The 69,997-nt window shown below is 43.1% G+C and overlaps 5 protein-coding genes and 2 long non-coding RNA genes across 13 annotated transcripts in view; 3 read left to right on the top strand and 4 right to left on the bottom strand.

The window, feature by feature from the left end:
• rfxank (regulatory factor X-associated ankyrin-containing protein) overlaps nt 1–666 on the bottom strand; it is a 2,155-nt gene extending 1,489 nt beyond the window's left edge. The window contains exons 1-3 of one of the 2 annotated variants that reach the window (XM_077024208.1): nt 398–666; nt 143–260; nt 1 (exon numbers count right to left, since the gene is read on the bottom strand). The exon at nt 1 is cut by the window's left edge and continues 65 nt beyond it. In XM_077024208.1, the coding sequence (XP_076880323.1) occupies nt 1; nt 143–242 (101 nt within the window). In that variant the 5' untranslated portion in view covers nt 243–260; nt 398–666. The remainder of the gene's footprint in view (nt 2–142; nt 261–397) is intronic. The other variant, XM_077024209.1, reaches the window with a different exon arrangement.
• Nucleotides 1–4,393, top strand: part of borcs8 (BLOC-1 related complex subunit 8) — a 4,453-nt gene extending 60 nt beyond the window's left edge. Inside the window, exons 1-8 of one of the 3 annotated variants that reach the window (XM_077024214.1) lie at nt 1–13; nt 493–528; nt 661–858; nt 1,029–1,141; nt 1,386–1,450; nt 1,531–1,638; nt 1,953–2,035; nt 3,464–4,393. The exon at nt 1–13 is cut by the window's left edge and continues 60 nt beyond it. In XM_077024214.1, coding sequence (XP_076880329.1) covers nt 822–858; nt 1,029–1,141; nt 1,386–1,450; nt 1,531–1,638; nt 1,953–2,013 — 384 coding nt within the window. In that variant the 5' untranslated portion in view covers nt 1–13; nt 493–528; nt 661–821 and the 3' untranslated portion in view covers nt 2,014–2,035; nt 3,464–4,393. Of the gene's footprint in view, nt 14–492; nt 529–660; nt 859–1,028; nt 1,142–1,385; nt 1,451–1,530; nt 1,639–1,949; nt 2,036–3,463 lie in introns of those variants that run through there. The other 2 variants (XM_077024212.1, XM_077024213.1) reach the window with 2 other exon arrangements.
• tmem221 (transmembrane protein 221) lies at nt 1,806–4,708 on the bottom strand. Its single transcript, XM_077024207.1, has 3 exons — nt 4,213–4,708; nt 4,000–4,085; nt 1,806–3,328 (listed from the first exon to the last, which is right to left on the bottom strand). Exons 1-3 carry the CDS (start codon nt 4,491–4,493, stop codon nt 2,847–2,849), a joined length of 849 nt encoding a protein of 282 aa, XP_076880322.1. The 5' UTR covers nt 4,494–4,708; the 3' UTR covers nt 1,806–2,846.
• Nucleotides 4,709–7,235: 2,527 nt separating this feature from the next.
• Nucleotides 7,236–16,610, top strand: mef2b (myocyte enhancer factor 2b). Of its 3 annotated transcripts, XM_077024205.1 has the most exons (11): nt 7,243–7,351; nt 8,716–8,771; nt 9,110–9,265; nt 11,357–11,425; nt 12,017–12,220; nt 12,540–12,668; nt 13,090–13,273; nt 14,060–14,205; nt 14,496–14,592; nt 14,701–14,791; nt 15,027–16,610. In XM_077024205.1, exons 4-11 carry the CDS (start codon nt 11,372–11,374, stop codon nt 15,295–15,297), a joined length of 1,176 nt encoding a protein of 391 aa, XP_076880320.1. In that variant the 5' UTR covers nt 7,243–7,351; nt 8,716–8,771; nt 9,110–9,265; nt 11,357–11,371; the 3' UTR covers nt 15,298–16,610. The 3 variants fall into 3 exon arrangements, with proteins under 3 accessions (XP_076880319.1, XP_076880320.1, XP_076880321.1); XM_077024206.1 differs by lacking the exon at nt 9,110–9,265; XM_077024204.1 differs by lacking the exons at nt 8,716–8,771; nt 9,110–9,265 and having other exon boundaries at nt 7,236–7,351.
• A 2,059-nt stretch (nt 16,611–18,669) lies between these two features.
• tmem161a (transmembrane protein 161A) lies at nt 18,670–23,931 on the bottom strand. The gene is made up of 12 exons (XM_077024203.1): nt 23,798–23,931; nt 22,996–23,099; nt 22,825–22,911; nt 22,657–22,754; nt 22,414–22,570; nt 22,068–22,219; nt 21,925–21,985; nt 21,691–21,834; nt 21,458–21,571; nt 20,803–20,977; nt 20,223–20,319; nt 18,670–19,688 (listed from the first exon to the last, which is right to left on the bottom strand). Exons 1-12 carry the CDS (start codon nt 23,798–23,800, stop codon nt 19,393–19,395), a joined length of 1,488 nt encoding a protein of 495 aa, XP_076880318.1. The 5' UTR covers nt 23,801–23,931; the 3' UTR covers nt 18,670–19,392.
• An 8,636-nt stretch (nt 23,932–32,567) lies between these two features.
• On the top strand, nt 32,568–67,405 carry LOC143528526 (uncharacterized). 2 transcript variants are annotated; one of them, XR_013134485.1, is made up of 5 exons: nt 32,568–33,618; nt 33,710–33,815; nt 44,937–45,007; nt 55,387–56,616; nt 66,650–67,405. It is a non-coding gene; the product is annotated as an uncharacterized LOC143528526 (long non-coding RNA). The 2 variants fall into 2 exon arrangements; XR_013134484.1 differs by having other exon boundaries at nt 32,568–33,815.
• LOC143528489 (uncharacterized) lies at nt 51,204–53,610 on the bottom strand. Its single transcript, XR_013134473.1, has 3 exons — nt 53,201–53,610; nt 52,576–52,964; nt 51,204–51,341 (listed from the first exon to the last, which is right to left on the bottom strand). It is a non-coding gene; the product is annotated as an uncharacterized LOC143528489 (long non-coding RNA).
• Nucleotides 67,406–69,997: the final 2,592 nt, after the last annotated feature.

Raw genomic sequence — 69,997 nt, 5'->3', positions numbered from 1 at the left:
TCTAACGGGAAAAGTAGGCTGTGTGTTATAACTTATTTAAATCAGACGAGCTAAATCGTTTGTGCTTGAGCTCCACTTAATGTAAAATATACAAGGGCGTAGTGCAAAGGCTGAATCCCAGACTTGAGCACTAGGCACTTACTGTCTAGGGTGGCCGGGCGCACAGTGGTCTCGTTCCCCCGTTGTTTATTTGTAAGAGTGGTGGAGTGATTCAGCGCACCCTCATCTGTTTTGTTGTCCATTCTGGTTTACCATAACACCTGTTTTAACAAGAGAATGCAACAATGTAGCACACAATCAGCTTGGAATCTATATTGTAATAAGTATATACATGTATATATGTATGTTGGCCAATGTAACAAACTAAAACTAAAATGCATGAGTCATGTTATCTTACCGGAACTCAACGACCCTGTCTAATCCGAGTCTGGGGGAATATTAGGACAGTAGTCACTCGTTAAAGTAAATTTGTCTGCTTTTATTTCCTGCTAGCAAAAGTGAAACTAAAAGAGACGACATTATTTTAAGGTGCGTTGATTTTGCTGTTTAAAGTTTTTTCTTATACTTTTAATGAAATGTTGTTAAAAAGACAAAATGTGAAGTTATTCTTTAGCTATTGTGGTTGTCTGGTCTTCACACCGTGTGCTTTTTATTTTACAGTCAAACCTTTAAAACAGCTCGGAACTACATGCTGGGTGATAAATATATACCGGAAGACTATTACAGATGCACACGGGTAATAGCGCAACCCCTATATGGGCGTAAATAAAACATTTAGCGAATATATCCCAACATTATCATAGCGTCGGAGTTTGTATAAAATGGATGATCAGGAGATGCAATTGAAAGTGAAACGAGGTAATGTATCAAACTGTATTTATTTATATATTTGTCATGAGCTTGTAAATTGCTTTATTTTTCTAATCTAACCCAGCTAGCTAACGTTAATGCGAATTTGTCTCCAAGCTGTGTACGAAGTCATGCGACTCAACGACAGTCAGCCACAATGAAACGTGTTTTATTTGCAGTAACGGATAAATTCACCGAGAGCATGTACGTTTTGGCCAATGAACCGTCCATAGCTCTCTATCGGTTACAAGAGCACGTCCGGCGATCACTGCCAGAGTTGGTACAACACAAGGTGGGGCTGCTCGAAAATCTTTCACGTTAAGTCGTTTACATGCAGTTTTAAAGTTACATTACAGTCTGTTTTTGGCGTGTAATATGTTGTTGTCTCTGTGTTTCGTTAAAATGACGTTACTTTCCTAACTGCAAGAACTCCACCTGCTGCATTAGTTTCATTGTGGACCTGTGAATACCCCTAGAATGTCAGACTGCACAGTTGTCTGGGTTTTTAACAGCTAACTGACGATCTCTCTATATAGACAGACATGCAGAGCTGGGAGGAACAGAGTCAGGGAGCCATTTATACAGTGGAGTATGCGTGCAGGTATTTTTTTAATGATCTGACAGTGCAGACATATATACACACAGACATGTACACATGTAACGTACTAATTGCATTTGCAGCGCTGTGAAAAGCATGGTCAACAGTAGCCTCTACTTTAAAAGCATTGACGGACTACTCAAACAAGCCATCACAATGAGAGAGAAGATCTGCAGTTCTCAAGGACGCAGGTAGTGCACACGGTCACCGCTGCTTGCAAACAGTGAAATAAAACAAAAACAAAAACCCTCTTTCACCACATCCCTGTTCAAACAGGCTCACGGTTCATCATTACATGAACACTTTCTCACCGCCATCAGTAGGCAGTATGGCATTGCAGCTGTTTTGGTTTGCAAAATGTTTTCATTGTCATTTTTCGTTATTTCTGTTATTTTCCCACTAAGCGCTAACGACTGTAGAGCATGCACCATTTTATTACATGCTTAATTGGTTAACTGATTTGCGTAATTATTATTTATTTGATCAATTCATGCTGCTTTAGTAGTATGAAGCCTGCATCCAATTACAGTGATTCTCCAACACATGCATCTTCCACATCATCTTGACATATGGAAATTCATAGCCAAGGTTAGTCCTGCTTGCTTGAATAATACTTTGATTATATATATATATATATATATATATATATAAATAATACACTCGCACAATCTATTTTGTTCAGTACTTCTGCTGTGTGAACTATGCTGAACCAACCCAGTGTCTTTTCTTACTATTGTTACCCAAGACAAAATAATTGTATGTGATTGACTCGCCAATGAAATGTCAGGCATTGTTTAGATATTCTATTTAGGCTTTAAGCACATTTTAGAAGGATATTTTAATTACAATTCTCCTTATCAATGCTGCACATCTCTGAATTTATAAATTGTCATTTATAAATTTTGATTAAATCAGCAACCAGTAATGTAGAAAATACCCAGATAAAAATTAATACAAAAATGTGAATAACTACAAATTTTAAAATGTTTCAATTGTAGGATAAAAACCATTTCAGTGCATCTAGCTTCAAGAGTGGCATACAATTTATTTTTATATTTATATTTATTTTTCTTTGAATAAACAATCTGGCAACATTTCAGGATGGTTGGATGGATAGTTCACAGTAGTAGCTCCAATCTACACTGCTGACGGTTATAGTGTTTACATTGGCTAACACACTTGTATCAATTGGACTCAATTAAGTAACCTTTTAAGGGTTTAACTATGCTTGTCAAGTTAGGCAAAATCTGAAGCACTACAGAAAAGAAGGACCTGTCTGGGACTTGGGATTACACTGGTGTACTGAATTCTCCAGTAATAATAATAGTGTACAGTTAACAGTACAGCATTTTTGTAATGCATTCATCTGAAATCCAGCCGGTGCTTACAATAACGCCACTCACACTAACGTTGAGTCCTTGCCTGTGGCTTTGCGAGCCAGCACAGTTCTCATCTCGTTGGTCACACCGTTCCAGGGCTTTGCCTGCGCCTGTAGCAGGCCAGATTCGGCAGACAGGGGCTTGTTTGTCTGTACGCTCCTGATCTCGTTGCGGGCCTCTCTTTCACTGTATTGCCCGAATGGGGAGTTAGGCTGTGCGTTCTGTTGCGTGGGCTCGGGCGAGGATTGGTAGAACTGACGTGGCACGCTGGTTTGTCGGGATGACCTTGCACGCTCTGGTGTGTGGACGCCAGGCCCGCACTCGGGGTCATTCTTGAAGACGGTGTTGATGTGCTGGTTGCGGTATTGCTCATGTATTCGTGCGGCCTTGATGAGCGAGTGTGTGACTATAACCAGCAGCACCACTACACCGGAGGACAGCACACACACGCTGGCTATTCCCGTCTCGATCTCAAAGACCAACAGCATGTAAATCGACATAGCTGTGGATTTAGAGAGAAAATGATCAAGAAAGGAAAAAAAACATGACATACTGTGTACAGCTGCATTCTAATGTTTGAATGTGTTTAATTAATTGTTCATTATTATTCATTGTGTATCTATTTGCTTTTCTGCAGAAAAGGGGCTGTGGATCCTGGTGTAATCAAGGATGCTTGTGAGAAGCAGAATTCTGGGATATAAAGATCTATTTCCATATGGACTGTTACAGAATGGACTTTGGGTGACTAGATGAAGCTGATTCCGTCTGACCTTTTCTGATCGGATGAAACGTATACCTCGCTGATTGGATGAAACGTATACCGATTGGATACCATTGTCACCCAGTAGTACACACATGTTTTTTTGCTAAGTCATCTATTAAGGCATTTCATCAGAATTTAAAGCAAGGAATTATGCCCGCATTGTGTATAAATACTACAAAGTAGTTTTGAAATACTGTTTTGTTGTTGACTACAAACGCTCGCTTATAATGGTTATTAATTAAAAATGCATTTTTACTTTAAACCTAGCTTTATGCACGGAATTCCCAAATGAAACGACGTAAGAATAGTTCTGAATTTATTTCGATGAATGCGATGCTGAATCTGTTAATATACTACTTTACAGTTTTTCCCGCATGCTTTTATCTTGTTTTTAGTCAGCCGTCACTTACCACCCAAGTAAACAGAAATTCCAAAGCAAAACGACCCAATCGCAGCGTGTCGAAGTGCCCGGTTATCCAACAGAAACCAGTCGGCCCTGAGGGGAAGAAACAAACATGTAGTCCAGATCTCACCGACTCCATAAATCTCACTCTTTTCTCATTCCTCACGTATGGATAGTAATTACGCATGAGTGTTAATTGAGTTTAAAGTGCGTGGTGTACCTGTGCGGCTCGTCTTCTCGCCATATTTCAGTTGTGAAGTAACTGTGCAGCAAACAGAGAACAACTGAGCTCAGATTCAGCGTGAGCGACAACGCCGAGAGGACGGTGGAAACCGGCCTCACAACCGACGACGTTTCACTCGCTCCGAACGAATATGGTTCTTGTAAACTTGCCTGGAGTGCTTGGAGCTGGAAAATCAAAATAACTGACATGACGGACATAATTGCCGACAATATCCCCAGAAGGGCCAGGACCACCAGAGAACGCTGGCCGTATGGCATCTTCGTAAACGGAACTGTCCTCAACAAAAGATATAGGAAACTATTTTTATTTGCGTTACCTCAAAAAGCAAAAGTGAATATACGTCGTGTAAATATATATATATAACAAGCCGTGTCTGTTATTGGTCCGGATTGTTCGCCAACTTGCTCGCCCGTTCGTTCCCCATTTGGCCAGTATAAATGCACCAGTATCCCACTTCGGAATGTGCGTTCTTTCGCAGTGCTCATGGTTGCCACCAAAACCGAGCATGTGATGTCGACTTTTTTTTTTTTTTTATCCCCAGATTAGAAAATTTCCCGGCAACAATGGCCTTTTCAGTTAGACTCGAATAAAAAAACGCAGGCCTACACCACATGAAGTATTAAAATAATAATAATAATAATAAAAACTTCCCACACCGCCAACATATTGACCAACATGGCATCCGCTCCCGAAGCGTTTTGGGAAGTCGGTTTTCGCTAAAAGAAGGACAAGAGTTGAAATGAAGATGAAGGCACCGGATTATAATGTGTCCTTGAAACTAAATTCGATTATTGCGCTCACTAAACAATGCAGCGTGCTGAGTGTTAAGTCTAAAGATTTTAAAACATCTCACCTTGCCATACAGGTATTTACTGCGTAACCTATACGTTTGTATTGCTCATTTCTATACTATTCTGATGTGTTAACTAATTCATAGGCTCCGCGATGGGCTTTCTATAGGATATAGACCACTTTATTGAACGTTCTTGGTTGTCTTAACTGCAAACTCTTCTCATTAACACTACATTCTTCATAAAAAACCTAACATTGTTAATAAAATCATTTTAATAAAACAAATGTCATATTGTTTTATGAATTCTAAGTCTTTTCCATATTTGGTACATTTCCATCATTCCTTCACCATGCATCTTATTGGCCAAACCTTCACTAAGTCCTCAGTGAAACTGAGAGAATACAAAGTCTCCATTGTTATCGACCTTAGCTTGCAGAATCAGATAGCAGGTGGGTTTTAGTGCTTTGACTCGATGATGGGAACTCAGGGTTTTGCTTTTGAGCTGCTTTGGCTTAGATAAGTCTGATACTAAAAAAAAGTATACAAGATGAAGAATCGTTCGAGCACATGTACACTGACCAGGGAAGCTATTTCTGAATTCAGGAGGCTCACCACAAGCTCAAAAAAATGAAGCCACTGATGTTGTCAAAAGCAGAAGTGAGAAGTTTCAGGAAAACAAAAAAGAGGTCTAATGAATGCTTTCCAAAGGTTCCTTTGCTTGACAAGAGGCCTTGAGAAAGTGTTTCCTTCGTTCAGAGATAAATGAACACTTACAAAATAACAAGCCACAGTGAGCTGCTCCTTTTAGACCATCCCCATGATATTGCGATATTGCTGCTCATACAAGCAACTTCTGTTGGATGCAACATATTGTCCTAATGCATTTGTATAACTTGAGCGATCTCGCAGTACTTGCAGAGAGGTTTGTTATCCCCATAAGGAAGGGCCTGGGTTCAGCACTTTCATCCCTTTGTGCACTGGTTTCTTAATTTCCCCAGCAGGCAAAAAGATATCGGCCCCTCAGTAACATCATTCATTTTGTCCCAGTCACCTGTCTGTAGTCAGGAATTATATGTTAGTGTTCCTCAGTTGGCTGGGTGTGGATCCATACATGTAGTACAGGCCTGAACATGGCCTGTTGCTTGGGGACATTAGGAAGCACGGTGGGAGGTTGCTTGGTCTTGCATCAGATGATACGACTCTCCCTGGAGAGAAGCACTATGTGCATGTCAGAGAGAGAGAGAGAGAGAGAGAGGGGAAGCAAAATGTACATTATATTTCTTTCCTTTTTCTATATTTAGTACATACCATAAATAAAAGTAGTGTTCTCTTTTAAAAAATAGACTTCGTGAAACATTACAGAATATAAACTTGCAGAATTACTCCTTTTTCCTCTGAGCACGTGTTTAATTTGGTTTCCTGCAATAGCAGCAGCAACAGATCAACTTGTAGAGTGTTTCAGAATTTTTGACTTCAGTATTTTTAACATGTATACTGAGGAATATGTTTAATTTGAATATACACAGATAAGTTGAGTATTGGTGAGTCAGAATGTACTGTTTGACTTTTTCAAAGTTAGTGATGTTTGTGTTAGTTAGTTAGGTTAGTGATGTTCAACTGAATTTGTAGCCTAATCAGAAAATAACAAAGCCAAGAAAATATTTAATCTTTTTGACTTGAATTCCAGAAGGCATTTAAAGGGACATTTTCATAGATAATGCCATTTAAGCACATTATGTTAGAGAATCAGAAAGGTGATTTTTTCTCTTTCTTAACCTTTGTTGTAACCTTTTCGTCATTGTTTTTCATAGGTAACCTTATTGTAGTTTACTGTTGTCGTAGCCCGAGCTATGGAAATGTAATCTAAAACATACCAGAATTAATACTCTGGGTCTAATGCATAAAAAAATAATAACTATGAAACTTCGACATGCCAGTCTAACGGTTTAGCTTAGCGTCATTCATTCCGTGGAAAAGGCAAAGTCAAACCGAAACGCGCGAGTGGAAAGGAGAGGCGGGAGAGTGGCGTAGCGGCCAGCCAATAGCGCGACGTGGGCCGGGTTATGTTAATTCATTCATTCCGTGGAACAGGCAAAGTCAAACCTAAATGCGCGAGTGGGGAGGAGAGGCGGGAGAGTGGCATGGCGGCCAGCCAATGGCGCGACGTGGGCCGGGTTATGTTAATTCCTACAAAGCTGATGCTACTGTATCAACAGCTGGAGATGAACTGTAAAACGCGCTTAGATCACACGGCAACTTCATACCGACGACGGCGATTAAACGTACACCTGAGAGTCTCAGTCGTTTGGCATTTAAAATCTGGTAAGATTCAAACTTTATTACTAGAGATTTCACCGATTAGATCACTGAACATGGCATAGCCTGCTTTTCCTTTCGAAGTATTTTACACATCCATTGTCACATCGTTGTCGTGTAAACTTACAGCAGAAATGCTAATTTAATATCACTAGCCTTATTTATATGTAAGTATTTACTGGAGACGCTCTAGAAATGTATGTCTGCTAAATGCTGTAACTAGATGTAAGTAGACAGTATACAGAGTAAGAGTTATTATTTCTTTAATATTCATAAAATCCATACTTCTGTCCAAACTATCCCAGTTTCTGCCCATTTAGTGCTTGTTATCATTTTGTCAATATTCGAGGAAAAGGGAATTAAAGAACATTAGGAGAAAGGACAATAAAATCATTAATTCAAATGTCATTTCCAGCTAGAGCACAAGGCACCTTGGTGAAGATATGTCACCTGTCAACAGACTGTAGTCTTTATTTTCACATGTGCACCAGAGAACATGTCAATTGCATCAGACTTATTTTCTGACTGATGTTGGTAATCCTGATTCAAAGCAAACCTTATTATTACGAAGATCAACCAAGGACATTAACTACTGATATGGTGAAATTTTGTTCAGGTAATATTCAGACTGAAAGGCCAGTGGTGTTTGGTGACCTGCAAGTTTCAATTGTAGACCCCATGTTAGGTTGTATATAAACAAAATAAAATAATGCAATATCTTTCTTGTGCAAAAATCTTTGCTTGTACTAATTTCTACAACATTTCGGAAGTAATATAACACAAAAATGTGAGCCCATATAAAAAAAAATTTTAATGTTATGTATCTTCTGTCATGTAACACTGAAATTATGTAGATGTGCAAACTGGAATGATCCAAACGACAGCACTGGAGGTCACGTCAAACATCTGCAATCATTCTGTACTGATGTATTTACTAAAAACATTCAAACCTGCCAGTGCACGCCAGATGCTCCTTCTTCCTTGACCACCGACTTCTGACACTTGCATTGAACATTGATCACGTTCAAATGAGAGTTGGGTCCATCTTTATGGAGCTTTGTCAAGATGAATGCCTATTTTATCAAATCAGGCCAGAATCTGTCATGCATTATGAAATTAACTGGCATTGTTCCTTGTGGCACTGTTCATTTGATGCGGATTTTCTAGAATGTGTACTGATTTAGCTCTCTGGTTCTGTGTGAATAGTGTCAGCAGCTAGACTTATCTTGCCTCTTTGGCACTGTGGTACTTTCATCAGCTGTCTCGCTTGGCTCGAACTTTGAATCAGCACTGTGGAAGTATGTCTCTTCGTATGCAAATAGGAGGCTTTCTTTCTATTTTTGGCCAAACTTAGTTTCTTATCTCACCAGGGCCTCCAAGGAAACGCAGTGCAGTTCAGCAGTCAATACCTGACATTGGTTTTTTGGTGGGTTTATTTAAAATTATTATTTAACATCATATTCGTGCTACCTGGTAAAATTGAGCATCGGTTAAATTTAAGACATTATCCAAATTATACATACCTGTGCCCTTGTACAATATTAAACCATAAACCAAAACATACCTCCACAGAACTACATGTAACTAAAGCCTCCTGGTATTATAGTCAACATTTACCTGCATTCTAGGGTTAGGCTTAGTTATATTAGGCTGTTACTCCAGCTCTACTGTAAGCCCGAGGTGACTTTTGCGGAAGGTCAGTTATTTGGCTGCGACAGCCTAGGCTGGTCATGATGAAACTGTTTGTTATTGCTGCCGAGACAGTGTTGTTCCTATGAGGGTCCCAGCAATTAGTCTCCTGTGGTCCCGATGGGACGCGGTGCAGAAGATCTGAGGTTCCATTGTGGCGTGAGCGTTCTTTTCCGTTGCCTGGCCTCTGGGAAGGCCTCCGCAGGAAGACGTAGCCGTTAAAACCTGGAGGTATGGGGTTTAGCTGAAGTGGTAATGCTGAGAGGTTTTTGGTTGAGGATTGCCAAAGGGTTGCCAAATTATACCTGTTTCGACACATTTTCATAAAACCTTGGATTAATTTTGTTCTTTACTTGTTCTTTAATTTTGTTCTGATCATAAAACATCCCAATTAAGATTTGCATGAATGGCCATACAAGTGGCCTCAGATATGTCATGGAGATTATAAGTTTACTGTTACCAAAAACCTATGCCAACAATTTAGGCCAAATTATAATATCAAAATAGATAATATTCTAGAAAATTATATATATAAATATATATTATAAGCTAAATATTTATGTTTCTGTGTACTAAAAGAGAACATGAACTGATGACTCCTTCAATTAGTAGATTAAAACGATGAATATGATATTCAGATTTATTATTACATTAACAATGTTTCCAAGAATGTTTATAAATGTCATTTTTTAGTGCAGTGACTGCATAAGACATTTGAGTGATGTTAAACAACAACAGCAGGACTGAAAGCAAAATTGACACCTATACTAATTTTAAGCGCAGAGCATTGCAGCGCAGATATTTTGGTCTCTAAGTCATATTTTAATCCATTTTATATAGGAGTACAGCCTTGATTTTCATTTTTGCGGATGCATAAAAAAAAATATGAGGAACTTTAGGGTTTATACATAGTGACAGATGTGGAGGCCTGTGATAGAGATCTCTGGTCTCAAACACCACTTCCCCACTGTTCTATTCATATCTGCGCAGACCAACTGTCCAGTACAAACACAGTCACCTGTGAAATTAGTAGGTGCACATTTCCAATGCCTGCGTGGCCCTAGCTAACGTCTTCTTTATAAGGGAATAACGGCCTGCATTATGGATTCCCTTTGGATTCGTCGTGGGCCCGGGGGGTGCCAGGAGTGGGCGAGAGGGCAGCACACGCTACTGGGTCATGGGAACCGTGGCACCATATCCGCTCACCATTGGGTTACAGGGGTTAAAAATAGACGAGGTCAAACATGTCTAATGGGGGGGTGAAGGATTGGGGTGAGCTCCCAGAAGCCTTTGCATCAGTAGTCAGCTTCTCTCTATAGAGCGATGCCAGGGACAGTGTCCTTTGCAGAGGGAGACGTAACAGCTAACGCGGTGCGCACTCCGCTCTTATGATATTCCACTGAATATATAAAAGGAACTTGGTCCACTAGTGTAATTTTAGAGATCTTGTTAGGTTGTGAAGTATTAGCTCACTTGGCCCAATTGTGAATACATCCAAGAATCAATGTTTGTTATTCAGACACTCTTCAGGCTATTAGCGAGTGCTTCTCGACTAGACTTGAAATGCTTCATTATACAGCCAGCTGTGCTGGAGCTGGTGCATCTTCTGACACTCTACACCTGACAGCCCTACACTAATGTGGCCTTCGGTGCACAGACTAATGTGCATCATTACTCTTCTCAGATTCTCACATCCAGTGTTTGTGTACATAGCGCTCATGGGAGAACAGGGGGCGGACAGGACCGTTACCCGCACTTAGACGCACTATTATTTTAACCACGGCTGCAGCTAGCTATGCTTTCTGTACTCTACCTTTAAATGGAGATGCCATATTTTTAACTCATGCCCAGTGGAAACGCTCACACTTACCCTGGGGCAACCCAGACTGTGGGGGCGCTAGCCCGCACTAACTTTAGCCCCCACTGTCTCCCAGGGGTATAAATAAACACCCATTCACAGTGGGAGGAAGGAGGGGCGCCAATTGCATCATGACAAAACACATCATTCCCCACCAGATTTATGTCACATTGGCGTCTGTGACCTTTGACCCAAAGAATGACGATTGCATCAAAGAAAGGCCTACCTATGCAACACTGAAGTAATATTATGTTTTGCTAATTCTTTGGACTGCATACAGCTAGTATCTTTGTTATTGAACCATACACTCATATATGACTACTGATTCATGAAAATGTTTTGGCTGTATTAAAATTTATTTAAAACACAGCATGTGTGCTTAAATTTTTTTGTATTTAATGTTTAAATAAATCAAGATTTGAATTGAACCTTTTGTTTGTTTTTACAAAATCTTTTGCATGAAGAGCTGAAGAGACATTATGGGCCGAAAGAAGATACAGATATCTCGTATTCTGGACCAAAGAAATCGTCAGGTACAGTTGTGTTATTCTTCTTAGGGCTGCTAACTGGCAGAAGTTAATTAGTTAATTGGAAGTCCAGGCTGGTGGAGGATTGCTGGCCCTATTTGCCCATCCTGGAAGCATACTACACAGCATACTACAGGAAGCATACTACACAGCATACTATCTTCTGCTTTTCATTGTTCTTTCACTCTCAGCTCATTAAGTAATTAGCTGATGACCTAAATTAGAAGAATTTATCTGAGCAAAGGAGCTACAAAACAGATTGGATTTACCAGGCATGGTTGTTAACAAATTCCCCGCTCAGGGTCATTTCACATTTGCCTGGTCTGTCTCAGCCCACGAGACACGATTTTTATGAGATTATAATGAGATAATAATGAGGGTATAATGAGATTAGAATGAGTGACGTTTGGGGAAACTGCTAGACTAACTGACCAAAGTTCAGACGTGAACCCCCGAGGTCTGGTGCTTCTCTGTCACGGGAGGCGAGACAGGTTAGCTCTGACCAGCGCCGGACAGCACAGAAATACCCCTCATCCCCTCTCCCATGGCCCCACAAATAGCAGCCTGTGGTTTCTTTCTCTCGTTCTTTTTAATTAGGTGACATTCACCAAGCGCAAGTTCGGCCTGATGAAGAAGGCCTACGAGCTGAGCGTGCTGTGCGACTGCGAGATCGCACTCATCATCTTCAACAGCACAAACCGTCTCTTCCAGTACGCCAGCACGGACATGGACAAGGTCCTGCTCAAATACACCGAGTACAGTGAACCACACGAGAGCCGGACCAACACCGACATCCTGGAGGTACAACCTCCCTCCCCGAACACACCCACCACACCCATGTGACCGACCAAGAGAGCCAGGACGTGTGCTGATTATTTTATCTGTAGTCCAGACTGAACAGTCTGATTATGAGAGATCCAGTCTGATACCGAGGGTTACAAAATCACATCTGAATGTGTGAGCGATCTGGCACGTTACTACATGTAAAATAAAACACAATCATTTGTTAATGACAGTACTCACTTGACATGTGTCTCACATTTTCTCTCTGTCTCACTGTCTGTATGTCTGTCTCTCCCTCTGCCGCACTAACATCTCTGGTGTTTGCTTGTGTGAGCAGACTCTACGCAGGAAAGGACTTGGTCTAGATGGTTCTGAGATCGACCATGAGGACACCATGCAGGTAGCCGCGGAGAAGTACCTGCCCAACGAGGGTATGGACCTCTCCATCACCCGGCAACGTTACTACGTCAGTATATCCAAAATTACCCCCAACTTTCCTTAAAGACCAAAGGTGCAACTTAACTTAACAGCCAAGTCATTTAGTTGATGGACATTTTGTCCAACACAAATGTGTAACAGATATTATTCAGAAGTTTGGATGCTATTTTTAAATATGTGTTTAAATAGTTTTGGAATGTACCCTAGATTCAGCAGTAAAAAAACCTAAGAAGTAGTCCAGAAATAAAAGCACGGCACAAACATAGAAACCATTTTAAACCGCACATTTACTCTTTGTAGATGTGAAGAGTCATGTGTCTTTCAATCAAATTGAACTTGGTTGGGTTTCTAACGCAGTTTTGCAACTGCACTGTGTGAAGGCTGCACGGTTCTTGTATGCACGGGCCCTAGTCCGGTCCACACTTACACCATCTTCCGTTTCCCCACAGTCACCGTCTCTGCACACCGCAGAAGTTCCGCTCCTGGTGGGCTCTGAGAACAGCTACGCCAGCGCGTCCAACCCTGGCGTGGGGGGGAACCGCCCGCCTTCCTTCAAGCCTCTGAGCTCCCGGCCCGGTTCTGTTGTTCCTGCAGGACACAGTGCACACGCTGCACTCATGGGTTCTCATGCAGGTATGAAGGAAGGTTGAATCAGTTTCATTTTATGCTTATTGATAGTTAATAGTTCATACGCATACACGAAAACACTGTATTCAGTCAGTCACAGATCTTTTGTTGAAACTTTGTCACGTGTAAATGAATACTGCGACTTCAAGGTGGGTTATCGGAACACATTCCAAGAGTAACCTAGAGGGTTTTGGTGCATTGCACACAGGAAGTTCTGGTATATGAGACACCACCCCTCCACACCCACACCACACACACGCATGCACTCGCAATCACATGTGAAGGCAGAGCTGTGGTTTCAGAGCAGAAAACTGCACCTGCTGGACATCTTGACAGCGACCTCTCTGTCAGCCCCTACACTGCTATTAGTAGTAAGGTGCAGGAATCCGAGTCAAACAAGTCAACCAGACCATGTGGTCTGACTCCAGTTCTCAGCACTAGCTTAAGCTCTATGTTTGGAATGTGGTTAGCAATACCTTTGACAGCAATTGGGCCTAAGAAAAAGATTCGTGCTCAAAGTTCTTACAGAGATGAATTTTTGTTTATTTAAAAAAATAATTTTATACATAAAGTTAATGTGATTGAGCATCTTGGGTGATTCCACATAGAGCATAACTAGCTTTTTTTGTTTGTAGCTATAACTGCATAGACGTCACATGTAGATACTGAACAATATCAGGTGGAAGAAAACTTCTTTCAGAGATGGAGAGAGAGAAATTGAGATCGAGGGTGAATAAGAGTGAAATAGAATTTTACCCACATCTTGTTTTCACTTCTCAAATGTTGGTGAAGGTATTGGCTATTCGATGTTCGCTCATGGCAACCTGAGCAGAACTTTGGAAATGAAGACTCCGCCTCCACTGAGTCTGGCTGGTGATGGGCGGCGTGCGGAACCACACCCAGGACAGGGCGGAGCCCGCGGCAATCTGACCAATGCTGTGAGAGATTCGTAGTCACTATTCATCACACAGGAATTTATTAATGAGTGACCTTTTTCTTCAAACTATGTATACAATAAGTAAGGTGCACTTAAAATGGATATTTATTGACAAATACAAACAAAAGCATGAAAATGTGATGGAAGTATGTAAATATGATATTTGTATAGATTACATTAGTACATTATAGTATATTATACATTATAATATACTATATAATATGCTATTTTTGTTACCCAAGTATTTAATTCCTGACTGCTGTCCTTAAGCTATGTTCCTCTGTGATGTAGAGAGCCGTTTATCAGAGTATGAACTCTGGGGGCCACATGGTGTCCATGGGAAAGCCTACCATACTCTCTCACACCATAGGGAATTATGGGTCCTCAGGTAAATGTCTCACTATGTTTAATTTGTTTCCTATTATTCCTGAATTCAGCTTAAAGGCTTAATGTTTATGCCTATTTGATCTCTCTCTCTCTTTCTCTGTCCCTGTAGAGTATTGCCACCCAGGCTACTCGATGGGTTTTCAGCGTGGCTGGCAGCCTTTGACACACCAGGAGCAACCACAATCCGTGATCAACCCAGGGTGAGAGAACCTCTTCTTGATTCCTGTATATGTTTATTAGTTGGTTGTCAACGTATGTGCCTGTGATGGAACATCTTCTTTCGTTCTGGACGGGCCCGTAGTATGCTGTGTTGTGGATGGGCCCGTAGTATGCTGTGTTGTGGACGGGCCCGTAGTATGCTGTGTTCTGGACGGGCCCGTAGTATGCTGTGTTGTGGACGGGCCCGTAGTATGCTGTGTTGTTTTCCGTGTGCAGAACCTCGTCCGGTGGAGGCTGCTCTTACCCGTCTCAAGGCTCCTCCCCCTCCACCCCACTTCACTCCTCCCTCAACCTGAGCATCAAATCAGAGCGCACGTCACCCGACCACATACGCTCGCCAGCCACACCCCCCGCTCGTCACACCGCGCTGCATTCGCCAATGGGTGGCCCCGACTTTACAAACCGGCCCCCTCCAGAACCGTATATGGCCATGGACAGGGAAGATGTTCAGAAAGGGGGCTACACGGCTCCTCACTGCACGGCGTGAAGGTCTGGGGAGAAGAAGGGTGCTCTGCCTCGGAGGCAGTTGGAGATTAGTGATGGCTTTCCAGACTCCTGGCTTTCGTTCACTCTCCACACACTAGCCTCAAGTGGACCAAGAGTTTGATTCTCGTCTCTTAAAAAGTCTGAAGACCCTTTATACACAGTGTCTCTCACTTTGTGTGATCAAACAACAAGCTGCATTAAACCAGTTGTGTTACAATAGCAATTTTCTTTTTTTTTGAGTTCATATTAAACAACATAACAGTGTTTTCTGTTTTCATTTGGAAAGGCATCTTTTCCTGTAGCTTATGCCTTTTAGAGTTTGCTGCCATCCGCCTTTGAACTTGCGTGTCCTGAGCACTCCGTCTTTTAAATCTAAAAATCAATTCAAGGGCCACCTTCGTGGATGCTTATTATCGACCAAACCCCCTCACTGAATGTCGACCCTGTGGTGGGAATCACCGTGAATGGCAAAGGTTTGTGCATGGAAGCAGCCAGCGGCCTTACTGCCCCCCACCCCCCACCCCCCACCCCAGTGCTCTTTCAGCAGTTCGAGATTGCTGTATAATTTTCAGGACATCTGGTTTTCTAGAAAAGACAAGCCTTAAAATCACACTCAGGGACAACCTCAAAGCTTTTTGACCAGTCTATACTGCAGCTTTAAATGGCAAATGCACTATGAGAATATGCAACAAAGGACTACATAGCAAATGGTGTATAAATCTATATTTTTGCATTTAAAATGATTTGTAGCTTAGTTTGGAACATTTGTTTTTAGAAAATAAAGTAGTATTGCACAAAGTCCATGGCTGAATGAGTTTTGAAATTAATCCACATTGTTGGCTGCATTCTGCTCCTTTAATTTAATTTAAATTCCAATTTACAATACTTTACAGATATATTTTACAAATGAACTTTTACAATACTTTACAGATATATTTTACAAATGAACTTAAATTCCATTTTGCAGCTGCTCTGTAACTATGCACTGATCAAAGCCATTCTTTCTATGTGAGTTTGTTTTATTTTTATTTAGCGTTAATTTTTTTAGAACTTTGACATAAGCATCGTTTTGTGGACTGTTTGCACAAGCATTATTTGTGTAATCTTTAGCATACCACATTTGTCTTCTGTGTCAGTCTTTTAGCATATCTAACTATGTTTTTCATCCTTATTCAAATAATATATGACATTTACTGAGGTTTATGTGTCCATGGATTCCCCCTGCTATATTAAGGCTATTCGCTGCTTTGTCCACAAGAGGTCAGCATACGACACACTTATTTGTCTGCTTTCATGTCCACGGGACATTGCATCTGAGACTCTTTGTGTGGACCATTTACATTTTGTGAAGATTAAAAGGTCTGCTCATTGGTTCGTTTGGTGCGCCCCTCATTTTCTCTGCTTACACAAGCGTGCGAGTTGTCCGTCGTCTTGCTCTTCGGAGAGCTTCCATTTTCTCTGCATAACACAGTTATTTTTGAAGCCGCCGAGTTCATTGCTATAAAGAGAAGCCGAGCTCGCACTGTAGAAGACGTGAGCACGGGCTATTTCCAGCCGGGGAAAAATGCACCGCATTCAGTGATGAAATTTCTAAAGCTGAGTCAAACGGAAACAGGTGTACTGTGGAGAATCTGATTAGGTTCACGCTGGCGATGACCTGTCAAGAGATCACACGCCTTATAATACTACTGCATTATGAGAAGGGGTAAAAAAAACAAGACATGGCCCCTTCATGAACAGTCTCAAGAGTGCAGACGCAGTATGTTCCGCCTACAGCGTCGAACTGACCCTTAGGCAGAGTGATAGCTGTGCTCTTTCACAGACATCTACAGTGTCAGATCTGTAACCTTCAACTGTCATCTGATCACATTTTGATCAGAATCATGACACGCTCCACATATAACCACGTGAGACTCGTGTCATCCAAAAACGTTTTTTTTTTTTGTCCATTCTGCTGTATACGCGTCCAACCACGAGCTTCATAAACCGTGCACCGTGTGAGGGGGGGGGTTAGTGCGAGGGGCAGGGGTGGGGTGCGTGAGGGGTCACGTCTGGGCGGGTCCCCGAGGGCCCACAACTCGTCTGCAGGGTGTGTGGTCTCAATAGGCCTCAGTCTGGTCCCTATAGCAACAGCACTGACTGCAGTAAGGCGGAGTCTGGGTCTCCTGTCAGATGCTCATGAAGGCCGTGGGTATATAGACGTGTGAACTCTGTCGCCTGCATCACGCCTCACACACTCAAGAAGGAGCTTCTGTCTGTTTTTCAATTATTACTTTGCATTGCAGGATACAAATCATCCTGATAAAGATCAAAGGTCTTGTTTCAAGCTCATTTTTATATTTATTCTATTCTATATTAATAGCTATAAATGTATGCTTAAGTACATATTTACTAAAACAGGAAAAATGACAATTCTTTCAAGCAGAAATCAAACCGACACAGTTAATCGTGAGTCTAAAATGATCCAAGACAGGCATCAGGAGTGACCAGTCCCCTTCCAGTGTTTAAACTGGCCTAAGTGATCTCCAGTATGACACAACCCAGCTAATAAAAAGGTCAGACATGTCACCATCTGAACCACCACCGAGTTCAATCTGTTTCTGTGTGGAGGCCAGACATCATCCCACATAAATCATGTCATTTTTCAGACAAACGCCCTGCAGGCCTGTACCAGTCAAGACACAACACACCCAGATCAGCATATAGCTTCACAGCAGCGACGTTACCCCCACCAAACAGTTTAGTGCCACTGTCAAAAGCATTAGCAAATCCCTTACGCACGCAACCATCTGACACAAACCCGTGTGTGCATCTCTCCTGCTTATGAATCAGCAAGGTTATATTCATTATGGAAAAACGTAGAAACAAAAAGAAACAAAAATCTGATGGCATACTACACCCAGCTCACGGTGGAGCATAGAACCCATGCAGCTCACATGAATTATGGGTCTGTCTTGTAGTGTTGCATTATAATTTATGATTGCTATTACATATTACAGAACGCAGTGTGTTCAGTGAAAAATAAATTTTTTCTATTTTTGTAATTGTTACTGGGTGAAAAAAGCAAATGGCAAGAACTTTTGAGGCATTTTGGGTTTTAATGATGCACGGTCCCAGTTAAACGGTCTCCCCTCGCACCTCGGTCATTTTTTTAAAACACTGCGGCATACTTAATCAACATTGTCACATTTCAAGAAATCAAGTTGCTCTGAATTACTGTGTGCGAGTGGTCAGTGGAACAGGACAACCTAGTAGAACTGCCAGCACTTCAAGCCGGCTGCTACGCCCCCCCCCGTGTGCCATTACAGGTGTAGCTCGGCCTCCACAACACCACCAAACGCACGTGGGCTCAGTATTTGCATTGTAAGAAACATAATTGATTGAGCTTAACTGCATTTAGCTTTGTAGGCTTTTGTAGGGGTTTTTTTTTTGAGTCTTTAAAAGCTACAGTATTAAAAGTTATCCATTGATAGCTTGGGCCATACTGGTAGTGGAAATCAATCAATCAATCAAAGTTTATTTGTATAGCGCTTTTAACAACTCAAGTTGTCGCAAAGCAGCTTTACAGGGTTAAATCTGGTTCCTGGCTTCACATCCCTGAGTTACCAGGCACTTAGTATAACAGATCTCACCACCAGCCTGGCGAAGGTGAAAATTATTCTAAATTAAATGACTTGAGCTACATTATAAGGACTTGATTTGTGGGTTAAGATTGATTCAAATAACAATTCAACAGGAAAAGAATTATGAAGAAGAAAAAAAAACATTTCTAACGCACCCTTTCTCCTGTAGTTTCTCTCTTCTTTTTAAGGTTGTTTGCACAACAAACTCATCACACAATTCTTCCATGTAAGGGTACAAAAATCTAAATGACAAAACGTGTGGTCGCAGACAAACAGCCCTACTTTAACTTTCTCTTTGACTCAGACCAATAAACACTGTGGAGCTCCAACAGGAGTCGATCTTCAGTGGGCACAAAAGACACCAGCCCGCCATGCGCCAGTGCGTCATGGGTCACAGTACAGCCACACGCTCTCTCTGGGTGGCTCGGTAGCTTGCGGACGCAGTACGCCAGGCCATCGGTAGGGGGCGCCCCTCAGCTCTGCATGAGGTACTGGTGGAAATAGATTCCAAACATGCTACTGATGAGCTGGCAGACCGCCACCCACCAGGTGAGGAAGGCGAAGAGGCCTCTGAAGAAGAGAGGTGTGAGAACCGCACGCAAGGCCGTTAAGGCCTCGGACAAGTGGGCCACGGTGGCCTGGATGTCTTCCTCCATGTCCTCTAGATCGTCCTCGTCTTCTAGCGCAGGGGGTGGAGGGGGTGCGGTAGGGAGGATCGGGGCGGGGGCGACGCTGGGCGTGTCTGCACCCAGCCCCCAAGAGTAGTCACCTGGGTGGAGGAGAGTCAGAGTCGTGTAAGACGTTTTTCCACTGGAAGAGCGAAAGCTGGACATCAAGCGCTCTGGACCCTTAATGTTGCCAGGCGAATGTTTACAACGGTTCCCGTGATTAAGCTAGCAAAAGTCATCATAGGCGATATTCAAAATCTTTGATATAGGAGCCAGTGACAGGAGGTTACAGCATGTCTAAGTAAGATGTGTAATAAAGTGCCTGCATGTGGTCAACAGACATTTTTCAAGGAAGTACAGGATTTGCAGAGACTTGCTTTTACCATCTCCTCTCTCGATGGTAACTGGGCTGCACTGGGCTTTTTCCTACCCACAGCAGTCTGGAGCTTCACGCTCGCCACCATGACTGTGATTGGTGCAAATGTTTAGTTCTCCCATCTGTCTCCAAACAAGGTTACTTTATCCCCTGAACACTTCTTTGGACGTGCTTAAAATAGGACTGAAGTGAACAGATGACACACAGGAACAGCAACTGGTGTAGATAACTAAGGATCTTGAAGGGACTAAGACTGTACCTAAAGATTTGAGGGCCAAGGTGGAGAAGAGTACGAGAAGAACAGGTATGAGGTACTGTAGTGTGACCACGGTGAGGTAGCAGTACACACGGGTCACCTGAAGAAACAGAGGAGATTGAAGATGAAGGACACCAGAGATGTTCTTGGTACATACCCCTACATACACGTGTCTATTACAGAGATTGCGCCTTTCTGAAGTTCTACACGTTCTAACAATGAACAACACTATTTAGGCAATTTAAATGACTAAAATAGAAATATTAACTTTGCAAAACCCAAACACTTAAACTTAAGAAAACTTTGTAAGTAATACAAATATTACAGGGATTTAAAAAAAAAGCCCATCATGAACCTGACTATGAATAACTCATGTAGGTGAACTGTAAAACAAAGGCACCATCAGTCATACAGAGACGCGAGTGCATTTCATCTTTGTGAAACTGGAAGCGTCTGTAACAGTGACGAGAACGACAAATAATTCTGATTCAACGCTGGTTTCAAAGTGGTGATTTACGCAGCGTTCGTGCAGCTGCATTTCCAGGCCGAGAGAGTAAGTGTTAGAAGGCGCTTTGCCTCTTGCCTTTCTCTGGATGTCGATAGCAGCAATGCGCCCCGCCTCTTTCTTCATCTGCTCCACCCACTTGGGGGCGAGGTTGAGGTAGGCCTGCAGGTGGTAGCGGGTGAGCAGCAGCCTCAGCGCACACAAGCCCACCACCACCCACAGCCGCACGGAGTCAAAGGCAGAACCGGAGAGCCTGAAACACACAGAATCGCACTAGACTGAACGGTAGAACCTCTAGGACGATGGCTGGATCCGATAATGGGCTTTAATTTGGTCCGGGAGTATTGGCTAATCGACGTGGTCAATCCTAGCACAAGCAGAACACAGTGTTGTCTTCAAATGTTTTATTGCTAAAGACATAAGTAGCCAATAGACATACGAGTAACAAGGCCTGGCATGGCCATGTAACATTAATATGCATATCGGACAGTAACTGTTCTCAGTGAGCTGTGCTTAAAATTAATTTAAGAGTTAGCAACAATTATATCTAGTGGGTTGTCTTCTTGGTAGCGGGGATTTGACATTTCAGACAAAACTTTAGAAGCTATAGGCCAGAAGCCCAGATATGCATTTCTATGGCTTCTGAGCATCCTACTGATCAGAATGTAATATTAATGTATTGATATGTGTTAGGGTGCAAGAGGATACAATAAAAGCTCAAGTGCACACTTACAAGGTGACTGCCTGCTTTCCCATTGGAGCGTTTGCCAGGAAGTCACGAGCCAGGGGTTTGACCCACAACACAATAACAATCAGTGGAGACAGGAAACTAATGTGCAAGAGGATTCTGGGGGAAGAAGAAGAAGAAGAAAAAAAACCACCACATCACATTTACATGACCTTGACCTTGACTCCATGACCTTGGCAATATGACCCGACCCAAAAGCAGAAGGCAGAGGTTCGTACTGAATGACTCGCTGATCAGAGTTCATCTGCACGGCGTCCAAATGCGTCTGAGCCAAGCGAAGACCAGGGAAGGCAAGTAGAGCCCCAAGGACAGCGCAAATGACAGCCAAGCCCAACTTCACCCCCAGTCTGGTGAAAGGAACTCTTTAAGAAGTAACAAAAACAGCTGTGTTACGTACACGGCCTGCAAGAGATGTACAAAAGGTAAATATAATCTAAGGCGGGAAAACTTACGACCACTCAAAGCCCTGTTGTTTGGCGAACGCTTCGAAGTTTTCAAAAACGCTGAGGAAACCTGAAATATTAGTAATTGACTTTAAAGGCCGACGTCAAAGCAACAGCCGCCCTGATGTATAAGGGAAGACCCAAAAGCCTACCGGGCTCCAGGCCGAACTCCAGATAGTCCTCCCTCACCACCAGCACCAGCATGGCCAGGAGCAGAGAGAGGAAGCCAAAGGCCAGGCAGACCGAGCGCTCGCCACCCTCGTCTGAGCGAAAGTAGTGGCTCATGAGAGTGTGCAGCGTCCTCCTGGGAACTGGAGTCAAGGATTACAAAACACAGCAAGAGTAACAGTTGCACAAGAGAGTTGAGATTCTATTGCTTATGATAAATAGTGAGTCTGCACAAAAATGTGTTCGGATAAGAGCTGCATCATAGCAGCCTGAAAGAGTAGATCATTACTCTATGAACATACTCAAGATTGCTTCACGCCGTAAGGATACAGGCAGAAGAAGATGGTCAGGATGCACCAGATGGCGCCGATGTTGACTTCTTTACTGGCGTCCACGACAAAATAGTAGCCCTCGGTGAAAAGGCAGATGCCCATGGCGTAAACGGCGAAGTCAATCAGCCACTGATACTCCACAAAGAAGCGCAGTACTGTGCACACGGACGAGCAGAGAGATGCAGACGGGTGAAGCCAGGACTCAGATGATCTGTTCCTGCAAAGCTGAACACGCACTTACCCAAAGCGTCCAGCACGCTCACAGGGGTGCTTTCTAAGTGTAGATCAATGTCCTTTGGAACCGTAAGCGGCTTTGCCTCCCCTTGGCCGTTCTGCCTCCTAGGAGAAGCTCTGGTTAGACAGGGGCGGTACTGTCGCGCTGAACGGTCCACTGCAGACCAGCTCATACCTGTCTCTCCTGCTGGTCTTGCTGGGGATCTGTTTGCCTGCCAGAGCACAGAGTTCTCCCTCGGAAGGATGCTTGAACCTTAGGAGTCTGATGGAAAGAAGACAGTTCAGTAGTGGTGTTGATGAAGGAAGGTACTTCGGATGAGATCTGGTCAGCAAATCCGACACTCACCTGCCGCTGCACAAGAGCCAGCGGGCAAAGGAGTAATGCGGAGCCATTTTCTGCATGATGCTGACGGCCAGCAAGCTGACCACCAACTGAACGCCCATCAGCGCCTACATGAGAGGGGACAAATGTGTTTTTTTTTGCATAAATGTCATACATATATACATACTAATATATATATATATATATATATATATATATATATATATATATATATATATATATATATATATATATATATATATAATATGTGTGTGTGTGTATATATATATATATGTGTGTGTGTGTGTGTATATATATATATATACACACACACACATTTTATATATATATATATATATATATATATATATATATATATATATATATATATATATATATATATATAAACGACCTCTTGCTCGTCAAGCAAGTGAAGCAGACAGGACTGTACTGAGGAGCTTAACAGCAGGGAGCAGGTGGTGGAGCTCCAGCACAGCTGCTTGGTCAAGAGTTAGTCAAAAAGTGCTAGCCAGCATTGGTAAGTTATGTTTGTGTAATAAAGACTAAAACTAAAACACACAACCTGTTTCTGTAGTGCATTTGGTCCACGCCAAAAAGAAACGGAGTCATATGAACCTGTCGCCGGTTTTTGAATCGAACTAGTCGACCTGCTAAGTTATTCATCAAGCTAGCTAACGGCGCTGACGCTAGCTAGCTTAGCATAAGCAGCGATGCGTGAGGCAAGATCACTTCTGCAAGGGTGTGAAACCCAAAAAACTATCAAATGGCCATGCGAAAGAGTCGGTAACGTCCTAGAGATACTCACCATTGTCGGCTAATGGTTTTAATCTGTCAGCGTGGCCCCGAATACCAGAGTACACTGGTGGTATTTGAACAGCTGAACGAGTGTTTTGAGTGACATTTGTGACCTACGCGTCCCCGGATTGGAGGGCGGCGACGCGCATGCGTTCTGAGACCCGATTGGTCCAAAGACGTGCGACATTTATTTCATTGGCCCACAAACACACAGTGAGGCGCTCGAGTACAGAAATAGACCTGCGCCGTTGAAGTAATTGTAGATACAAGGTGCGATGTGTGAGGAGGTGTTGATGTGTTTCTGCACTAGAGACACAAACAGTAGACAAACAGAAAACAGTACGGGAGCAAGGTTTTCATGGCTAGTTATTTTAGGATACAAATTGTTTGAAAGTTCTTAAAATTGCCACATAACCTTTACACTAGTACAACGGGTTGAACACGCAATATACCCTAACCTGTATGCACAAATGCTCTCTACACATTTCACCAGCAACGTCGTTTTCCTAAATTATATCTGAATTAATTGGCTGAGTAGTCTGACTGTGTCGTGTGTGGTGCCAGTGGTGCGAGCAATTATTTTTATGTGGACCCTAACTAAACCGATGTAAACCTCAATGCTGTCATTACTAACAACACATTGAACTGGAGACACCAGACCAGACTCTTCTCTGTATTGATTCCTAGGTTGTAGAATTAACTTTTCCTGGCTAACTGTGCTGTTTTGAAGCAGCAACAAAAACCTAAATGATAAATATACAAACATTCCACACCCAAAACAAGTTCTCTCTCTCTCTCTCTCTCTCTCTCTCTCTCTCTCTCTCTCTCTCTCTCTCTCTCTCAATTCAATTCAATTCAATATAGCTTTATTAGCATGACTGTATAAGGTACAGTGTTGCCAAAGCATTACAACAATTATAACAATGACAAATAACAATAATAATATGATAACATTTAGGAAAAGTTATCATTTGAATTATTTACATTCTGAAACTGAAGGGGGGGTTCCCACTGTCTCTCAGGCTGTGACATGTAGATACATATTTAGCAGCGAGGGGAGCACTGTGTCCCCCTCCTAGAATGATTTTTATTTGTTCAATTTGTGTTAGTGTTTGAAAGTTTGGGATTTTCTTTCTCTCTCTCTCTCTCTCTCTCTCTCTCTCTCTCTCTCTCTCTCTCTCTCTCTCTCTCTCTCTCTCTCTCTCTCATTATTATAAAAACAATGTCACACTGTGCTGGTTAAATCACTCCATAATTCACCAGGATTGTTTACATAAGCCTAATATCTCTCTGTTGAATTGCCTCTCTGCCTTAAACCGCTTACACCTCTTAAATCCCTGAGGGCTACAATAATATGTAGTTTGCTGTTTTCAATGTTTTAACACATCTGATTCTGCTTCATAGTTAACTGATTAATTGAATAAGAAATGTTATAACAAGTAAGACTGGACTACTGGACTCTGATATATAAATCTGTTGAAAATATATCACCTTGCTGCTCCCAAACAAAAAAAAAAAGTATTTTCTTCAGGCCACACTATAAAGATGTGAACAATACTGCAAACCACTCTGACTAATGTTGTTACATGCACATGTGTGACATGTAGCAAAGAATTCTAAAACACTGTTACTGATTTTGAAACACATCATAAAAAAGAGGAGACCACTGGCTAAATGTACCTAAATTTGCCGCCCTTGATTCCACCCCCAATAGGGAACAGCCTCGCTGCATGATGGGAAACAGCATCTTTTCAATGTCCTATTTGGTCCTGTGTATTTATGTGCCAGCTCCTGTCTGGTCTGTGGTCCTCCACTGACACACTGAACAGGAAACCCCGGTAGGTCTGTCGTCATGCTGTCAGCTGTTGGCATGAGAATCTAGCATGTCTGCATTTGTCTGGAGACATGTTTTAGCCATATTTTCAAACTTTTGAGCACAACTGATTTTTTAAAATATTGATCTCGTTTTCTTTTTCTCTCTTTCCCTCTTGCATTCTTACACAGTATATATACTGTATGTTAACCGTTGAATGCTAGTAATGTTCACACACTTCCCACCAAACTACATTTCCCCATACACACTTAAACCTCTTCACTCTGCACATCCCACATCGTTACTAGTTGCTACCAAGTACCATTTTGCAGTAGCACATTGATATATTACACCTTATGACTGCTACTCTTAGGATTTTTGCAAAGAGCACTCTATACAGACATCGTCATTGTTCAATTTATAGTTTACTGTATTCATTAATAAATTGTTCAATTGTTCATTGTCTAGTTTTGTAATTGTGTATTACCTAGATTTTCACACTGTTGTATAGTGGATATGCAAAGTATCTTATTGTGTTGTGTATGTTATACATATGACAATAAACTGAACTTGAACTTAATAAATATATTGCTGCTTATTATTGCTTATATACTTTTCATGACTTATCAAACATCTCCTAGTATATTGTTTCGTTTGGTAATTATATAGTTAGCAATTTTGCTCCAGGAATGAAACAAACAAATAAATTTAAAAATGTAGACAAAATTTGGTGAAACCCTTTTGAGTTTGCCATTACTTCAGAATTATTTGGTAGTTTGCTTCATACCAAAATATAGAATTCAGAGGCAGTTTCTGGTTTTCCTCAGGTAGAATAATTATTACTGTTACCTGTAGCTAAGGCATGACAGTAAAGCAGTATTCCTATAGTGGCAAAGGTGTGTCCTTACCCATAAACCAAAGAGGCAGCTCACTGTAACATCAGTCAGCACACACATTTACCTCCTCGGGGATGGTCTACTTCACATCACCTTCTCCTTCAGCTGGTGATGGGCTCCATTCTTTATGGTGGAGCAGTCTCCATCATCACACCCCATCTTTTAAGGTGGAACAGTCTCCATCACCACACCCCATCTTCTATGGTGGAACAGTCTCCATCACCACACCCCATCTTTTAAGGTGGAACAGTCTCCATCACCACACCCCATCTTTTAAGGTGGAGCAGTGTCCATCACCACACTGCATCTTTTAAGGTGGAGCAGTCTCCCTCACCACACTGCATCTTTTAAGGTGGAACAGTCTCCATCACCACGCCCCATCTTTTAAGGTGGAACAGTCTCCATCACCACACCCCATCTTTTAAGGTGGAGCAGTCTCCATCACCACACTGCATCTTTTAAGGTGGAGCAGTCTCCATCACCACACTGCATCTTTTAAGGTGGAGCAATCTCCATCACCACACTGCATCTTTTAAGGTGGAGCAATCTCCATCACCACACCCCTCCTTTATGGTGGAGCAGTCTCTATCACTCCACTCCTTCCTTCAGGGGGTAACAATAACTGACCAAATGCCCTCTCTTTGGGTGACAATATCTATAATATGGCCAGATACTGCTGCCTTATTTTACAGAAATCATGTCCTATATCCAAATTTCACAATCCCCGGATCCCTTATTGTAGAAGGTTTCTTTCTCCCTGATGTCCAGAGAGTTTGTGGTGTCTCTTTCTTTTCCCTGATTTGAGTGTTTAGTGAATAGACAATGAGTTGTGTTGAGGACAGAACGTATTAGCTCGGGGTTGAAGAACACGACCTGGACCATTTTTTTGGTCTGTGGCTGAGTCTGACTTTTTATTCATCCCAGCTCCCGAACAGCAGCCAACCATACTGTGGCGTTCTGCTTTAATCACAGTCTACCACAGTATCATTCTCCAGTCCTTTTTCACACTTAATAAACATTTGGTGGTGTGTACTGAAAATAAAACTGAAGAAGGAAAACATTTCAGTAAAGTTGAAACCTCTTTGACGTCTGAATGGTCTAATCCTTGATACTAAAAAAAAAAACAAAAAAACAAAATAAGAACCTTTCAAGTTAATGTTTATTCTCCATCTAATGGAGTATAAAAAATGAAAGCTGTGAATACAGCTACAGTTTTTCTTTTTCATGAACACATGCATAGTTCACCTAAACTGCACCTTTAGGCTACTGATAGTTACTCCAAGTAACAACCTTATGTGCTGTATATAAAGTTATTTAAATGCAACCATTTTCATGGCCACACATGAGCAATGAGAACAAGAGTCATTATACAGGCAACAAATGAAAGAATCTTAGCCTGACGTGGGCCTCACTTCTGTCACTTCACTTTCATAACATGATCGGCGCCCAAAGATCAGCGACGGAAGGACCGGTGGAAGTCAGCCTCCATTGTTGAACGGCTATGCATATTGGTCACGCGTCATTTGAATATACGCATATAAGGCGTGCAGACAGTGGACACGCCCCATTTCTGCTACTTCAAAACGTTGATCCTTCGTTTCCTGAAATTTGTTCGTGAGATTTGAAAAGACGACAATGCTCCCGTTTAACAAATTGCATAGGCCTACATATTTTGGCATAGGACAATAACAAATTGACAGGGTAGTCTGTACTGTGTTCAAAACATTTTGACATTTAGGCTACATTAGTTTACCCGATATTGTTATTATATCCCGAGAAAACAACACACCAAATCTAAAGCAATGTGAAAGCAAACCATAACGTGAAGTTTGTAAATTAAGATTTTTCATTCTAATAATCGCAATGCTAAATGATTGACATGCTATATACAAAATCTATCTATCTATCTATCTATCTATCTATCTATCTATCTATCTATCTATCTATCTATCTATCTATCTATCTATCTATCTATCTAAAAAGGATTTGTGGTGAAAGATTTTAAAACAGCCACAAAAATGTCTGTAGACCTATTTATCAGTCTACAAACATTCTTATACAAATTCTATAGGCTGGACTGTCCAGCCCGCCAGTGTGTCCCGCGACCAACACGCTCACGCGACTTGAAGCAGTTGAGATACGTGCTTGAACTTGGGAAGTGCACGTGCAAAGAGACGGAATTTGACCCTTGACCTCTTCTTTCATGGACGTACGTTTTAAAGACTGATGTCAGCGCTCATCTCCATAAACTCCAGTCCGCCACCAATTAAAAAACAGTGACTTGCGAGACGAGTCCTTTCACACGGAGCAGACACAGTCGCAACATCTCAACGCAAAACCTCTTTAGGGTAAGTTTGAAAGTTTTTATAGGCAAAAACATTTTCTGATTACCTAAATTTGAACAAATTCGTTTTGTTGCGCACTCTATCTATCTATCTATCTATCTATCTATCTATCTATCTATCTATCTATCTATCTATCTATCTATCTATCTATCTTATTGTCGTTACTCTCACACTTGGCCTTTTACAGTAATTACCTTTGCCTTCCTGAAAGCACGATACCATGTAACTAGTTAATATGTGCAAATTAATTTTAACAATCTTGGTAAATGTTAATAGAGTTACCAAATGAATGATGTTTTAAGCCTTTTGAAACCTGTTTTTAAAGAGAAGAAAGGTAGCTATTTACCGTTAATATTTTTCGTATGACAAGACTTCTCTTTAAAACAAATGCATGGTCATGTTTAACAGCAGCATGTTGACCCCGGCTCTGGGGTCAGACTCTTGACCCGGCCCCATGTGTCCCACAGGGCGTTACTTAAAAAATAGATGTGCATATTGAAATGACAAGTTCTTCATATTCTGTTTTCAAAGTCCATTTTCCTTGCTTGAAAATTTAATGAATTCTTAAATCCTCTAAAAAAATAAATAGCTACTGAGAGAAGCCCACACTGTCCCAAACAACACCTCTACCTGATATCGCTAAGATCAGTCTAATGATTTGAAACAGGTATTACACATTTTGAGTACTGTCTTACTTACCACACACAAACACGCGCGCGCGCGTACACACACACACACACGCACACGCACACACACACACACAAATTGCTAATGTTAAACTGGTCAGCATATAAGCTAAACGTTATGTCTGGGGCTTTGCTGCACCTGGACTTTGCTGCAACCACTTTGCTGGTTGTGGGCCTATTGAAGTGGTCCACTTACCCATACGGTGACCTGACGACGCAGTGACCTACGAACACAGGACCAGGCAGTCAGATACACATCAGTGTCCAGATCATTTGTACAGTGATGTTTCCGTTACGTTTCGGTGTAACAGTGTTTTTGATTTCTTACACACAGTTCATTAAATTCATATTAAATAAGGACAGACAGAGAGACGATAGATAGATAGACATACTTCTCAAAAACTTTTATCGTGACAATAATATTATAAACGGTTTTAGAAGTTTTAGCACCAGCGTTTTTTACTTAACGGGTTAAAGATGTTTGTCCATGTAGAGGCAGTTATGTTGTAGGTGAAATACATGAACTAATAATTGGGAGATGAGGAACGGGAGGAAGAGGGCGTGTCTGTAGGAGTGGGCGTGTTCCTCTGGGCTGGGACCTGCGCACGTGACACGTTGCCTGTCGTTTTACTATTTATTAAAAGTATCCTACTTTGTGCAGTACAAATGTAACAAAATTATATTGACATTACAAACATTACATGGAGTCTGTGTTTTATCTCATAATAGTTTTATTTTTGTTTTTAACGAAATGTGTGAGCTAGGAAACAATTTAAAAAGATTACGAACATTTACGGGGCTGTGCAACAATGGTTATACTGTAAAAGGCTCGTGTAAAATGTTGCATGGAAAACAATGTTTGGGGAGAGTTAGTGCTTAATTTTGCCCGTTTTATTCTAAAACACCATCCCATGACAAGGATTATATTAGTATTGTGTGGAGATATTATCTAAAGTTTACATTCGGTAATAACCAGACATGAAATTATGAGTATAAAAACCCCACTATTTATTTAGCTCATCTGAGTATTTCAGTTTCGTTTTAAATTCGATATAAAGTTGCTTAGAGAGATTTCATCTTATGCACTGACTCGTTTTTTTTACAGACAGAAGGTTTAATACAATACAGACAGATTGTATAATTTAATATTTCTAGCATTAATTATATGAGCATTGTTATCAAAAGCATAACACTTTTATAGTTCCGTATATGCATTTTAATATTTTTAATTAAATATTTCCTGAATACATTATGACCAACTCGTCGCACTGGACGACCTTTAAAACCTGCTATTTTGAATTTTCACCGAGGCCTAATTTCCTGTAAGCACCTCCTTTAAACTCTAACAAACAGAAGCACGATTTCAACACCGTTCCAGAACGCACTACCGCGCTTTATGAGGTGCAGACGAAAGAGGCGACTGGATACGTGCCTGCTCATGACGCCTTTCTACAGATAGGTGTCGCTCTTCCTGCGTCTGTGCAATGTGCAATTGTGCAGACTGTATGTTTCGATCGTCAACTTTAGGCCCAAAGGCATAAAAACATGATCTCACATTATAGAAAACCCATGATGCATGGACTAAAACATTGAGAAAGGCTTCAAATTTCATCATTCAAATGTCAGTTTAAAATGTCAGTTTAAGATTGTACGACTCATGTGGATATGGTTGCAATCCTGAATATCTCAGCATCGCGAAGATTATCACTAGTTATCTTTTAGAATTAAACATGCCGATAACAACAGGTGAACAGATGCAGTGAAATTAAAGAAATACTGGGATCACATGTTTCTGCAATGTTTTATTTGTGTGAACGTGGTTGGACAACATTTTTGTTATAATATAGGATAAAGCAGCTTAGATTTTTCGAGGCAGAAGAATTCGAGATTTATGTGATACGTGTGATAAACATCTAATAATAACGTTAAGTTGAGGCTCGCATGATATATCTGTTTATAGAAAGTATAAATACATTGTACTGTTATAAATACCAACATTTTTGTTAGATTATTATAAATTAGATTAGCATTTTGTTTGTATTTGATTTGACAGCTCTGGGTGTCAATATAATTCAAGTAACTAAAACTGAAGGAAAGTATAAACATTATATTAATAGCGAATGCTGTAACAGAAATGTTAAAATTGTATATGTCAGTACAGTGATTGAGTTTTTAAAATAAAATGAGATACCATGGTAAAGGAGAAAAGAGATGCAAGATGCAATTCACATTACAGATGGCAGGCTATCAGAATCTTTTATGTGTCGAGACTTCACAAGACTATAGAAATAATCCTTATGAATTCAGTATTATTATTAATAATTATTATTAATTCAGATAAAGGATTAAACCTTATTCATTCACATTCGACCAAAGCTTTCCCCAGTAACTGAATTAATAAGCCTGATTTATTATGAGTATACTGTAAACGACAGCAACAACGTCAACAGCAACATCAACAACAAAAACACTTTTACATAAAATTAAATGCTGAAACTGGGTGCATTTTGCATATTTGGTTAGTTTTCTATATTTTAGACAAAACTAGTTTGTATGGAAATAAAATATAAATATATTGGCTTAGGCTACATTTAAATTTGTACTTCAACCAAATTTAAATAAAGACGTCGGTGTACCTACAAAATAAGAACAAAGTCATTAGACAGACTATGCCTAATCGTTGTAATTAAAATCTTGATATCAGATTTCTCACTCACCTTTACCAAATTTGTGACTGACAAAAGACTGAGTTACAAATATAATGTAGCCTTTGAAGATAAATGTGGACTCTCCGAAACACATTTTCAAAATAACATGCAGTCTCAGATTACGAAAAGTATGTTAGGCATGCTGAAAATTAAGTTAAATGTACAATATAACAATAATATTTTGCATTAATTCCCACGGTGGATTTGGGAAAAAAGGGTTTGTTTAACAAGACAAAATAAACTAGAAACTGATAGACAACATATAACGATAAACCAGCGTGAGTCCTGCAATATTACAACTTAGAAAGTCTTAAGGCGTTCATGCCCCTGACGTCAAGACGCACTCACGTACGTAGTAAAAACTGGATCTCCTGCCTCGGTTCTTTCTGCACGTCGGCGAAGCAATGGCATCTAACAGACTATCCTTTAAAACACGCCGAGAACATCGAATAGAGAATAATTTCGAAGAACGCACCAATGGATGTGTATGGATATCGATCGGAAACGGGACATTTCCGAGTCAACGTAACGTAAAGGTTCACGTTTGAGAAAAAACGCAGGTCCATCGTCACGTGCTATGAGTTCAAGACATTCTAGGAGTGCCGTGCACGCGTTCCTTTAGATTAGTTGCAAACGTCGACACTCACAGTTTTCCTTAATAACGTATATGAGGTGTAAACCTATGTCGGTTCTCCGTGCATCTTTGATGATATCTGCATCAAAGCCTCGTTTGGTATTCCCTTGTCGGTGACAGACGCACGTGTCACTTCAAAGCAACAAGGCGTGGACGTGGGAAAGTGGCCAGTGGAGCTTGCGAACCCAGTGATCGCATTTTAATTTATCTTTTTAAAATTCCATCCTTAATTGCATTGGATATCTGTGCGAATATTTTAAACGCTGCATATTGGCAATGCTTTTGTTGGCTGAGATCAAATTAAAGATACGGTTGTCTACGTGTTTAAAATCGAACCTGGCTTAAGTGTGTTTCATAACTCATTGATGTTTCATAGCTCACGATTGTATTATTTAGTCCCAAAACAAAAACGCATTTGGCTATTGCATCTGGCTTCCCTCTGGTACTGTGCTAACCAAGCCCATACTCAATTTTACACGCTGGGCTTTTTTTTACTGCCCACTGCATATGTCGCCCGAACTGTTGCTGGGAACGAAATATTCTGGGCGTATCTCTAAAAGGACCGTTCGCTCGAGCTTTGGAACAATGGTTATCAATTCACATCGGGGCCCTGGATAGAACTGTTTGAGTTTCTGCACACGTCCAGAATAGCCACGCATGCAAATGAGACCCCACGACAGAGAGAACTATTCTCTACAAACGCGTCAAGTGGGACAGGATGCTTGGTGAAGGCACACAGCGAGGACAGGGTAATGCCTTGTCAAATCGTACAAGTAATTTGTGTTTTTTTTTTTTATAAATCTTTCCGGAAGAAACCGATTCAATTTCGTCCCACCCTAGAATGGGGTATGGATGAAGGGAAAGATTTACAAATGCTTCTCGAAAGAGCTCGTTTCTTCTCTATGGATTAGTTCTTGTTTGTTGGACTGTCCCAACAAGTGTTCAAGTGAGTATAATCACTCTGTATTATGAAGCTTTTCCATTTTGCATAAGTATCAAATGACATTTTGTGTTATCTACTCCAACAAATAGACTATATATATCGTCAAGTTAACGTTTTTATAAAGTGTTTTTTTTACAGAGTAATGAACTAGTGTTTATTGTTCTGAGTGAATGTGCCGCGTTTCAACGACATCATCCTTTGAGTGCGGGGCTATGAAGTAATCACAGGTCCAGAGTAGTGCTTCGCTGGCGCAGAAAGCAAACAGTTGTGCGATTGTTACAGGAGCCTGGGAAAATGTTCCGGGGTCCGTGAGGTGGAGTGTATTGACGCCAGGCTCTCTTGTTAAGAAGACTTCTGTGCTCCCAGACGCTATTGTCATGATAATGAGCGCCCGCACGTTGTTGAACTTGATGTTGACTTCTTTCTTTTGGGCTACATTTTTCTCGGTCACTTGTTTGTGGGAAAATCTTCTCCAGAGCTACAGTGTGAAATTAATTAATCGGGCTTTTGCAACTGCCAACAATGGGGCCCAAGAGGATCTTGGAGGGTCACAAAAGACCACTAAACCTTTTTCTAAACTCTATTTTATCCAGCCAGAACAGACAGAAAGATAAACTATTTAAGTACTTGGTTAGTTATAAGAAACGCTTTCTGAACGCTTTCTGCTTTATAAATGTAACGTTTTGACAAACTTTTATTTTTCTGTTAATCTATTAATTATTTTTTAGGCTGGCTCTTGAACGGACTCAGTTGCTGGTTGTGCAGGCTGTAAAGAAATAAAATTAAGAAGGTGTGTGTGTGTATGTGTGTGTGTGTGTGTGTGTGTGTGTGTGTGTGTGTGTGTGTGTGTGTGCGTGCGTATGCGTGTGTGTGTGTGAATGTGTGTGAATGTATGAGTGTGTCAGAGAGTGAGAAGGAGTGAGGGAGAGCTTGCATATATGAACTCTTTTCAAATACCTTATTTTGCCCAACTTCAGCACCTTTCTAACTTCAGAATGTGGAGCTGTTTGTAAATGATTGTTAATAAATGCCCAATTGCATTACAGCTTCTACATCAGGAATGCTTAGTCATATTTGCAATATAAACTATTAACTTGGGGAACGTCTATTATTAAACACAAGATATAGTTCGCAAACCAGTTACATGTTGTTTATTTCCATTTGAAAAGGTGGTCCTACATGGAATATTATGGATTATGGTCCCACTAAAACATTCAACATACAACATAGACATACAACTTAAAATGTAGCTTTCATAATGTAACGATGTAATAATGTAATGATTCACTTCCCCCGTTAGTTCACACCAGTGAGGCAATAATTTGTATGTTAATATGTTTAGTTTACTGTCCGCTTCGAACGCTGGATTTGTGCCTTTGGTAATCATCTTAAAGGCCTGTGTAATTTGTACGTGCGCTGAATTTTTTAAAATACATTTCATAGTTTGTCTATGAATCATTATATGAGCATCAGAAGACTCTTACCAAAGTGTTGCACGTATTTTTGGGCCTGCATTTCTCTTATACGAAGAAACTTGAGGAGAAGATCCGGAAGTGCTTGAGCTTTTATTTTGATAAACACATTGTAAATTATTTATCTATTCGATTTCGATTAAAGTTTGCTCTTTTGAATATAGTTAAATGTATATTGAATACGCTGAATCATTTTAATATATCCTGGGTATAAACATTTTATTTGTAAAATTGTTTTCATAGGCAAATCTGATGTAATTACTGAACAAATCTGTTAGAAGTGAGAAAAGCTTTATTGTGGTAGCAGTATCCTTACACTGAGACGGACAGTGAAACAGCTGACAAAAAAGGACCGGAACAAATTTCAGCACCAAGGACAGAGACACGATACTTAACGGCTTCCAAATGTATCTTTAGAATTAATTTCACTACCAACGTGGGAAACTGTGAATTTCGTCACGTTACCAATATTTTGATGTTAAACCCCACTGATTAATAATGTGTAAGTAGTGATACAATATATTTAATATTAAATGCAAATTAAGCAGTCATGAAATTATTACAAGTCTATCAAGTTTATCAGAACATTAAACAATCCACATGTGTAGGCCTATGTGAGATGTAATTAATTCCGTTGATGTACAATTTTCTTGTAACTTTTATAATTTGTAAAAAAATATTACAGAATAATATGCTGTAAATGAAGGTACAGTGTGTATGAGTGTGTGAGACAGAGAGGGAGAGAGAGAGAGAGAGAGAGAGAGAGAGAGAGAGAGAGAGAGAATGAAGGTTAGTTCAGACTTTTGGTGGTCTTCCACTCCTTATGTATTATGGCTGACTCGGATATTTGCCTCTTTTAAAACATTCTTGTGCTTGAAATCTTAAAGTAACACATTTGTACGTGAAACATAGGCTCATCGGGACTGTTGGGGGGTAGTTTTGTATCGTGTAGTCTACTGGAACCCTTGGGATGTTGGTTTCACACAGCCATAAGCGAGAGACCGCACGTGTATTGCATAAGCTTGCTGAATTCGAGCAACCAATCTGCAGGAGGCGGGCCTAATTTTCCTCAACAACTTCGACTGCAAATGTTCGTCAGTTCATATAAAGTCAGATTTAGTAAAACATTAGGATGAGCGGAATGAATTAATGAAGATAGTATATGCGAAGCAAACTATGGAATGTAAACGTTAAATAATAAGAAATGATATATGCTTGAAAGGCAACACAAGCAAGTACAAAAACGAATAGGCTATGATCCATTTAACCTGATGGTCAGACTATTAATGAACTAAATCGGAGTGCTCTTAGGCGCCAAGTTATTAAAGTGGTATTTTTTTAGATAAATAAAGCTTTTCAATATATAAATGTCCTGTGTATTGTCGAACGTCTGATTAAATGGAAAAGATCTAAATATATTGAGGCCATGATTTTAGCCTAAACCATTAGCCTAATTTTAATAACCTTTTATGGTGCTAGGTCGAAAAGCTAATTTATTCTAAAAATAATGAGAAAGGAAAACCCAGAATGTATGAGCTACATGCTCTACTAATCGAAATGTGTTTAACCCATATTTGTCAAACGGCCGTCACGCTAATTTTTTCCACTGATTTTTTATTGGTTTGAAAATACATACAACCATCGTCTAGCCGCGTTAAGATTTTCTCCCATTTCTTTTGCCTAGCAACTGCGTGGGCCTAGTCTGTATTACCCCCTATGAACCTTCCTTAGTCGTTTAAGTACACAGTTTTATTGAAACTTTGCATCGAGTAGGCCTTCTTGTGGCATTATTTTGTTTGACCCATTGGCCTCTTGTCACTGTTTGTGACTATTTACTTTATTATTTATGTTTAATCGTGTTGTTATGCTACTGTACATCGGGACATGTTAAGATTAATCGGAACATCTTAAGACTGCTCTATCTGCTCTTCCTTTCAGTTTCATTCTTGTGTTTCACTGGTTAACTGCGTATGTATCTCGAACGTTTGCCAGTTTCAATCACATATTTAATTGGCACATTCTCTAGATCCCCCTCTTGCCTACGAAATATGGACTATTCCATTTGCTCCCGTTCTACTGCACCGGGGGATTTAATAACATGCAATTAAAAGGATTCCAAGTATAGGGTCCTCAGGTCGCCAGTCATCAACCGTCTCTCTACCTCTCTCTACCTCTCTCTCTCTCTCTCTCTCTCTCACACACACACACACACATACACATACACACTCACGTGATAACGTCTTCATACTTATATATTTTATGCCCATTTTCAGACACGACCACAGGCTAGGACACACAATACACTATGATACAATACGTGAAGCGTAATACTTTATAGGCTGAATTACTTCTGGAGTTTCAATGATTGAGCTCTTTGCCTCCACGAACAAACATAAAAAACTTGATCTCTTGTAGGAGCATTAAATATATCGTTAGTCCGCCCATGTCATAAGTAATTGTAGACTGTCAGGAGAAACATTACATTAGCGCTGATGAATAACGCAACCCTAGAAACTAGATTTGTTATTCCGTAGTTTATTTCAGTGTTTTAGAGCAGGGCCTGTACGCACGTGCACCTACGGTGAGCCATATTTTGGAGGCTCACTACTACATGACTCATTACTACATGACTCACTACTACACGCATCACTACTACACGCCTCACTACTACACGCATCACTACTATACGCCTCACTACTACACGCCTCACTACTACATGCCTCACTACTACATGCCTCACTACTACACGCATCACTACTACACGCCTCACTACTACACGCCGCACTACTACATGACTCATTACTACATGACTCACTACTACACGCCTCACTACTACACGCATCACTACTATACGCCTCACTACTACACGCCTCACTACTACATGTCTCACTACTACATGCCACACTACTACACGCCTCACTACTACACGCATCACTACTACACGCCTCACTACTACACGCCTCACTACTACATGACTCATTACTACATGACTCACTACTACACGCCTCACTACTACACGCCTCACTACTACATGACTCACTACTACATGCATCACTACTACACGCATCACTACTACACGCCTCACTACTACACGTCTCACTACTACACGCCTCACTACTACACGCCTCACTACTACGTGCCTCACTACTACACGCCTCACTACTGCACGCCTCACTACTACACGCCTCACTACTACACGCCTCACTACTGCATGCCTCACTACTACACGCCTCACTACTACATGCCTCACTACTGCATGCCTCACTACTACGTGCCTGGTCTCGGTGGTCTGGGAATTGTTCAGCCGTGTATCAATAAGCATGGCAAATCTTGGTGACATCACAGCTCTGTTGGCGGTGTGACCCCCGTGGCCCTGCCCAGCACCCCCCCCCCCCCCCCCCCTCCACTTCTGGCAGTTGCATTTGTGTCGCTTTCCGTTCACGTCGTTATCGAACAGCCTGACGTTAGCTCACGCGAAGCAATGCTTCTGCTGCACCGGTACACTAAACAAAAAAGGGGGAAAATGTCCTTTTGTTGCGCGAGGCTTTCGCTGTCGCAAATGCAATCGTCTGCCTTGGCACTGCTGAGACGAGCACGGGAAGTATGAATCGCCGATGTCAAGTGTGCATGCGTAACTTGGGTTTCTCTGGTCTTTTTGCGTGGTCGTGTTTAAGAAGTGCGGGTTTAACATCTGGATATCTGGAGCAATACAAAATAAACAAGGAACGGCACAAGAAGATGAACCAGGCTTTCAGTCGTAAGTAATTCCTTCTACGATAAAGTGTAGGCTAGGACTAGCCGTGGCAGTCTTAATTAGCGACTTAATTTTCATACATTGTTTACGTTTTGATGAAAATATTTATGTTGAGACTTTAGATTAATTTCGTTATTGCGACTTAAATATTGTAAGCAGTTGAGTTTCACAGTTGATATGGTATGCGCTCGCATACCAGCTGTTTGGATGCTGTGATCTGGGAATTTTACAGTATAGCATGAAGCGTGTAAAGTATTCATAAGAGTATTCGTTAGGTTTTCCTCGACAGTCTTCTTTACAGCAGCTTCGGCAAAGGGACGTTTGTCTTGTTATTTACATTTAGCCTAAGGTTTACTCTTCTTGTGATGGATCTTTGAACTATACTTTCAAAGTTGTATTTCTATATCGTGTAGGGAACGTGCTTGACTCGAGACCAACTTGTGATATTCTTGCCTGTCCTATAAGATAGTGTTTATTGTTAGTAGTTTATTTTCGGTATTTAAATTTTCCATTTTGATGGCATTGCAAAGACCCTACCCATAGAAACATTCTCTGACGTTTTTGTGGTGATTCTCATTTTGCTTTATTCTCAACGGAAACAGGAACGCCGCAATCTAGAAATAGGCTACATAACACGAGGATATTTGTGAACCACAGGCTTAAAAGTCACGTCAAATGTAGGCTGTCCGAGTCCACGCGTAAATGCGCAGATCAGAACACACAGGCGAGGACAGATGGAGATATGATCTGCTCTTACGGACATCCTTACAAAATCCGAAATAATGAACAGTTTACATGATGGTTGTTAATATATATGTTGTTACAAAATCTGGGTTTTTGGCAAGGCTCGTTTCGTTCATGTGTATGGAGCCCGAATGTTAGAGGCCTGCTCTGTGAAAGATTTCAGGAGCTACACACACCTGGTCGTAGCATGAAGGTGACCGCGATATGGCTTTTAATACGAATAGGCCGAGCAACAATACAATCTGGTAGGCGTTTAATATAACTGCTTTGGGCACAGCATTTTATTTTGCCCACGTGTGTGTGTGTGTGTGTGTGTGTGTGTGTGTGTGTGTGTGTGTGTGTGTGTGTGTGGGGTGCGAATGAACCAGTGAGAGTGTGTCAGAGCCGGAGCTGCACACAAGCGAATGCAATAGCTCCATGTGACCACAACACGAGCTGCATCTGGCGCGCGGCGGTACCTTTAAGAACCAAGGGTTAGTTTTTCTCTTTGGTTATCTAGCTGTATGAGTTTATGTGATATCATAAAGCTAGAGAACCGAATGTATAAACTAATTCCTAAGACTTCGGAAATCGCCGATTGTGCTTTTAGAATCGGGGAAGGGGGAAGCCGGAGAAAGGTCCTGCGCGTCGGCGTACAGGAGACAGATACGTCCGCTGGAAGCACCATGGTGGGGAATTAGGTAGGCGAGCGCTCCACACTGTACTCATACGTTGGTTTTGAATAGTGTCTGAGTCATACCGCGCATCTTCTAAGCCAATGCATGCGCGAAAAACGGGCTTATATTGCATCGTCCGTAAATCCCGGTGGCTCTGCCTTTCTACCAGAAAAGGGTCGCGTTAGGATCTCGGCGTTGGCAGTGGCTGTGTTAAAGACCGCAGGCACTTTTCCCGGTAATATGAGTCAGGCTCCGGGTGACAGGGATGTAGATTCGTGTTCTGTGGGGTGTGTGGGACGTGGGCCACATTCCACCATAGATAAGGTGATGTTGATGTGTGAATTTTAGACGACAAGAAACGGTTAACTGAGGTGTTAGTACCTATTGGTCCGCTCTTATGGATCACGTGCTCTAGCGTGCAATTGCTCGTATGGGCGTCTTATCATACAGAATATAGAAAAGCACCAGTGTGTGTGTGTGTGTGTGTGTGTGTGTGTGTGTGTGTGTGTGTGTGTGTGTGTGTGTGTGTGTGTGTGTGTGTGTGTGTGTGTGTCATTGTCGCTTTTGTATATTAGTTTGGCCAACTTGATATGTATGGTTCACTCTTTAATGTGTGGTTGTGGTTGTTTAATTGATGGTGAATTGCTTATTGTGGTTGTACACAAAAAGTTCATAAGTGTGTTTGTAGTGTCGGCCAAATATTGCACATCCCTATAGGTGTGGTGGCAGTGACATATAAAGTGAATTAATTTTCAAAGGTGACTGTTTCTAAGTAAAGAAGCACATTCATTTAAAATGGAGCTTATGAGATGTTGGTGTTTATTTTGAATTAATGTTAAGGCTTCCCATGTGCCTGAGACTGAACAGAGACCTCTGATTATTGTGGCATCCTGTATGTGTGGTACGACATAACCTATCTGTATCTATATGATGGACTTTATCTTTTTAATATATGCCTAAAATGGTCTGTTCAGTAAGACCTCATCTCTGTCCATCCTGGTGTTCAGGTCAAGACTGCATTCACCATCTCATCTGGAGTCTAGTATGCTGCTTACATGGATTTCAAATCCATGTGTGGCTCTCTGCTATGGGAGGGAGTTCTATAGAAGTGGATAAACGTTGTGAGTGTACTGCGACATTGCGTTTGCCCATGACCTTGTGCAGGCGAGCACATTCAGTTTACATCCTCCACGTTCTTTTCTTGGTGCTTGAGGACATTGCTAGTATTACACAATTTGTTGTTTGGGATCCATGGGCTTGTGTTTGTCCGCCCGCTCTTCTGTGTGTGAACGTAAAGGTTTCGGCCTTGTTGTGGACCGAGATGCTGGGAGTCAGGATGAGAGAGAGAGAGAGAAAATGCCACATCCGACTGCCAAGTCATCCTGAACGTTTGTGTCATGTGAATATGCGTTGCTGCTTTTGATGACTGTATGAATTACAGACATACTGAGCATATAAGGTTTTGTTAGCCGTAGCATAAAAGCTAACAGAACTGATACCGTTATAAGAGGCACCCCTAAAATCATGCACAGTTTGAAGTTCATTATGGAACGTTGCTATCTCCGTCACTGTGGCTCAGCCGCTGACTCCACCATCTACAGATGTCGACACCGCATACGGTACAGACGCTCAGTCTCATAAATGCCTGATGTAAACAGGGCCCATAGTCGCAGGTCTGGCCAGAGGCCTGGCTGTCGGGCAGTGAGTGGTCCCGTTCGTTTTCCCACATTAATATGTGCCTGAATCAGGGCAGGGGGCTGCCAGATGGAAGTCTTGTCATAGCACCTGGCATACGCAACGCCATTGTCTACAGCCACGGCTAATCTTGGCTAAATGTAACCAACTCTGCATTTCAATTTTACTGCAGATTAAAAATATATTAGGGTGGGGGTGAACAGAGTGGGTGGGTGGGGGGGGGGGGGGGACAGACACATATGCCCAGGTTTCTGATTGAGAACATTAATTCAAGAGGGTTTGTTTACGGAAATACCACCAATTTGGAGCTGCTGTATCTGCGGCCATAGCTACAGAATAACCTCTGCTTTACAACCACCGAGCTGTACTATTATCATACAAATTGTCGCGTTCTGTTCAGTGTTAGGAGATCTTTCCTGAACGATGTGCCTCCCTTGTGCGTGGCCTCCTGTCTCAGAAAACACAAATCTGCTGCATTTGTGCAGCATGCGTTAAATGTTTGAATAAAAAATATATATATAGCTGTTAACAGAAGAAAACTAAAGTGCAATGTTAGCATGGGTTAGATAATTTAGGATTAGGCTTAAAATCTTCATCTCATGCAAGGCCACCTTCTCATGCTGCATCAAATTATGCAGCACTATTGCAGTGTGTCAGGGTGTGCACATGCGTGGACACAGTTAATTTACAGTCAGGGAAGTGCTATTAAAATCTCTCTCCTTTGCTGACAGATTGCTCGCGTCCCTGTGTTGGAGTTCCACCCTCCTAGAATGGCCTTGTTCTGTGGTCTTCCAAAATTAGCGTGTAAATGGATATATGAACCATAAATCATACATACAAGGACCTTATAAATTCTGTGAATTTCATGGTAAACATCACTCAGAAGAACCAGTGCTGCTGAATAGTTATTTGCTGTTTTTCCATCGCAGTCTACACTGGGTTTCTGATTCTTTTTTTCAGATATTACAGTAAGAACCCATTTTGCAGCTTCGTACAGTGGATAAGGGTGACTAACAAAAACATAGTTACAGTTTAATTTAATTCTTGATTGTAATATTTCTTCTAACTGTTTTGGTTTGGACTACTGTCATAATTTTGATTATACAAATTTGGGTTTGCCACACATACTTAGAGCAAAACGGACTTTCCCTCTATTATCATGCAGTTTTCATTTTTGCTTGAAAAAGCAAATGTCAATCATTTCTCCTCTGAACTTCTGAATCCAGAGTGTGGTAGCTTAGCAACAGCCTCTGACCCATAAAATGATAGAAGAACGAAAATCCTTTATGTGGAATAGTACATTCCTTAGGTTAAATAATAGCAGCATAGGTCGTGAAAGCACGCATTTGGGTAATTTATTTTATGAATTAAAGGGGCAATGAGCATGGTGAATATTTCACCGACTGAATTAGCCTATAGGTTTTCAGAAAAGCTCGGTATGCTAAGCCTATTGGCTTACATCTTTATTGCAAATATTTATTAGTAACCTACTTACGTAGATTTACACAGCTTGCAAATATTTACATAACTTAAGTTTGAATCAACTAGCGCGTCAATAGAACAGTGACGTCTTCGGAAGCACGTGGCAGCAGGCCCAGTCAAGGCGTTCTCAGTGTATTAGAAATAAAAAACAGGATATTTATTCATTACATTACAACCTAAACTGTAGCTTAAATCAGGCATTTGAATGGCAACCATATTTATCCAGTTCCCTTGTATGCTACAAAACGGTCGGCTAATACAGAAAATCACCGTTACCTCAAATTTGTCTTAACAAATACAAGCTGTATCACTCTCTTTAGGAAAGACTGGAAAAAAGGGAAAAGAAAAGTGAACGCACGAGGACTGAGCTTTCATTTTTGCTATGTTAGTCATTTCTCACAGCATATTTTTACACAATGCCACTTCCTGATGCATAATATCTAACATTATTTAATCCGTGTCGAGTGGAAACATGCGTTTGCTTTTATATAAACTAGCTTTGTTAAGTAAAACGTTATAGCTTATTGGTTTGATGGGGTTTTTTTTGTGTAGCCAAACATGTTATTTCTGATTTTTGCACTCGTGTCGGAAAATAAACTTTAAATTAAATTAAATTAAACTAAACTCTAATATATGTAGATTATAAGGACAAAAAAACTATTAACGCATTAATAACTAAAATAAAACAATAATAAATAATAGATACTATTTTGAATGATTTCAGAAAAGTGTTGGCAACCTAACTGCAAATCAACAGGGCTCACTAAAGCCGCGCAAGTCTTGAGTTGATGGATTTGACATTTTAAGAAGCAGTTTTCGTAGCTGCCATTAAAGCTGTCAATTCTGATTCCCATCTTCATTAAAGATCGCAAAGAACAGCCAACTGTCCTTTCTTGCTTTAAGTGATGCAGTTCGTTAAAATATCCTAATGTGACTTTAATTGCGGATGAACTGAGGGACGCCAAATATATTTATTCAATTTATTTTCCTATTTTATATAAGTGGACTTTTTTCTGTAGTAATTAGCTGTGATATTAAGAGAACTGTCCGTTCTTAGGCTATGAAGGTTTCGTGTTCTATAATTTTTTTTCATTTGTTTTTGCAAAATCCTCTCTGATTTTCATTCAATTCCTTAACATGTTATAACAACAAACACATAAACAGACAAATACTTTGAATCACTGCGCTGTATCAGCCATGGTCACATCATTCGGCACATGCTGACACTGTAAATCACGTACGCTGGCTACCCGACGCATGCGTGTTATATGCCATTCAAGAGGTGGATGTATTTACCTACAGCTAATGTTCTTTCGCACAGGAGCTGTGGACCACTGAGACACTGAAAGTCAATGACAAAAACACAAAGCAGTCACGTGAGCACAGAAGTTGGTAAGTACTCTCCCCCCCCTGGGGCATTGTTTTGTGTTGAGATGTCACCTTGACTTCCACTATGATTTTGGATATGCATATAACTATAGAACCAAAATAGAAAAGGAAATTAACACAGCAAAAATGGGTAGAAATAGGAATTGAATATTATTGATGCAATCATAATTACTTCATGATAGGAAAATTTGGGAATTTGATATTTTATCTGAAGGACAGCTTCTTACATGAAGTAAAAAATGCCACCCCCCCCCTCCCCCCCCCAAAAAAAACCTGGATAGCAAACATACAAGGGATTACTATGGCAACAGCATTTGCCCTCTCTCATTGGTGGCAAACTGTAAGGCTGGGGAAGGTCATGTGACTTGAGCAAAATTCTTCATGGCGTGGGCGTCTACCTTTATTTCTACGCTCCTCTTCGCGCTCCCCCATAAAGAGACGGCTTTTTACGTCACGCCCATACACTCCATGTCATTCCCGTCACACATTACAAACCTGTCAAGACTTTTAAGTCACGATTTTAAGGTTTGTGCCATTATTCTCATTCTCGGGCGACGGTCTTGGCATTGCCTTCTCTGCTTGCTTTCATGTATTTTTGGAGTTTTTTTTGCCGGTGGTTGAAGGGAGAGATGGGCCTGCTCGTGAGCGCTGACGAGGACATGCGTCTAAATTTGATATCCCATCTTTACGTGGATTAGTTAGTAATAATAGTATTGCGTTTTGCCTGTTTGATCATTAGGTGCTGGACAGTTTGGGCTCCTTACATTCACAGCCTGCATTCACCTGCTGTTAGCTTAAGGAGTCTCGTTCACTTACTCACTTCCTTTCTGTTCTCTTGCTCTGATCCAATTTGTTTCTTTCCACGCCATTGGCTGATAAGGTGTGGGGAGGCCATTTGTGTAATCTATATTTTAATTCCTTTGTCCAGGCTCTTATCCCTGTACGATATCGCAGGGGTCCTGGTGGCCTGGGTGTGTATAAGGTGTGTTCATGTGGAAAGGCTGTGAGGGTGGCTCTGTTCTTCACCTCCCTAATTCCCTATCCCTCCCTCCATTCCTCTCCCTCCCTCATTCTGCCCTCTCCATCCTAAAGCTCTCTCTCTCTCTCTCTCTCTCTCTCTCTCTCACTCCGACCCACTCCAAGCTCACTCCTCTCTCCTGCCTCACAATCTCAAGTCAGAGTTCAATGGCACACACTCCCTACCACCACCTTTTTTTTCTAACCCCCACCTCCTCCCCCCCCCCCCCCCCCCCCCTCCACCCTCCCCACAACTCTAGTGGTTTTTGCAAGATGGGAGCAGGCACCTAGCGTGAACCTTAGCTGCAATTCTCCAGGCACACATGCATTGTGAAACACAGATTGAAAAAGAAATGAGCACCCCCCTCTCTCCCCATGCCAGCACGGAAGCCTCTCCCACTCGCTTCCTGGTCTCGGCCGATCTCCTGGTGCAGTGTGCAAAATTAGCGCAGCCTCGCGAGGATGGCGTCCAGTTCTACGGTGTTAATTGCTAATGCATCTCTAAATGCTGCACGCGTGGGTTCAAATTGCACAGGGGTTTTTCATCAGCTTTCGTAGTACCCGTTAAAGCACGGAATGCACCTAAAGTTTGCCAGCTAAAGAATTGTGGTAACGATAAGATTTATTGTATAAAGAGACGTGAAAGCTAAGGTGAGGGTGGTCTCAGTTCCCCTCTCACAAAGTAAATGCTTCAAATGCTGTCACGGCAAATTAAATAAGTAAAAAAATAAGATCAAGTGCCAGAAACCTCCCAATTGTAATATACCTGTATTTCCACTCTATTTAACCATTGTGACCTTGGATAAAGCATATTACACAGTTGTGTTTAAAAGGTTAGCTAGCGCTTCCATTTTTGGTCTGGGGATTAGAGAACCATTCTGTGGTTACTTAGATCTTTAGTGAACACTGAATGGGTTCCAGCACCAGAAAGGATTCCCCTATTGGGACAAGCTAAAGAACCCGAAAACGGCTCTGTGTGGTGCTTTGTCCCTTAAGAATACAGATGGCTCAGATTGTGCTTTTAGACCATTTGATATGGTATGCTTTGACTATCAAAGTACGTATTGACTCAGTCCTGTCGTATTGATTTGTGTAATATTGATCTGATTTCCTAATGGGAGAGGTTGTTGTGATCTTTTTTTGGGCACGTCCTAATTATGCCACGTTTGTCAAACTGAGACAGAAATTCTCCTCTTTGTTCTGTTTGTTGAAGATTAGGGGAGAAAGTTAGTCATTGAGAAACTGAAAGGTGAGGTCAGAAGAACTGTAGACAGCAGGTCTCACTCCAGGATGAAACCTATCAGGAGAAGATAGCCTTCCATCAGAGTGAGAAAGAAATCACTCTCTCTCCCTCTCACTGTTGCTCACTTTTAGGGCAGAGAAACAGTCTATGACATTGGCCTAGTTCTTGTCTAGCTTTGCCCAGAGGAAGAATTGAACTGAGGAATCGGAGAGTGAGAATCAGAGGGTCTCTGGACCCTCTGGGCATCAACCCCTCTCCACACCATCTAACTATCTTTCAGCCCTGGTCTCCTCTCCACGCTCACACACTGTGGATCTCTGGTCTATATGAGTTCATTCAGTCAAACGCAGAGTGCAGGTCAGATCAGATCAATCAGTTATGCCACCTGTCCTCCCTTACAGTAATTGCTCCAAAACATGCTTCAGGACACACAGTATGTTTCGAAGCCATTACTGCAAGACAGGACAGACAGCATAACTAAACAAATTCTTCATAAAAAGGGCCACGTGTCTGGAAACGCTGCCTGTAAAAAGCGCATTTGCTTGTTTCAAGTGCTGTGAATTGCAACAGTAATTGCCTAGACAGATGTATTCAGAAATGGAACAGACATGAGAGTTTTAGCGTAAAGTGAAGTGGCATGAAAGTAAGATTTCATAATTGCAGTGACGCTGGGCACCTTATTCTGTGTTTAGGGGCTTCTGAATGGAAGGACTCCTTCGTCTATAGTCTGCAGGGGATGAAGTATTTACCATTTCATAAGATTGCAATTTTTTTGTTTAATTGTAAAACACAGACATAATAAAAATTATTATTATTACTATTTTTCTTCTTATTATTATTATTATAATCATCATCATTATTATGTTCATGCATTATTGCTTTATTCTCCGTAAGGCTTGGAATCTTACTCTTAATAGTGAAATTTTATGTTGTAGCTGCTGAATGTTGACATATCGTACATGTATTGTACATTTTTTATTTTGTTAAATTTTCTGATTTAGGAAAAGTAACCCAAATCCATAGATTTTCATTGCATAAATGTCTCTGCGTCATAGCTTTCATTTGAAGTTGATAAAAAATATATCTGCTGCATTATCCAGCTGGATAGGACATATTTTTCGATAAATATACCGAAATGGTGAAAGGCATCATGGGGCACTGCCTTAAGCATGCAAAGTACCCACATATGCCACCTTTAATGAAAACCTACATGTTTCTCCTTTTCTCCAATTAAGATAAACGCTTTAATAATGTTTTTTTTTGTGCATTAATGGGTTATACAAAGACCTATTTTACGAACAACAGGATGCGAAGAGGTGCCTGCTTCAGGCTGAGAAGCGTCTCCAGTGGCTCAAGAGGTAGTTGATTTTCTCAGGCAGAGAATGGGCCAGGAATGCTGGCTATGGCCTCTCTGTCAGTGCCATGCAAAGCACTGCTTCAATAGTGAGGTGTATTTCTGAAGATGGGGGGGTGGGTGGGGGTGGGTGGGGGGGGGGGGGGGGGGGGCGTTGTGAAAAGGCAGAAGGCTGCAGACTGAATGGGGGTAGCGGAGTGGTGGTGGTGGCGGTGGTGATGGTGGGGGGGGGGGGGGGGGGGGGGGGGGGGGTGGGCGGTCCTCCGCGCCTTCATTGGTTGAATGCAACGGCCACAGCAGCTGTGAAAAGAGGTCTCCCCTTTTTCCCACGACCTGGTAAGGGGGCAAAACAGTGGCTCAAGTCACATGACTAATATATACACAGGGCTCGGGACCGTGGACAATGCATGAGCACGGCTCATTTGTTTGGGGTGTGCGGACAGACCGAGACGTCCGTATGTGTGCACACAGCCACCTTCAGACTGGGGCCGAGGGGGGGTGTAGGGTGTGTGTGTGTGTGTGTGTGTGTGTGTGTGGGGGGGGGGTGTTACCCTGACACTAATTTCAGGGGCCACTGTCTAGTTCTAGACCAACAGTTGTAGATTCTGTAAATGAACAAGCATTCTGTGGGGGTTACAAAGACACACACACACACACACACACACACACACACACACACACACATGCATGCATGCATATGGACACACACCTGCTGTATAGCCATGGTATTGTTTCTAGTACTGATCATCTTCTAATACATGTGTTCTTCTACACTGGCTAAAATCTTAATTGTTGTTTTATGTCTAGATGTTCTGAATTTGAATTCATTTTGTGCATTTTGGGAAGAAAAAAAATGTAACGGTTTGCTGTGGCCAAATGCACTTAGTGTAGTTGACCTGAAGGGAAGACTGCTTGGGAGTGATGTTTCTGGTTAGTGTGTGTGTGTGTGTGTGTGTGTGTTGCCGGGACCCCCGTAAAATGATGAGTCTCCTGCTTTCTGTGCAGCAGAATTTAGAGCACTTGCTTTTGATGAAAGACAGCTACTTTCGACAACAGAGGGGACGGAGTGAGAGCATAGCAACCCTCTTAGCAACTCCTGGACACTGTGGAATTCAAATGGGACTACCACCAAGTCTGTGGCGGCAGCAGGGGCCAATAAAAACCCAGAGAAAACAAAGAACTCTTTCTCCTTTGCACACAATAAAAGCAGTCAAAGGAAAAGATGTAATATTAGAAAGACTGGTCTAAAACACACAGATTGCTGCTTTAATTTTATTAGTTTGTGGTTAAAGTCAATGTAGTGAAAGTACAGCCCGGATTATTTTACGGATGCTTCAGACACTCGAGTTGTTCCCAGGGTGGTGTTTGTGTTTGGTTATATGTACTCAGCGCTAATGGCTTGTTTGTTTATTTTGATGTTGATGGTGATTATTCCGTGGAGCTCATATAGCTGAATACACTTTCATGACCCCTCAACCCACAGTCCATTAGAGAATTAGCACAGGGTCTCACTCACTAACCATCCCCCCCCCCCCCAAACAAACGGGTGCCATCTTGTTAAAGCTCATTGAACCCACTTCTCCATTCACGTTCCGGTCTGGCCGCTACGCACCACCTGCCTCGCCCCACTTTATGCCCTTTTACGGGACATTTGTCCCGCTGTAAGCCCCATTCTTTGGGTAAACAAGCAGCGGCGTGCCAGGGTTCATCCTGCCCGCTTCCCCTCGGCTGTTCAAAGGCTCCTGGAGTGTGGCGACACAAAGTGTGGGTGGGGGGGGGCTCACTTAATTAGCTGGGCGAGAAGATGCATTGTGGCAATTACCCGCACAATGAGGGAAGGCGTACAGGGGCCTGTTAATTTGAAGCAGGGCTGGAGAGCGATTGCTCTGGTCTGGAATAGTCCTTTGTTAAGCACGAGGCTCTCGTAATAGATCACATAGACTTTGATTAAGGCCGGGCATACGCTAGGATAGAGCATTTCTATCCTACCAGCTTCCCTCCACCAGCCGTTCGCCAAGGAGCGAAAAACGAAGAGTTCGGTAGCCGTCACGCGAGCGTTTGACGCTAGCCTGCTCGCGCAATCGTAGGAGCGAAGCGCAGCACAGCACACGTTCACAGCTTCGGCTGGGCTTGCTGGTGCCTGCAGCATAACAAACAGTCTCCACCAGCCGCATCCGCTTCACCTCCGACCGGGAGACGCACGTCCCGGTGTTTGCCGCCCGTGTAAAGCGCGGGCGGAGTCCGCGGGGCCGTGCGGTGGCCATCCTCCGCGAGATGCTGTGTTGTCTCTCCTCGCCGACCAATCTATTTCGGCGGGTTTGAGTGGGCGGGCGATGCGGGCCAGGCAGGGGTGTAGATGAGGGGATGGAGGACGCCTCTCTTCCAGTAGGACCCTCAGGCAGTCACTTTCATGAAGTCAGATAACATTCCAGAGACACCCCCCACCCCTCTGAACAACCTCCACCTCCTCTTTTTCTGGAGAGTTCTTTCACCTTGATGGGTGAGATGATGGCTGTGGAGAGGGCGGGAGAGGTGGGCAAGAGGTGGGCAGTTCGGGGTGGGGGGGGGGGGGGGGGGGTGGCAGAACGCTCGCCCTCCCGCAGGATCGGTGCAATTGTGGCGTGCGTCGGCTAGCGGGGCACGGTGGGGTGTGGGGGGGACTGAGGAGAGTCCCACCGAGTCCACAGAGCTGCCAGTCAGAGTCTTACACAGCACTCCGGCAGCTACACTGAGAAAAACACCATATATGCTCATCACTTAGTAACCTGGTACCAAACACTGGCCTATATGTCTGACTTCACTAAGCTATGCTTTTCTTTGAAACGTTTGAGGTTTTGAGCATTTGAGTTTGAAATTCAGCATCTTCACATTTGAATGCGTCGTGCAAATGAATGCATTATTTTTTTTCTCTGCATGTATGATGCAAACACAAGTCTGGAAAAGCCCTTTGATGTTGTTTGTACTGTATTCTTTCACTCACATGTTATACTTCATTGTATTGTCTGTTCCTGTAGGCAAAGCAGTTTAAGATCATTATTGCGTTTGAAGCCCTGGACATTGGTCGCGTTTGTCATGCAGTTTTTTTTCCTTGTACCACATGTCTTTTCAGCTCTCTCTCTATCCTGCTCGCATCCATTTAGACCTGTGTTCTTTTTTACCCTTTCATCATCACCTCCCTCCTTTAATCCTATGTTAAAACCTCTCGAGTCGGTTGCTCTCTCTCTCTCTGTCTCTGTCTCTCTCTCTCTCTCTGTCTCTCTCTCTCTCTGTCTCTCTCTCTCTCTCTGTCCTCTCCTCTCTCTCTCTCCTCTCTCTCTCTGTCTCTCTCTGTCTCTCTCTCTCTGTCTCTCTCTCTCTCTCTCTCTCTCTCTCTCTCTCTCTCTCTCTCTCTCTCTCCCTCTTCTTTGGCTGTGTCCCCTGTGTTTGTGTCCCCTCACTCGTGGGTGTGGGGGGGGGACTTGGCTAATTGAGTTGGTGAGAAGTTAACCCCCCCCGTCATTGGCAGGGAAGCCCGCTGCCCCTCCCATGTAGGAGGGTCACATTGTCCTGTCCCTCTCCCGCGGGCGTAATCCCCTCCACCGCCACAATGGATGTGCCCACTAGCCACCGAGAGACATTAGCCCCCGAGAAGAGCCCCGGAGGCCGGAGCTTGCCTCATCCAGCCCCGCTAACGGTTAGCAGCTAACGGCTAACGGAGGCCCCACTTCAAAGCATCGCAACAACGAAGCCGGCGCGGGTCTTTACTTATTCATGCGAGCCCCGGCAAGGCTCCGTGGAGATGTGGAGAGGAGACAGGCGCCTCCGCGGTGCCCCCCCCCCCCCCCCCCCCCCCACCCCCCCAGAGGGCTGGGGCAGCCGGCGGCCCTGTGATCTATGCCGGGCTGCTGTAGCAGTGACTGCTGTCTACATCAAACATGTTGTTCCAATAATGTGGCGTGTTATCAGCAATAACAGCACCTGTACTTCATTGCTGCACACCGCGGGTCTGGTGGCACGGCTGGAGATGGGCCGGTCCTTTCTGGGGTTATGATCATCACTGGTGGAGAAGACCCAGGTGTGTCCTGACGACAGCCCTCTCAGAACCAGTAGTTGGGCTGTCCGTGTCCGGCAAGGCCAGGGTGAAAGTCTTAGAGTGTCCCAGAAAAAAATGTAATACTGTAAAAAAAAAAAAACAACAAAAACAGAATAATAACAAAACGTGTAAATAAGTATAATATGCAAAGTGCTGTATTGTCGAAGGAACGGAGTGAGGAGGTGTTTGAAGACTGCGGGGAAACGAGGGGGCGTGGCCTCGCCTGGGCCCTGCCTTCGCTGGCTCCGCCGTCAGTCAGAGACAGGAGAGGAAGCTGGGTTGCCATGGGAACAAATGCCGAGTGTTAACCAGAAGGGAAACAAACAAAGTAGTGCTCATAAAAAGCAGGTTGGACGTGAAACGGGGGGTTGCTGGAGAGCACGGGCCGCCAGCGTGCATGTGTGTGTCCGTCTACGTGTGTGTTCTACACAACCACTGCTAGCATCACCCAAGCCCACGTCTCCGTTGTGTGTAATATATTTGGGGTGATTAGATCAGAGAAGGACTTACCTCTGTAAATTGCACCGGAGCAAAAACCCGGCAGCTCGGTATCGCTATTGTAAAGCCTGTGCTGTTGCCTTCATGGTTCCAGTTTGCAACCATAATCAATCTTTGCGTTCCGTGGTTGAAGACACTGTCATGGTCTTTTGGAACAAAACTGCACTCTGAGGACCCGCAGATCCAAGGTGTGTTTTAATGCATCGCTAGTAAAATCATATTACCCACATAGCAAGCTGCTCTGCGTGCCCTCTCTGAAGCCTTTTGGTTCATGAGTGAAGGCTCACCACACTTAATGTATTCCATCGCTGACTGATCACACATGTGCCCAGAGGCTGTGGGGAGAACTGCTAATGCCAGGCGATAATTATTAGCTCTGCTTTCGTGCAGAAGCGTAGTTCCTTTTTCGGTGTAGCGCTCACGTTGTCTGTGGGTTCCCACTATATTCATGTTTGCCACCCCCCACCCCTACCACCACCACCACCAGCACCATCAGCACCCCCACCCCCCACCCCCACTATCAGTCTTTTCCTGCTGATCCTCTCCCCTTCTCTCTCTTTTCTTTCTCTCCCTCTCCCCTCCCTCAATCCCGAGATTCGGGGAGACAGGATGGGGCGGGGGGGTCTTACGGGAGAGAAGTGCATCTCGCGGTAGTTGGACGTCAGTGCGTTTCCTGACCAGCAGGCAAATGCAGCAGCACTCTCCTCCTCTCTCCTCCTCTCTCCTTCTCTCTCCTCCTCTCCTCCTCTCCTCCTCTCTCCTCCTTTCTCCTTCTCTCTCCTCCTCTCCTCCTCTCCTCCTCTCTCCTCCTTTCTCCTTCTCGCTCTTTCCCCCTTCAGCGTGCGTGTGTCCCCTGAGCTTTAGAACTACGGCGGAGCATGAAATACACGTAAACATCCCGCTCGAACACCCCCCCCCCCCTCCCCCCCCCATCCCAAAACCAACACGTTTCTTTCTGGGTTTCCTTTTCTCTCCGCCATCCCCTCAAAACACTCTTTACTCCCTCACTGGGCTGCTCCAATAATATTTATACTGCAATATTTTTTCTCTATTCTTCGGTGTCCCCCCCCCCCCCCCCCCCAAGTCCAATGCCATGGGGCAAACCGCCCAAACCCCTTCTTCCCACCAATCCCCTCCACTGCCCCCCCCCCCCCCCCCCCCCCCCCCCCCCCCCACCAGGCTGACAGACAGACAAACGTGCAGTTCTCTCTCTCTTTGCCTTTCACCTCGCGACCCTCCCTCCACCCCGCCAGCACAATGCTGGCTCTCTCTCCCGCGCCCAGCCGACCGCAGCCCTGAATTGACGTTGGCTGTCTCAATGCCACCGAGCCCCATTGTGTGGAGCCAGAGGGGAGTTAACACCCATGTCCAAGCCCAATGAATAGTATTATTGTATACAGCTTGGCCACGGTTCCACCCCACTCCCCTCTTGACCACCCTCCCGTCTCAGCACCGAGCCGCTACTCCACCCCTCCACCCCTCCACCCCCTCCAGTCTTGCTCGCTACGTCAACTTTGCCCTTAACGAACTGCGTCCACTTCTCACCTCTTCACGTGCTGTTTGCCACCTGTTTTTTAACATAATAAATGAACACAGATTTGAATCTTTGTGCGTATGGGGTGAACAGTTTCTTCTTTTAATGTCGTTTGGAGTGTGAAAAGGAATAGCCCTTTCACTCTTCCGCTTAATAGAAGGCTTTTGAGTTTGTTTGGGGACTGTTTGAGGATGTATTTTTAGGACTGTGTTTTTACTGTATATATATATATATATATATATATATATATATATATATATATACAGTAATATATCTGATGTTTCTCTGGTAAAAGTAACTTTTTAAAAAGAATTTTGGTGCATTTATATATATATATATATATATATAAATGCACCAAAATTCTTTTTAAAAGTTACTTTTACCAGAGAAACATCAGAGTAGTCACTGTAAATGCATGTGACAGGCGATTTTCTTTTAGACTGACATCCTTAACTCCAAAAACACTCCAGCTTCAGGTTTTGGTTTTTTTTCTCCAAATCTGGGTTAGGAAGTTCACCTTCCAAAACGTGAGTGCATGCCAGAAGATTCACCTTGCTTGTTCCTTTGATCCAAGCCGTGGACCGGCAAACAGAAAGTTAATCTGAACTTAAATTTTTGTTGTTGTTGTTGTTCTTCCCCTCCCTCTGTTGTCGTTTGTTGGCAGGAGGAGGAGGAGCAGTGAGTTAGAGTAGGAGTGAAGGATCGAGGAGCGAACTCGGAGCTGGCGAGCACAGCTGTGGACCGCCACGGGGCTCTCTCTCTCTCTTCCTCGTCTCCTCGCGAGGCCTCGGCTCCCCGTCTCGGGGTCTCGTGGAGACGGCAGGGGCCAGCCACGGAGCGGCGGAGTGGGCAGGCGAGGCGGGCTGCTGCTGCCGCCGGCAACCGGGCTCCACGGCAGCGAGGTGGGAGAGAAATCGATACGGAGGGAAGAGGCTGCCAGGGGTCGCCCGGTGCAGCCCCCGGCCACGGCGCCATGGGAACTCTGCCGCTCATCTCTCCATCTCCCTACCCACTACCAGTCAACTCACATCAGCCAGAGAGAGGGTCAGGGGGCCCGGTGCTCCGTGTGTGAGCAGGAGCTTGTGTGTGTGTGTGTGTGTGTGTGTGTGTGTGTGTGTGTGTGTGTGTGTGCGCGTGTGGTTCCGCCGGAGGGACTTTACCAGCCTCAGCACCACTTGATAAAACTTTGTCTGCCTGAGACAGAGCAGAAAAGAGTGCCAAAGGTCCCCCCCCCCCCCCCCCCCCACTCAGTTCCTTTTTCCGTGAGTTCCATTCCCCATGACTGAATGAGCGCTTGACGGAGATCCCTCTCACGCAGAATTGAGAGGCCTTCCTTTATAGACCCTACTCCAAGCATGCAGAGTGCTCTACATCACATGAACAGGCAAGAGAGGACAACTTGAACTTTTGTCTTTTTTTCCCGAGGACATTTTTTTTTCGCCTTTTCACTTGTAGATTAAATTAAATGATTTAAAAAAACCTCTCTATACCCTCTGAGAGCGGCTAAAAAGGCTTCGTTTTTGATGCGTACAAAGACACTCCGCACCCTCAGCTACTCCAGGAGTGTTGTTCACTGGACCTCTTCAGCACCACACTTTAGTCAGATTAAATATAGAAGGTGTGCAAAGTGGACCGAGCTAAGCTCTGAACAGCTAAGACCAAAATCATTCCTCAAACGACCCAAGCACTGGTTGTTTGGGGCCTTGGGCTGAGTTCCTTTTGGAATGAGGAATGCTCCATTTCTTTCCAGAAACTCCCAGAGAAACTGATGGAATGAACTACTGTGCTAATGCTGACAGGGGTAGTACATGTCCCCGTGGATGCTTTAAGGGAGTGATGCCCGGCCATTTCTGATGGAAGCCCACAACCTTCTTAGCCAACCGGAACCAATGTGGTGAGTACAGTTATAATATTGGATTCCTCAAGGCTCAAACATCCCTTTTGTTGAACGTTAATTTCTGCCTCGTGAGATACATCAAAGATGCCCACAGAGAGGTATTTGAGACACAGCCTGCTCATTGATTCTTCGTCTTGTCATTCATGCCAACACAATTGAGCAGTCCCTCCATGTTGGTGATGGGAAAAGCCTGCTTTGTTCGCGGCTGTATGGGTGTAGGGTTAAAGTATCATCGCTACATTAGCATATCTGATTGGTCTCTTTGGGGAAAAAAATTATGTAAATGGGGAGTGGCTCTGGGGGAAACCCAGATGTCTTGGTTTTTCCCAATGATCAAAGCAGCAGAAAGCTGGGATGGAGCGTTTAAGACTGGGCTCCTTATGTTTAATGTCTGGCTTTGTCGTGATGGGGCAGGCTAAGTTGTACCGTAGCTGTAGTCAGCACATGACATATGGCTCTGCGGGGGTACGGGTGCACACCCTACACCCTCAGTCTGGTGCCACATCCATGCTCATGCCATACTGTGTCTGCGCTGGGCAGCGCCACCAAACAAAATGGCTGCCGCTGTCTGCCAGCTGCCTCCTCAGCCAAGATGGCGCCTCTTGAGCGGCATCCGTCTGCCCAATCAGCGCCCTGCATGCAAATCACTTATTATCGCATTTACATATTGCTAATTCGCTCGGCCGTTACCATAGAGGGCTGGCCACGCTAAAAGACGTCGTTCCCTCCGCTCTCCTCCGTAAGCAGCGTGTGATCAAACACAGACCTGCCATTCAGGTTTTTCATACTGCTTCACAATTTATTCACTTTTATGGTAAGCTGCATTAGTACTCTGTTGCTGAAAACGTAAAAATTTGCCTTTTTTCTAGCCACATAGTATCCGGCAGCCATGCCATCTGTGACATGTGTGGCCGGCTAGTCAGGCTAGCCTGGGTTACGGAAATCCCTCTGTCTCAAGGTCCTGTCTCCAGACTTCCACACATAATGAGCTCATTAGCATGCGCTGTGCTGTCCGCCATGGTCCTGTTTGTGCTGCCGTGCTGCAGGACACAGCATGGACGCTCAACAAGCAGAGCTGGGTTCCTCCACACCACTACACGCTACTACACGCCACTACACGCCACTACATGGGACTACACATCCCTGCTCACATGCGGTCCTGCACTATAGGTGATCAAGAGCCCGTGCTGTAGAGGTATATGTGCTTTTTCTAGCTGGCCTGCTGTTATGTGTTGTGGCCTTGTTTGAATCATTTCAGACAAAAAGAACCATTTTTTTTCTGTTGAACTAGAATAATTGTTATTAAGGAGCGTTCTCTTTTCTTTTTTATGAGTTTGAAAGTCAGTGTTTTCAAATATGGCACATAGTGGGATAGTGTTGGAATGAATCTTAATAGCTGATGTTAACTGTTTATTTGCAAGACACTCAAACACCTGGCAATTCTGGTCTTGGGACAGCTTTGCAGACAAACTCAAAAAATGTTGTCATTGCTTACCCAAAATATCTACTTCTGGCTGAAAAATCATTGTTTATATGTATTGTGCTTTTTAAATGTGATTTATGCATCAGGGTTCATCAAGGGTTGGGTTGCTGAAATGTTTATTAAGTATTTTCTCGTCAAAGACCAGTCATTTGTAAGCTGCTAAACTGTGGTGTAATTATGGTATTGTGAAAATGGATTTATAGCTTCTAAAGTTCCTTACCAAGGCTATTCCTTGTAGATAAATAACCAAAGCTGTGTGGATGCACATGTAGCTCACATGAGTATGATGTTTGCTGTTAAGCACTGTTAAAAATGCATCAACAAAACATGTGCAGCTGGGATTCACTTTGCATGTGCGCGAGGTCTTTATAGTACTTAAATGATTTCACTAGACACCTCGTTAAGTGAGTAATGGGTTTGCAATGCTGTTAACGAACTGCCAACTGGTCTATGGCGAGACTACTGGCTATACTGTACATCCTCCATCACTGAGAAAATAGTGCCTATCCTTCAATTGCTCTGTTTTCATACCAAGCGGGGGCTGTAGAGATTTGAATTTTTTTTTTTGGGGGGGGGGGGGGGGGGGATTGTGTCTGTTTGGACTGCTCCCTGCAGCCAAAATCTCTTGTAAGATGGCACGTCTGGGTCAGCTGGTCATCTCTCAGTCTACATTTCCATACTAATAACAGCTGTGGAGCCCATGTGCTTGAGCTGGGGCCAGACAACGTTATATATAGCCTCATACGCTACCTACCACACCCCACGGTCCATTTCCACAAACACACTCACACACATACACACACACACTCTTCTCACACATTTGCCACAAATCACTTGCCATTCTTTCAGCCTTGAAAACACGAAACCACCCTGCCTTTATATAAAAAAAGCTTTTATGCTAATAGCTCGTAGCCATGTGTGCAAGTGCGCTAGCACAATTACCCATAATGCTACACAAAGCCATGCCGGGAGGCTGCCTACTGTAAATCCTGTTAGTCCACGGTCAGGGGGGCTGGGGGCTGTTCTTGGATGCCTAAGATGAGGGGTGTCCACACCTTCAGTAAGATTCAGATGGACCCTTCCCACACTCTGGGTCCACAGGGAGCCAAGAGGCTCTGGTGTAGAAGGAAGAAGTTACACTTGAGTCTGCCTTGAAGGATGAGGCTGTCGAGGGAAAACCCCAGCTCTCATCCGATGTGCTGTTTTGGGAGTTTGTCCGGTAAATCTTAGTCCATATTGTACTGAGGAGCAGTATGAATTGTATCCTGGTGTAGTGGGCTGATCATAGGAATGTGCTTTTATTTATTTAGTTTGATAAGTTAGTCAACAGACCAAGTAGAAGCTCTTTAATTCTGAGCTGTGTGGTTAAAATGTGTCATATGGGTACTCAGAAGTACACATTTATATGAGCTGCACGTTTTCAACAGGGATGCTTGAGAGATTTGCGAAATCTCCTTTGATATCAAAAGTGTTTTTTGTTCACTCTGTTGTTACCCGACACCGCTGAACGCCAGCAGTACATACATAGCATGCAATGTGTATAACCGTGATGTATTGCACAAATGAATTCTGCATGTATGTATCAATCAGTAAACACCCACTCTGTCCTTTTAAATTATACATTTTCACAGTAGGCTAGCATATATTTCTATATGATAACTGAATTGCATTTTGTTCCTAATTTCGTATTAGCAGCACACAATATCCAGATTCACACAGTCTGTATTGCAGTTGAACTCTTTAATATTCTCCAGTGGTCTTGGACTAGCTTACAGAATGAGTGCTGTCTGAACGTCATTCTTCCCTATTAAAGGACTACAGTAGGACGTCAGAATGAACTAAAGGGATGAAAAAGTAACGCTGGCCCTTTAAAAATTCACCTGCGTTGAGTGTGGCTGATTACTGTCAGAGTGAAAACAGTCCAGCATTTATACAAGTCACTGATTATGTCATTTTAAAGCCCCGAAAACACAGGCCACGCTTCGGAGCATGCCGGGTGGGGGATTCTGAGGCAGAGAGTGGAGTGTGTGAAGGAGAGAGGGGGAAATGGGAGTGGAGTGCTGTTTGTATGATTAAACCATCGCCTCTGTGGCTCAGGCCACACTGTGGAGCCCGGCTGGAGATTTGGCCATAATGAAAACACCCCGAATCTCTGAACCTCCCCAGCTTAACAGGGGTTCTGTCCATATACTGAGAGGACAGGACACACGCACATGTTCGCTCACACACACACACACACACACACACACACACACACACACACACACGGGCACAGAGTTAGAGAGTGAGAGGTAGTGTTGAGAGCAGTGGCTGGTTTTGTGGGTACCCAGGGCAGGTGCAGTGGGGGGTGAGGGGGTAAAGCAAGCCAGTGTTTTATTTGAATGTCTTCTCTAGAGTTCTTTGCTCTCACTATGAAAACTGGGTACAAGGAGGGGGGGGGGGGGGGTACTTGAATCTCAGTGTTCATAAAATGGCCAGTGCTTCTCATTAAGCTGGATAAATATCAGTCCCACCCGTGGTGACGACCTAGACGTCTGCTCGTAGAGCGTGGGAATAGACAAAATATTCCATCAGGCACTGGCTAGACGACCCAGCTGCTCTGAAGCCCCATTCAGCAGCAGGTGAGGAAGGACCCTAGGGGTCAAGGTCAAAGGGGTCTGCTGTCTGCTCCAGCATATGACTTGTCTGGTCGCACCCTGTAATGTGTTTAGCTGTTTAATAAGCAGAGCGCTTATTTGTGTAGCACTGAACGCAATTACCCTGACTCATCTCCATATTTCTGACACCTACTGAACCCATTACTGCTGTGCTGCGAAAATTATGTTGTGTTTAAATTCCTAATCCTCATCGGCTGTGTTATTAGGGCAGTAGTTCACCAGCCACTACATTTAATGTTCAAGGGTTTGGCATTTCAGGTGGCTGCGGTTTAGGGTCTCTGGAACGGCGAGCTTGTGGTGCTGTGTGGTTTCTGTTTGCGCTGGTCTCCTAGCCGTGTTTATTCACGTTATCCTCCCCTGCCGTGTAAACAATGATATCCCTTTAAGAGGCGGACCCTTTCTCCCGTACGACACGTTTCTCCAAAGACAAGCCAGTGAATAGTGGACGAGCCCACCCTCTGGAAGATTCCATTATTCATCTCAACAGGGATGTATCGAGCTTTTCAAAAGTGGGGGTGTTCTGGTGTTCACCCACACACCACACATCCCCCCCACCCCCCCACCCCCTTCGTTTGCTACGTCCCTGCATCTCAACATATGCTTCATTACCTCCTCTGAAAGAGAGACGCCCCCCTCCCCTTCCAAACATCACAGTGTCTCAATGGACGGGTCCCCGTCTTTCACGAAGAGTCCCCCCCCCCCCAATCCCTCCCCCGGTCCCTCCCCCGGTCCCACCTAATCGTCTCAGCTCCTCCCGCTGAAATCAAGCTTAGTAACGGCACTTTTGAGAGCGGCTCTCTCTCCCTCTCCCACTGCCCGCACTCATTCTCTCCTCAGCACACACACTCCCACCCACCCACTGCTTAAGTCCCTATCAGCATGCCTGCAAAATGTCCGCCCAGCTGGGGTTGACACTCGACAGCCGTCTCTGGGGTTTCACCTCCTCCCCGCTGACCCCCTCTTTCCCTCTAGCTCCTTCTCTCTCTCTCTCTCTCTCTCTCTCTCTCTCTCTCTCTCTCTCTCTCTGTCATCCTGCACTACTTTCTGTTTGTTCGTCAGTAAATAAGATCATTCCATGCTCTGTAACTACAGCAGCAATAATAATAATAATAACAATAATAATAATAATAATAATTGTGATTCCTCTTCTTTGTCTTTTCCTCTTCTTCATCATCTTTTTATTCTTCTTCTTCTTCTTCTTATTATTATTATTATTATTATTATTATTAAATGTCTAGTATAAACACACAATCTGGCTTTAAATAAATCTGGAAATACAGGAAATGCACGCATGTGCTTGTGTGGGTGCTTTGTGTCACCGGCTCTATGTGTTGCATGTGCATATGTACCTATTCTTACATGATTATCTTTGTGCACATCTGTGTCACATTTCAGGCAAAAGAACATACTGACCCTCAACACCCCACTGCCTGTGAATCCTCCACTTCCTTTAAGGATTATGCAATTACCCACCCTGCCCTTGGGTCATGACACTCTGGCAAAAACAGTGTGGTTTCTCAAGAAACCAACATCTCCTTCTTCTATAATCACATATCAGCCCAAACTTGTAATCTTTTCTCACTGTATGACACATTCTCAGAATTACTAAATGTCTGCCAATGTATCACAATTTGTATGTAAATATATTGTAATGAACTCTTGAGAGAGACCACCAGCTTTGAGTCTGTGAGCAGGGAAGAAAAGCAAAGTTCTGTTCTATCACATTTATTAAATTGAAAACCTCAGTTGAACATGTCTCTAATATCTGAGGTTCACTAAGCATTATCCAGCTAGGTGTACGTTATTAATAGCCTTTCCTTGTGTCTTGCATTTTTGTCAGGCATAATGTAGACTACAATGGGGATGCAGGGGTCCTTGCATTTTATATGTATGAACGTAGCCTTCAGTATGCCTTCAGTGTGTGTGGATGTGTGTGTGTGTGTGTGTGTGTGTGTGTGTGTGTGTGTGTGTGTGTGTGTGTGTGTGTGTGTGTGTGTGTGTGTGTGTGTGTGTGTGTGTGTGTGCGGACATGAGTGTATTTGTGCATGTGGGAAGGGAGGCATTGTGAGACAGAGAGCTGTGAGGGTTCTGCTTCTGTCTGCTGCCACATCTGTTGAGCTTCATAGCTTTGTGTTTTTTGAAATAAAGATGGAGAAACAACATCCATGTTTACTCTAGCTTATACCCAAACCCCAACTCAGCCATCCACCCACACACACACACACACACACACACACACACACAGTGTGCATGAATCTTCTAGAACTGAGCGCTGGGCTCTTTCATGTTCTTGGTCTCCGTTGTTATTCTTCCTCATGTTCATTGTTATGCATTTCTTTGTCATTCAACTTGTCTCGGGAGCCTGACTACACAGACAGGAGCCTCTGGACTTGAGGCCGGCAAAGTCTTTGCCTTCTTTACATCACGCCTCAAAAAAAGACGCTCAGACTCCTGGTGGGTGGGTGATGACTGCCTTAGCCTAAACTCACTGACAGCAAAGAGAGTGAATGAAAGTGGCCTCCAGACAGCAAATAAGCTGAACATTTTGTCAAAGATATTATTGTATGGCACATCACTCAACAAACGATCATGGGAGGATATTCATGGAACTTATTAATGTCTAAAATAAGTAGACACCGAGGAGCTTTCATCACACAATCATTTTACAGATGACAACCTTACTTACATTCTTACATACATTTTTTACTTCATTCCAGTTGAATATACTGTTTTTCTTTTGCTTTTCTTTTTCTTTCCCATCATTCCTTTGTTAGCATTTCTTCTTATGTGTGTTATGTGGGCTGAAGTTAGCTTTGCCAAGCTCATAACGGTGAGTTTTTCAAGCCATTTAGAAGAGGAACAAATGTCTAAATGAGCTTAAGGATGGAGCAGTTCCCAGCCCACCTACTTTCAAACTCTAGGCCAATTGCAATTAACAACTAACAAGCTACATACACCGTAGTCACTTTTAGCCTTGAAAAAAAATAGTGTCACCAGACACTATATTAAAATCACCTAACTTGTGCACTTACTGGCCAACTTATTAGTTGCTCTTTTATAGGTACATTTTCTACGCTTACAATTACAGACTGTGGTTAATATGTGGCCATGCAGATATGTCAGCCACCGTAATCTCCATCCATCACTGATTCTGACCACAGTTCTTGACTGACTGAAAATAATTCTAGTGGCAGATCGTTGTGAGACACTGGCAGGGACGTTTCATGGGCTAGAAGAGGATGGACCTACAGTGTAGGTCATTCTAACAAGGTGCGTGTAGACATCAGTGGACACAAATCTGTACACAGCATGACTGGATCCACTTTGAAAGATCCAGTTTCTTTTTCTTCAACACCCACGGGCTGTGTTAAAGCAGACGTCTTGGTTAAATGATGGCTAGCTTATGTGGAGAGAAGACACAGTCGCAAAGGGCAGGCAGCAGTGTTACCAGCATACAAGCAAAACCATCACAGCCAACCAAATGCCACTATATTCAGTTCAGCCAACCAAATGCCACTATATCCAAGCCATGGTCACTTGCACACATGACCTCCACATTTCATTCAGGAGGGCTGTGATCCAGCACCATGTATTTTTAATGAGACCTCAGTTGTCTTTTACTGAATGGGTGCAAAACTCCAGGCAGACAACCAGACCAACTGTCACTGGCAATCCGAACAAATCTGTGCCCCTCTGAAATGCTCAGCGACCAGAAACAGCTGATAAAAGCTCTCCTCCGTCATCACAGAACTGTTATGGAGAAGAAGCTTTTCCCCTCTTCCATTAACAGGCTATATACCCTGTGGCTGCATGCCACAAGGAATCGCTAGTATTTGACAGTGTCATCAAGAGCATGGGAACATAGCACTGTTGCAGAGTTTGGTCTTGGTGAATATTATTGATTTGAAATACAAAATATACAGAAACTGATTTGATTGCCACAGTAAAGGTGGAAGCATGAATGACATCTTGAACTTTGGGGGCCAGATGTCAGCTCCTTACTACATGGATCAATTTGTTATATACAGGATGTAGTGAGCTGAAGCACTTTATGTCTGGGCAGTGCAGAATTAGTATGCAGCCTGCTTTAAATAATAGGATCCAGAAGTGAGTCTACCGGGCATGTGTGTGTGTGTGTGGGGGGGGGGGGGGGGGGGGGGAGGGGGGGGAGGAACCAGTCCCCCCCTTTCCCTAGCCCTGGTCCCAGTTCTTAATGGGCCATCAGGTGGCACAGGCTGTGCTGAGACCTAGCAACCACCCCTCCTCTTCAAAAATGCCCTCCACCCCCTCCCGGCCCTAGACAGACCCTTTCTGAAGCGTCCTCTGTCTATTGAGGGGGGTCCCAGACAGGGTGCACAAACCCCTCCTCAGCAGTCCCCACCTCCCCCCCTCCCTGTCCCCCGGCCAGACCCTGCATACATTAGGCCCCCGTCTCCAGGCGGGACGCACCAACCCAAGCTGCTCTTCGCTGCACCTAACGTAGCCTCATGCTAATTAACACCGTCATACCTCTCTGTCCGCTTATAAACCAACCGTGTTGAGCGGCGGGTGTCACTGTTGTCTACAGCGATCAATGCTCAGATGAAGACTGTAGCCATTATATCGTATTATTTTTTAAATTATGTATTTATTTTTAGGGGTGTGGACCACGCACCACAAATGTTTGGTCATCTTCTGACATCAGATCTCAGTTACGTTTCTAGGATGCTCTTGCTGAAACAGGTAAAACAGGCAGGAGTATTTCTTGTGTGCATAATAACACGTTCCTAACCCTAGGTTTGCAACTTCACCCTTTATTTTTTCAAACCAAGATATGTTCTGTTTGGTAAAGCCTTAGGTCGGGCAGGCATATCCTGCCCTTGTACCGCATGGCTCTCAGTAGCACTTGAGATGCCACGGTGGGCTGAGGTTTATAGCAAAACCCTGTTTGATTTGTTCTGTGTTTCCTGTTCGTTTGTTTGGTCTGCCTGGAGTAACGGCTCCATCTATGTCATATGCGCCTTGTGTATGCCCTGGTGTCGTATCATTAAACCAGATGAGGCAGGAACAAAGACACTGGCATATGACCCAGGCTTATATGATTTTAATCATGTCGTTGCGTGTAGCCATGACTGTGCACCATGACGAAACAGACATGGGTTGCCGTTCTAGCTCAGTTAGTTGCTGTATGCCTCCACAATCCCCCAAGGAAACATAGAGGGCCCTAGACTAGAACCGGTGGCCACTCCAACCCCCATCGTCTCCCTTCCCAGGAGCAGAGCCTGGGGGGGGGTGGGGGGGGGGGGGGGGGGTCAAGCCCAGTGCCCAGACAGTCCTTCCCTTGACCCCTGTCTGGCTTTAGGTTCAGGGTCAAACCTCACAGCTGATAAATTTGGCATCCCCACCCCTCGACCGGTCTGCTGGTATACGCACGCGCATGCGCAATGCTTTCTGACATGGTGATGGCAAGACACACACACACACACACACACACACACACACACACACACACACACACACACACACTGAGTACCCCCAGCATCCATGTGTTGTCATTCAAACCCCTTCCCCCGCCTCAGAGTATCTGTGTCTACATACCATTCATAATACGCTTTAGATGCCATAGTAAATACCCCAGCTGTACTGTGCACATTGTGCAGTGCTATTGTGCTCCTTTGCGTCTATGACATTAGGCTGCCAAAGTCAGCCTTGCTTGCTATATTGTTTCCATTTGAATTTCTCTTCTTTTCTTCTTTTGTATCAGTAATGAATAAATGTGTATGGTCGCTGATGTGCTTGTAGAATGTGTCAGTCATAGTTCTACAGAAATAAAAATAACATTTGTCGAAGGGATGATTTCTCAGTGTTTGTCATCCTGCCTCTCAATACACATTCTCCTTTGTCCTTTCAGGTTCTAATGCGTTCCAGAGCCTGTTCCCACAGGACACCTGCATGGACCCCTTTACATCTCCAGACTGCCAGACCAGAATGGTTATGACAATGATTTTTTTTTTTTGGGGGGGGGGAGGAATGATTGTGTAGAAGATTTTGATTGTGCATTCCATGGGTAAGTATTTTGGATCTGTAAAGAAGGTAAGTTTCTGTATTTGTTAGGTCATGATGTTATTTAAGGACACCTTAATATGCAAAAAAAAAATGAATTTGGCATGTAAGAAAATATAATGTGAATTCTTGTCACATATATTTTGTATATATTTCATATTTTACATTACTGTATTTTTAGTGATTAAATGCTTTTATTGTATTGTATCAAGGATGTGAAAAAATAAACATGAAAATGGAATTAATCTTATGTTGTGTTTTATTTTATTTAGCAAATTGGATATCGGTTCATTATGATATAATGTCATTATACCAGTGTAATACCTTTATTACTTCTGTACCTAAAGAATTCGAATACTTGGTAAGAGATACAATGTCCAGCTCAATAGGCGTGCAGTCTGCCTTGTAAGAACTGTGTTAAAACACACACACACACACACACACACACACACACACACACACACACACACACACACACACACACACACACACACACACACACACACACAGTGACCTCGTTTGGACAAGATCCTGCTACTGTTTTCCTCTACAGACCCAGCAGACGATGCTTCAGTGCTCTCCCCCGTTACCACCCAGCCCCTAACTGAACGCCCCCCCCCCCCCCAACTTACACACACACACACACACACACACACACACACACCACACACACACACTCACACACACACACACACACACACACACTCACACACACACACACACACACACACACACACACTCACACACACACACACACACTCACACACACACACACACACACACTCTCACACACACACACACACACACACACACACACACACACACACACACACACACACACACACATACCCTCCCACCCCCAACCCATCTATCCCTTCAACCCCCCAGTGACCCACTCGGCTTCACACAGCCTCTCCCTAACACAAGGGCTGACCTGGGAGCAGGGCTCCGGCCGGGGGACAGAGAGCGGGGAGATTATCCTCTCCTGTGCTGGCCTGGTGGAGAGAGCTGGGCTATTGACCAGGAGGGGGCCACCCATGAAGTGTCCAGTGGGGTGTGAGATGGCCCTGATATACATGCTTACCAAGCATGGCAGCTTCTCTTACTCTCAACGGGATGAACCTGCATACTACAAGCTTTTTTGGGCTTGGGCCTGGAGATTAGGAGTGAAGTGAAACGCGTGTCTCCCGGTACCCCCCGCCACCCCCAGCAGACACGGCATGCCGGGCTACCTTGGTCTAGGCTGTTTCTGCAAGGTTCTTCTGAGTGGTCCTGCCCATGGGCTTTGGCTGGTCCTGCTTCTTTGAGGAGAAGTGGTAACATCTCACAAATTACCACCCAGTCATAATAGAAGCTGTTTCCCCTCGTGGTTAAGCTCACAGTGCTGCTGTCACTGAACAGGAGGCAGTAGCATATAGTGGCATATTAACGATGACAAACACCAGAGGATCGTTTTTAACAAGGACCTATTTATGGGATTTATTGATGTCTGAGACAGCTCTTCAATGGCACATGATGTTACTGTATCTTCAGAACAGCAAGAGTGAGGTTCACTCTCATAGTGAAGTTCAACTGCTAATGTGAGATACTTCAAATCACAACCTGCAGATCTCTCTATAATACTAAATATAATACACATACACATAATTTGCAATCAGCATACTGCTTGCTTTATTTTCTATTTTAAAAAAGCACTTGTTGAAAATAATTAAAGTATTGCATTGAACGCATTACAGTGGAATTGTGACATATGACATATGACATATTCATTAAATACAAACCAGTTAAATTCAAAATGACCAGAAACTGAATGCAACTGTTAAATGTTTGCATGAAATGTTGATGGATAAAGAATATTAGTTTCATTGTTCGCTCTGTAATTTCAGAACAGGTACCTGGTAAAATCATTTGGTTTAATATTAATGTAATATTTTGAGTTTTATGGTTAATGGCCACACAGTTGTGTTCAGAGTACATTTTCTATCACTGAATATGTCCCAGAATTATTTTTATTTGCAGAAATCAATTGAATTGCATTAAACAACTTTACCTCATATAAAATAATAAAAAACATTTTAATGCCAAATCTTGTTTTTTTGTGATTTCTTCTTGTTTGTTTGACGTTTTCATTGCCACGCTCATATGCCATTGCTCATACACTTAAAGGAATGAGCAGTGATGTTTAGTTTTTTGTATTCTAATGAACTAATGTGGACAAAGTTCATGTATTTTTAAGACAGCTTTTCAGATTTGAGAAGATGTGATTGATCACAGGTTTTGAGGTTTGTGATGTGGTTTCAGATACTGGGGTCTAAATGTGCCTCCCAGACGACCTTTTTACCTGTGTGTAATAAAAGCACATTCATCACACCTCAATGTACACAAACTCATCACAAATTCATTGCACAAATTTCAATATGTAGCTAAGTGGATATGATATTTGGGTTAAATTTGCACTTGGAATTATAATGTTCCCTTTAAATGATACACAAGATTACAGTTGTAGACATGTTAATTTTGTAAATTCACCTGAAAATAAATGGCCTCCAATTGCTGAAGTAAATCTCAGTATGTTTATTTGTGTCAGTTTGATCTTAAATCAACAGTGTAGGTGGTGATTCAACATTGTGAATACAATTTTTAGTAAGTAAAGATACATTTTAGCTTAGAGAGAGAGACAGAGTGATAGATGGGGAAGGTGTGGGAGGAGAGGAGGTATGTTTGGTGGGGAGGACGTATGTGTGGGGTGGGAAGTGTGGGAGGAGAGGAGGTATGTGGGCTCGTGTTGGGGGGTTGGGGGGGGTGGGGGGGCGTTCTGTGAACTTGGAGTGCAGTTTGTCATGCTAACCATGCTGTGACTATTGAATTCACACACGGAGTGCAGAGAATTCACAGGACCCCAGCCTTTCTCATGCAAAACTAGCCAGACCTGCTAGCCCCGGACACTTTAAAAGTGCCTGTGCCTCTAAATGGCCAGGCATTCACTCTGCTTTGGTGTTGAAGGCATGGTGGGGCTCTCTGTAGCATGTCAGAGTTATACGTCATTAAAAGAAACCCTTACCTCACAAGCAATGCATTAATGCTTTAAGCAGTAGAGTGAGGCATTGCTCTGTGTGTGTGTTTGTGTGTGTGTGTGTGTGCGCGCGCATGTGTGTGTGTTTGTATGTGTGTGTGTGTGTGTGTGTGTGTGTGTGTT

This window comes from Brachyhypopomus gauderio, chromosome 12 (genome assembly GCF_052324685.1).
Source record: "Brachyhypopomus gauderio isolate BG-103 chromosome 12, BGAUD_0.2, whole genome shotgun sequence".
NCBI lineage: Eukaryota > Metazoa > Chordata > Actinopteri > Gymnotiformes > Hypopomidae > Brachyhypopomus > Brachyhypopomus gauderio.
This window is presented reverse-complemented; position numbering and strand designations above follow the sequence as displayed.

Coding starts and splice junctions, on each gene's coding strand:
- tmem221 (XM_077024207.1), bottom strand. CDS start 4,493: ATGCCATACGGCCAGCGTTCTCTGGTGGTCCTGGCCCTTCTGGGGATA. Junction 4,086..4,212: donor CGAGAAGACGAGCCGCACAG/GTACACCACGCA, acceptor TCTTCCCCTCAG/GGCCGACTGGTTTCTGTTGG. Junction 3,329..3,999: donor AATTTCTGTTTACTTGGGTG/GTAAGTGACGGC, acceptor CTAAATCCACAG/CTATGTCGATTTACATGCTG.
- mef2b (XM_077024204.1), top strand. CDS start 11,372: ATGGGCCGAAAGAAGATACAGATATCTCGTATTCTGGACCAAAGAAAT. Junction 14,206..14,495: donor GCGGCAATCTGACCAATGCT/GTGAGAGATTCG, acceptor TCTGTGATGTAG/AGAGCCGTTTATCAGAGTAT. Junction 14,792..15,026: donor CAATCCGTGATCAACCCAGG/GTGAGAGAACCT, acceptor TTCCGTGTGCAG/AACCTCGTCCGGTGGAGGCT.
- tmem161a (XM_077024203.1), bottom strand. Junction 22,755..22,824: donor AAGACCAGCAGGAGAGACAG/GTATGAGCTGGT, acceptor AGCTTCTCCTAG/GAGGCAGAACGGCCAAGGGG. Junction 22,220..22,413: donor CTGACCATCTTCTTCTGCCT/GTATCCTTACGG, acceptor TCCAGTTCCCAG/GAGGACGCTGCACACTCTCA.